Source organism: the organism of the source record quoted next, unplaced genomic scaffold (genome assembly GCF_019419815.1).
Source record: "Pyrus x bretschneideri cultivar Hongxiangsu unplaced genomic scaffold, Pyrus_bretschneideri_v1 Contig43, whole genome shotgun sequence".
NCBI classification, from domain to species: Eukaryota; Viridiplantae; Streptophyta; class Magnoliopsida; order Rosales; family Rosaceae; genus Pyrus; species Pyrus x bretschneideri.
The window spans coordinates 703,509-775,597 of record NW_025999757.1 but is presented as its reverse complement, the minus strand read 5'-3'; the positions used below and the strand labels follow the sequence as shown (position 1 = coordinate 775,597).

At 36.3% G+C, this 72,089-nt stretch overlaps 3 protein-coding genes across 4 annotated transcripts; 2 read left to right on the top strand and 1 right to left on the bottom strand.

The window, feature by feature from the left end:
- The first annotated feature begins 22,653 nt into the window (after nucleotides 1-22,653).
- Nucleotides 22,654-26,266, top strand: LOC103931791 (protein cornichon homolog 4). The gene is made up of 5 exons (XM_048566786.1): nucleotides 22,654-22,983; nucleotides 23,921-24,102; nucleotides 25,292-25,414; nucleotides 25,518-25,586; nucleotides 25,938-26,266. Exons 1-4 carry the CDS (start codon nucleotides 22,912-22,914, stop codon nucleotides 25,549-25,551), a joined length of 411 nt encoding a protein of 136 aa, XP_048422743.1. The 5' UTR covers nucleotides 22,654-22,911; the 3' UTR covers nucleotides 25,552-25,586; nucleotides 25,938-26,266.
- Nucleotides 26,267-46,664: 20,398 nt separating this feature from the next.
- On the top strand, nucleotides 46,665-54,681 carry LOC103931789 (protein MICRORCHIDIA 6). Of its 2 annotated transcripts, none has more exons than XM_009341318.3 (20): nucleotides 46,665-47,066; nucleotides 47,181-47,557; nucleotides 47,648-47,722; nucleotides 47,802-47,836; nucleotides 48,135-48,213; nucleotides 48,322-48,411; nucleotides 48,490-48,565; nucleotides 49,302-49,380; nucleotides 49,708-49,836; nucleotides 50,685-50,783; nucleotides 50,880-50,975; nucleotides 51,062-51,208; nucleotides 51,356-51,448; nucleotides 52,325-52,376; nucleotides 52,469-52,580; nucleotides 53,099-53,322; nucleotides 53,394-53,488; nucleotides 53,811-53,890; nucleotides 54,023-54,065; nucleotides 54,311-54,681. In XM_009341318.3, exons 2-20 carry the CDS (start codon nucleotides 47,182-47,184, stop codon nucleotides 54,413-54,415), a joined length of 2,085 nt encoding a protein of 694 aa, XP_009339593.2. In that variant the 5' UTR covers nucleotides 46,665-47,066; nucleotide 47,181; the 3' UTR covers nucleotides 54,416-54,681. The 2 variants fall into 2 exon arrangements, with proteins under 2 accessions (XP_009339593.2, XP_009339592.2); XM_009341317.3 differs by having other exon boundaries at nucleotides 46,666-47,066; nucleotides 47,174-47,557.
- A 7,742-nt stretch (nucleotides 54,682-62,423) lies between these two features.
- On the bottom strand, nucleotides 62,424-67,311 carry LOC103931795 (AT-hook motif nuclear-localized protein 2-like). Its single transcript, XM_009341324.2, has 5 exons — nucleotides 66,942-67,311; nucleotides 64,697-64,770; nucleotides 64,113-64,244; nucleotides 63,001-63,156; nucleotides 62,424-62,825 (listed from the first exon to the last, which is right to left on the bottom strand). Exons 1-5 carry the CDS (start codon nucleotides 67,309-67,311, stop codon nucleotides 62,424-62,426), a joined length of 1,134 nt encoding a protein of 377 aa, XP_009339599.2.
- Nucleotides 67,312-72,089: the final 4,778 nt, after the last annotated feature.

The window sequence follows — 72,089 nt, the reverse complement described above, 5'->3', positions numbered from 1 at the left end:
GTTTTAGGGCACATTTCCAACAATCTCCCACTTGCACTAGAGCCAATCAGCTTAGTCATCATTGATGATACCTCTTCTGTAATTCATTTCATAAATGGCTGAGTAGTAGGCCTAAACAATGGATATCTATATGTTATCCATAGAAGCAACCTTGAGAATAACGACGTCACCATTATACATGATTCTCAATCATGTGGTTCAGTCTCTCATTTGAGTTCGGACCTTGATGAGACCTTGATTCCCTGGCTTGAGCTATCGCCCCATTAGTGTCATACACTTTCTGGTTGGAACCGAATGAAGAGTTCATGAATGAACTTTCCCATCCAAACAACAATGTTGTAAGCTTCTATATGGCAATATATTTTGCATACATGATGGAACACATTAAAGTCATTTACTTTTAACGTTTCCACCCAAATATCTCTTTAGTCATAATAAAGAGATATCTCTTTATCACTTCATTCATAATGAAGAGATATTCTATGATGGATTAGATTCATAATCTAATACATTTACACTTCCATTACGTTACTCTAATTCTTCCTCATTCTTGAGGAATCCATCCTTAGTATTTCTTAAATACCTAAGGATTCACTTGACAATTGCCATGGTTCTGATCCTGGGCTTGCAATAATATCATCTTGTACCGTTCTAGGTACGACTTATATCAATGTTTTCATACAATATGAAATACATAAATCACCTTTCTGCGTATGCATAAAGGATTCTATTTACGCATTATTTCTTTGGGAGTCAAAGGGTACATTCCCTTTGAGAAGAACAACTTCCTAGTCTCACTAGAATTGTCATTCTAATTGAAGTTTATCATCATATGAGAAACTTCCTAGCATCTCTTGTCTATTTTAGGGATTGATATAATCCAATTATATCTTGAAATCTATCATTATAGATTTCCATCCCATGTATATAGACTATGTCTCCCATATACATTCTATCATTATAGAATGTTTAAAGTCATAACTTTAACGATGAAGAATTCCTTTCATTTTCAAAATTAATATATATCATGTATATATATATTCTAATTTAGGAATATGATCAACTCCCACTAATCTTTTGTAAACCTAGTAAACAAAAGATTCATTTACATCTTTGTGAGAAATCAAACAATTGATCTTTTCTCATAAGACGCTTATGGCTCCCACTAGCTTGCTAAGATCCATGATGGATGGATTTTTTTACAACTAACATGTCTTAGAAGTATATATCATATATATATGGGTAATTGATAATGTCCAACGAACTAAATCTTATTTATGTTCATTCTTCTCCTAATGGAGAAATTCATTATCTTATGATGCTACTTTCCTTGATATTTTTCAAGGAAATTAATCTAAAGTGTTACTTTTTCCTTGGATCAAATCTAAGGAGGTAAATACTTTAGACGTCTTACTCATCTACTTACATTTCTTGAATTCTTTGAAACCTTTTGCAAAGTATTCGGACTTATGTTTATTCAAAATAAACTATAGTCCAACCGAGAGTGATCTTCGGCGAATGTCATACAACATGAGTAGTATTATGTTGTGGATAAGTGCCACTAACATCTAAGTGAATTAACCTCAACAACTTTGTGATTCTTTCTTCTTTCCAAAAGAATAAAGATTCGAACATTTCGCCTCTATACAATTTTAACAAGAAGGTATTGGATCCGGATCTAACGATCCAAAGCATCCATCTATGACCAACTCGTAACTTATGTTTTAGAGGTATCACAACTCAGTTGGGATTAGTCACTACCTTGCAACCTTTTGGGTTTTAAGCATCATCGTATTCTAAACAGTTAAACTACCACATCATCTCTACTATAGAGACAACCAATTACAATAATCTAATTATTGATTAATAAAGAACAATGTTTTTGTCAAACAAAACATTTATCCATCTCTACTATAGTGACGGATTTAAGTTCCTTAAAATTGGAATGTAAAGACAATCTTTAGTATTTTCCAATTTCTTTGGTAGTTCATATGAGGAAGTAAGTACAATCCGCTTTCGCAGAGATCTATATTCGATTCACGTTTGGAATGTGAAGTACTTTCTCTTCTCTCATATATCTTCTACTTCTTATTAGCACACTTTTACAACAATTGTAAAACATAGTTACTAATACAGAATCATGCATTCAAGTAGAAGAACCAACTGTTATGAACTTTTCAAGAACGTTTTACAACACCTTCGAAAGGTGTGTTCTTGACACTTGCAAGACATTTCTTGCAAATACCCCTTCCAATGTCCATCCTTTCATAAAGAAAGTTTGTTCCTTTGGAGTTATTTTGCCTTCTTCATTTGACTTCCCTTTTGATTACAATAGTCATGGTCCCTAAACTCCCACTATCTCTCTTGAAACTTATTTCAAATGTGTTATACACATCAAACGATTTGGAGAGCGTGCGGTTATTGTTCACTATATAGTTTACAATAAACTTAGTGAACCATTAGGATAGGGACACAAAGGTGAAGTCCTTGCCTAGTTTCCGTCTCGTTAAGTGGTTTAACACTTCAACACTCAATGATTCAAAATCATCATAAGTCCATATAAATGGACTATTTTTGTCAACCAACCATTATGTTCTAAACATAATAACAAACTTTCAAGAGTTGTTCAAGGCAACTCTCATTTCTTCATACAACATTTTGTAAGTGAAGAATCATGGCACATAAAGTGTCCATGCCCTTGTGCTTACTTCTCAAGTTCCTTGTTCGTGTAACAAAGAGACAAGCACTAGAGTTTGCATTGTCCTCTTCATGGTAGACTTATCTAACATGTTCTTCCATTGATACATTATCAATAGGAAGATTGTGAGGATGAGACTACTTAGTTACATCTACAAGCCATTAAAGACAATCTATGGGATTGTAGAACTAAGTCCGGAAATTAAAGCGTTTGGTTTTTCTTTGTCAAGTTTTGGATAGCGTTTGCAAATATATTGGTAAACAAATACATAACGAATATAAATTGATTGATTTTAAGCCATTTGATTCGGGTCTTTAAATCAAATAGCACCACCCACTATTTTTGGCAAATTCCATATCCCTCATCGGAATTCGAGAGTTTTGGAGGAAACTCTTAGTAGGGTATGGGAGGCTCACCATTACCAAGCCCACCTCACGATTGTACGATGTTGGTTAGCAAAAATAATGATGAGAGAATAACGCTTTACTCATTTACAACTCTTGTAATTACCCATCTAGTTTGGCCTCTAGAGAATGAATGCCTCAGAATTATATCATGTTGGCACCATTGCACTTAGTTAAGTTATTCCCACCATGCTTAGTTTATGTAGAGGTTCAAGCATAACCTCAGAATTATATCATGTTGGCCATACTCGTTGTCTACACTCACCTCATCATATGCGTATAGACTCCTCCTGAATGTAAGCATGCACTTTGTACTCCCCCATTATAGGGTGAAGCCGGTGTACAAGTCACAAACGATTGGAGCCTACCACGGTGGAAGGCCACGAAGAGATATTCAAAGCATCTCTCGCTTATCAACTTAATATTGATTTGTTGAGGGTTTTAGGTCTCATCACATATAAACATACATTTTAATCTAATTAAAACATTTTGGTCCTATTACAACTATTGGTCCATTTGATTGATTTAGTTGTATATAATACTCCCACTAAGCTTTTAAAACGGTTTTTAAAGCAAGAGTATATGATACTACTAACATAAGGTTTGCATTCATTGATGGACTATATAGTTGCCTTAGGGCCTTAGGATGACTATGAACCTTTGATTCGATTCAACACGAGCCTAGTGTTGAATCTCGGTCTAGGGATGGTGATTGATTTTAGTTACGCGTTTAATCACATTAAGGCGTGTTGTCTTATTGGGCGTTGGACCCAACTACTCCAATTTCATGCATATCGAATAAAACAAGAAAGGAGTACTTCAAAGTAAATAAGAGCTTATGCTCTTTTACAACAATTGATCAAATCAAATTACTTTAAAGTAAAGAAGAGCTTATGCTCTTTTACAACAATTGATCATATCAAATTACAACCAAAATTTAATCTACACATTCCCATGGTTCAAACAAATTTGAAACGGCCTTTCACATAGCTCAATTATCGTAGGCTAAGGTTCATAATCACCCTTTCTTTAATTAATTAACGCTTTAACTAATTAAACTTGAATGCAACATTTTCATTTGGTTTTTGTATCCATAGAATTGATTTAAATGGAGCTAAATGAAATGAAAATCCAATTCTCATTTAAAGAAACAAAACAATTTTGTTCTCTACCTAATTTGGGCCAAAATGCTATGACCTCAACTTGTTTGGGCCATAGTGCAATTAACCTCAACTTTTGGGCTATTTTGCAAAAACTTAAACTTTTGGGGTCACTTTGTAAAAACACAAAAGTCCACTACTTCATGTAATTACAACTACAACCCAAAATTTTCCACAAAAAATAAAACTTCATTAAAGGAGCAAAACAATTTGTCCTTTTAGTGATTTTGGACCTTTACGTAAAAACGTAAACTTTTGGGTCAAAATGCAAATACACAAAAGTATCAAAACTTTATATAATTGCATGAAAGCCCCACAAGGACCCTAATTGAGTAGGGTGGCTGATTTTGAAGCAAAGTAATAAAAAAAAATTTCAAAGTTTTTGTAAGTGGGGTGTGTGTAATGGAATAAATCATTACACACCAAACCCACTAAAATTTCTTTAATTTTTCAAAATAAATATCTAATATATTTAAACATAAGAAATATTTCAAAACAAAAACTTTATGAAATAAATCAAAACTTTGAATCAAAACACCAAACCTTTTGTTCTTGGCAAGAACATATCAAGAACAATGAAGAACATTCATGAAAACCCATAAGAGCTCCATGAACATTCTTCACCCAAAAACATACCAAAACCACTCAAACTTAAGGGAAATAACATACAACCATACTAGGGTACATAGGGGTTCCAAAAGTCACTTTAAAACACTTTTAACAAGTCAAACAAGAACCCAAAATTCCACCCTTTGGATTTGGCCGAATTTCCCCAAAAACATGGCACCAAATTTTAGCTCCAAAATTCATGCTCATATGAACTACATCTACAACATTTGAGATGGCAAATTTTCTAACAAAATTTACATTCAAAGAAGCAAGAATAAAGCTTGTAACAATTACAACATTCAAATCATAAACTATGAACTACAAAACCCAAAAGGATTCACCAACTACTAGACTTAGGCTCTGATACCACTTGAAGGAAGATTTGTGAAAAACATGTTCATTTAAGCAACATCAATAGCATGCAATTAACAATTAAAGGCGGAATCATGCTTGTATGCACTTAAAAACAAAACATTTACCCATGAAATTCAAAGCCTAGTAGATAGGTGAACCAAGACTCAACTCAAAACAAAGTGAGTTGAGAAATCAATACCTTTGTAGATTCCTCTTTGCATAAGCAAAGGCTAATCACCCAAAGAGAGGGCCTTCATTCCTTGCATCTTAGATCCATGGATTTGGATGGATGAAAAGGTTTCTCCAAGTTCCCAAAATTGAGAACCTCTAAGTCTCCACACCAAGGTATATTGTAGAAGAAATGAGTGACCTAGAGGAAGTAAGATTGCTAGCTATTCCCCTCTAGATTGGCCAAAATTTTTGAGAGAAAGGAGAGCTTGTGTTCTCATCCTTTCCCCAAAAAATAACCCTTTGTAAATTTTAGGCTATAAAGTCCTTTATATAGTCCCTTCAAATAAGTGACCTAATGGACCAAAAGCCCTATTCTTTTACACATGGCTAGCCTATAGGTTTATTGGGCTTTCAAGCCCTTTGTTTTATTCAAGTTGTCATACAACTTGAGTTAATGGGCTTGACATTCAAATCCCATTGGGCCTTGCGGCCCAAAACTAACCCGAGGTCTTTAACGAACTTATTCGTTTGATTAATTAACATATTAATTAATCCTAGCCTTAGATAAATAATTAAACCATTTAATTATTCTTACTCATCTCCGTTGAATCTTCAATCTCTACCTTACACGGTGTACGATCCATTAGGTTCCTTTTAGCGAGGCAGTGGGCGATTCAAACTCTTTCAAATCGATTGTGAATTGAAACTTACTTTTAATTCTCCCGTTAGTGATAATACACTTTTAGGGCTTCCACAAACCATGAGTGACACCTAGCAGCATATCATGGTTATCCAAGCTAATCAGAAGAGGTGGAGAACCTATTCAGTTTAGGATTACAAATGCAATACGGTCTTTCTCTAATACAATACTCTTGACCACATTGTTTGGTTTGATAGTTTATTCATGTCTACTATCCAATGTGAATCTTGTACTTATATGATTACCTTGAATGTGATCTGGAACGCATTCCAACATCTCATTCATACTCTGGCCAGAGATTCTAAATCATATCATAGAGTATTCTCCCTCAAACAGTTTGAAGGTTAGAGATCCCTTGTTGCGCATTCACTTGCCTCCATGGCTAAGTGGCTTAACCCCGACGATGCCGTGGACACCCTGATAGAGTGACTTTGACATAATCAAAGATTAAGGACCTAACCACAAGACAACTGTGATGCCTCAGGTCAAAAGACTAATTTGCATTATCCCAACCATGAGTTCTCATGTGACATGAATATGAGAACTCTTCGTTGATCGTGTTCAGTGAACTCATTCTCTATTGAGCACCTACGTACTTGTCTTGATGTCACACACACCAATGACTCGAGACTAGTCACTCTCCCTGAGAGAAGACATAGCACGTACTGATCTTAACGGACTGTCAATGCCCAATTGACAATCCTATGATCAGGAACGTTTAGGATGTGTCAACGAAAGAATGGTCTCATGAATCTAACTTCTTTAGATCGCATTCTTCCAATCACATATTCCTTGGACTTATCGTTTAAGCATATAACATTTATATTAGACGGCTCAAACAATAATCTTTGCCCTTTAAACTACATTAGTTTGAAATGTCCGTAAAGTATCATCATATGATTGGTTTTAGGGCACATTTCCAACAATTAAGGCGTGTTGTCTTAGGGCGTTGGACCCAACTACTCCAATTTCATGCATATCGAATAAAACAAGAAAGGAGTACTTCAAAGTAAATAAGAGCTTATGCTCTTTTACAACAATTGATCAAATCAAATTACTTTAAAGTAAAGAAGAGCTTATGCTCTTTTACAACAATTGATCATATCAAATTACAACCAAAATTTAATCTACACATTCCCATGGTTCAAACAAATTTGAAACGGCATTTCACATAGCTCAATTATCGTAGGCTAAGGTTCATAATCACCTTTTCTTTAATTAATTAACGCTTTAACTAATTAAACTTGAATGCAACATTTTCATTTGGTTTTTGTATCCATAGAATTGATTTAAATGGAGCTAAATGAAATGAAAATCCAATTCTCATTTAAAGAGACAAAACAATTTTGTTCTCTACCTAATTTGGGCCAAAATGCTATGACCTCAACTTATTTGGGCCATAGTGCAATTAACCTCAACTTTTGGGCTATTTTGCAAAAACTTAAACTTTTGGGGTCACTTTGTAAAAACACAAAAGTCCACTACTTCATGTAATTACAACTAGAACCCAAAATTTTCCACAAAAAAAATAAAACTTCATTAAAGGAGCAAAACAATTTGTCCTTTTTGTGATTTTGGACCTTTACGTAAAAACGTAAACTTTTGGGTCAAAATGCAAATACACAAAAGTATCAAAACTTTATATAATTGCATAAAAGCCCCACAAGGACCCTAATTGAGTAGGGTGGCCGGTTTTGAAGCAAAGTATATAAAAAAAATTTCAAAGTTTTTGTAAGTGGGGTGTGTGTAATGGAATAAATCATTACACACCTACCCACTAAAATTTCTTTAATTTTTCAAAATAAATATCTAATATATTTAAACATAAGAAATATTTCAAAACAAAAACTTTATGAAATAAATCAAAACTTTGAATCAAAACACCAAACCTTTTGTTCTTGGCAAGAACATATCAAGAACAATGAAGAATATCCATGAAAACCCATAAGAGCTCCATGAACATTCTTCACCCAAAAACATCCCAAAACCACTCAAACTTAAGGGAAATAACATACAACCATACTAGGGTACATAGGGGTTCCAAAGTCACTTTAAAACACTTTTAACAAGTCAAACAAGAACCCAAAAATCCACCCTTTGGATTTGGCCGAATTTCCCCAAAAACATGGCACCAAATTTTAGCTCCAAAATTCATGCTCATATGAACTACATCTACAACATTTGAGATGGCAAATTTTCTAACAAAATTTACATTCAAAGAAGCAAGAATAAAGCTTGTAACAATTACAACATTCAAATCACAAACTATGAACTACAAAACCCAAAAGGATTCACCAACTACTAGACTTAGGCTCTTGATACCACTTGAAGGAATATTTGTGAAAAACATGTTCATTTAAGCAACATCAATAGCATGTAATTAACAATTAAAGGCGGAATCATGCTTGTATGCACTTAAAACAAAACATTTACCTATGAAATTCAAAGCCTAGTAGATAGGTGAATCAAGACTCAACTCAAAACAAAGTGAGTTGAGAAATCAATACCTTTGTAGATTCCTCTTTGCATAAGCAAAGGCTAATCACCCAAAGAGAGGGCCTTCATTCCTTGCATCTTAGATCCATGGATTTGGATGGATGAAAAGGTTTCTCCAAGTTCCCAAAATTGAGAACCTCTATTTATTCATCACCAAGGCATAATGAAGAAGAAATGAGTGACCTTGGAGGAGTTTGATTGCTAGATGATCCCTCCAAGGTTGGCCGAAATTTTAGAGAGAAAGGAGAGCTTGTGTTCTCATCCTTTCCCCAAAAATAACCCTTAATGAATTTTGGCTATTAAGTCACACTTATACCTTAATTCATTTGAGTGGCAAACTTGTAAATAAGTCAAAACCCACTCTTTCTCTAACATGGCCGGCCTTAGGGATTTATTGGGCTATTTGGGCCTTTGTGAATCATTATTCATTAAGTTGTCATACAACTTAAGTCAATGGACTTGACGTTCGAAGCCCATTGGGCCTTAAGGTCCAAAACTATCCCGAGGTCTTCAACGAACTTATTCGTTTGATTAATAATCATATTAATTAATCCTTGCCATAAATAATTAAACCATTTAATTATTCTTACTCATCTCCGTTGAATCTTCAAACTCTACCTTACACGGTGTACGATCCATTAGGTTCCTTTTAGCGAGGCAGTGGGCGATTCAAACTCTTTCAAATCGATTGTGAATTGAAACTTACTTTCAATTCTCCCGTTAATGATAATACACTTTTAGGGCTTCCACAAACCATGGTTGACGCCTAGCAGCATGTCATGGTTACCCAAGCTAATCAGAAGAGGTGGAGAACCTATTCAGTTTTAGGATTACAAATGCAATACGGTCTTTCTCTAATACAATACTCTTGACCACATTGTTTGGTTTGATAGTTTATTTATGTCTACTATCCAATGTGAATCTTGTACTTATATGATATCCTTGAATGTGATCTGGAACGCATTCCAACATCTCATTCATACTCTGGCCAGAGATTCTAAATCATATCATAGAGTATTCTCCCTCAAACAGTTTGAAGGTTAGAGATCCCTTGTTGCGCATTCACTTGCCTCCATGGCTAAGTGGCTTAACCCCGACGATGCCGTGGACACCCTGATAGAGTGACTTTGACATAATCAAAGATTAAGGACCTAACCACAAGACAACTGTGATGCCTCAGGTCAAAAGACTAATTTGCATTATCCCAACCATGAGTTCTCATGTGACATGAATATGAGAACTCTTCGTTGATCGTGTTCAGTGAACTCATTCTCTATTGAGCACCTACGTACTTGTCTTGATGTCACACACACCAATGACTCGAGACTAGTCACTCTCCCTGAGAGAAGACATAACACGTACTGAGCTTAACGGACTGTTAATGCCCAATTGACAATCCTATGATCAGGAACGTTTAGGATGTGTCAACGAAAGAATGGTCTCATGAATCTAACTTCTTTAGATCGCATTCTTCCAATCACATATTCCTTGGACTTATCGTTTAAGCATATAACATTTATATGAGACGGCTCAAACAATAATGTTTGCCCTTAATATTAAACTAGATTAGTTTAACATGTGAAATGTCCATAAAGTATCATCATATGATTGGTTTTAGGGCACATTTCCAACACTATTGGGGCAGCAGCTTGGGCTCTTATAGCGCCTAAGCTTGTTATTGCAAATTGGCGTGGGCCTGGGCTTATAGCTGCCTCGCTGCTCGCTGTTCACAGTGGGCTTGCTGCCATAGAGCTGGCCCATTCCCTATTGCCACAGTGGTCCCTGTGGCTACCATGGTGGTGGTGCTCTGTGGTGACACAGTTGATCCTTTTGCCATCACTTTGAGCCTTGTGGATCATCATGGTGGGGCTACGTCTCATCCTGTATCATTTGATCCAGATCTTTGAACGTAGGAAGTTCTATTCATCATGGTTTTGTGAATTTCCCTTCATTGCATTTTTTCCTCACCTCTATTCAAAGAATTAAAAAATTCTAGGAATAAGAAAGTATGAAAAAAAAAAAATTATGAACGAAAGAGAAACAAGAAACTTTGAATGTGAGAGCCTTTTTCGAGCGTATGAATCAAGCTCTCAATGAAAGCACCAATTTGTGGATGCAAATTTCTTCCTCCTTGTTCTTGGACAAAATTGCACCTACAAAAGAAATAACACCTTAGGTCAAGGCCAAGAGCCTCATGCGCCCACGATGAATGGGGGCAGCTTTGGCCAAAGAACTTTTAATGCCAAAGTTAGAATTTCGAGAGAAAAGTGTTTTGAGAATTTTGAGAATTTAGCAAAAGAATTGGAATTGAGTTTTGGAGAGAATGAGGGTGTTTATATAGGGATGTGGCCACCTTGGGAGGAGATGAACTGGCCACTTGGATGGTTTTGTGGGTGAAGTTCATGATTTGTGTTAATTAGCAAATTAATTGAATAATTAATCAATTAATTACCTAATTAATATAATAAAAAATGAATGATTTAGGGGTTACCTTGTGGAGAAGATATGATGAGGGATGGATAAAATAGGTTATAAATAAATACCTATTTTGGGCACTTTTAACTTGATTGAGGGATAATCTCCCACTGCTTGCGCGTATAAGCTTTGGTGTACTGATAGGGGCATATTTATGCACCTTATTTTAGCTTGTCTTGTGCATTTAAAGTGTTTTTCCTTAGTAAAGTAGTCTTTTAAGCTAGTTTTATGTATTTTCAGGATTTAAGGGCAAAGTATGCAAAAGGATGCATTTTGGAGCCTTTTGGAGCAAATTAGAGCTTGGAATGGATATCATATGCTTGGAGCCAAGAGGATGGACGAAATTATTGCAGCCACCAATCACCCTAGCTGTCACTCACATGCTTTCCCATTCTATAATTCACCCACATGCTCTCCCATCATCATTCCACACCTCCATTGCAGCCACCAACCAACCTAGCTGTCACCCACATGCTCTCCCATCATCATTCCCTCTTTAATCCATTCAGCCACATGCTTTCCCATTTGATTATTCAGCCACATCCATGCACTCTTCATGATGGCAGCCACATTCTCTCCCTAGCTGTCATATTCCCTCTTTAATCATTCATCCACCTATAAATAAACATCCATTGCAGCCATAAAACATTCATTCATTCACCATTCACGCCAGAAATTCATCCCCTCTTTATAACACATCCATACTTCACCGTTCTTCATATTTTCTGCCCAAAAATAAGCCTTGAAGTCCCCTACATCCATCCCTATCCTAAACACATCATTCTACACCATCCATAACCCCCAAAACCTATCCTTAGACCTTGTGCCGCAACAAAGAGGAGGAGAAGGGCCTAAACGTTCATACAATTCAAGTTTGAGTTGTTGGAATTTTTAGGTGTTTCTTTTCCTTGATTTCAATGTTTAATTTCAATTCTCTTTGTTTTGTGCGTATGAGGAACTAAACCCCCCTTTGGCTAGGGGGGATTCGAAATACATGTTTATGTTTGCAATATGATTTGATTACTTCCAATTGCGTTTCATAAGTTGTGAATTCAATTTACTTATCTATGTGAGTTACATTGATTTGTGTGTGTTGGTTGAGAGTGCACGCTTAATTATCATGCATAAATTGGATGCTAGGATATAAGGAAATTTCACCTAATCGTTATGGAATTATATTCACAAGTAGTAAAGGTTGATGATCTCAATCGCGTTAAGTAAATTCTTGGCATAAGTTTCATGCAATCATAGTAACAAGTGCTTCGCCAATGCTTATGGTTTTCATAGAACTTAATGATTCTTGCTTGTATCTCTATTATGCAATCATGTAGGGGACTTGTGGGGAATGTTTTGGGTTGTCATATGCAATCATCCAATTCAATAACGTTAGGAAAATCTGAGGGTTAATTAGTGCAACTCACGGTTAATCTGGGGCGTTGAGAATTCATGGTTTATTGAAAAGCAATTAGAAATCGTTTTTTGTGCAAGTATAACATGTGTGGAGATGAACCCCTTAGCTAGCTTCCCATCCATTAAATTCCATCAAATTCATCTTTAGAATCTGCCCTTTATTACAATCTGTGCATTTAGTTTAATTTCGTCAAAACCTCAATCCCCCTTTACTTTAGTGTCCAATTTAGTTAGAAAGTGTCTTAGTTTGTGTTTATAAGTGTTTTGATTCAATTTATTACACAAATTCGTCCAAATTCACCAAAGTGCTCAAAACTGCCCAGATTGTGTTTTTAAGGCAGTTTTGAGTGTTTTGGGGATGTTTTGAGTCCTTTGGTTTGTTTTGGTGTTTTAAAGTTTAGTTTTGCATTCTTTGAGTCCAGTATAGTGTTTTATATTGTGTTTTTACGTTTTTGAGTCAAATCCAAGTGATTAACAATCCCTCCTAATCCCCGGTCCAGAACGATCCCTACTTACATTCTTCACTACAATTGATAAAAAGAGGGTTTAATTTATGTGCGTATAATTCTCACATCATGTGCCTCGAGGTTAATTTTGTCTTTTTTACCCCTAGAATCCACGTGTCGCCTCCATATTTTTCTCGATTATTTTTTGTTCCACAGTTGTGAGTTTGTTGTGAGAGAAAAGAGGGATCCGATAGTCTTCCTTGGGAGGACACGTGGCAACCAAAGCAAGGGGGAGAGAGAATCGGGGAACCAAAAAGGAAAGTGGCCCCACAAGGCACACAATTTAAGACTTAAAAGCACATTTCAAAAATATCTTTCAACCCAAAGTGGAATTATGAAAGTACCCTTCCGTTTTCATAAATTTCAAGACGAGTCGTCACAATCTACCCCCGTTAAGAAAATTTCATCTCGAAATTTAAAATAATATGCTACACTAAAAACTCGAAGGTAGGAAAGAATATATGTATAAAGAAAAAAAATCAAGTCAGAGTAGTTGCACCAAAGAGAATATGCCACACCATCGCGAGCGGTCTGCCAGATCCTCTAAGCTCCTACTTTCTTCCCTCATCAATGTAGAAGTAAAAACATACTTTATAAAGATATAAGGTCAAAATGTATAATAACGTATGGTCAAAAATATGCAGGTAAAATACGATAACGTCAAAATAGATATATATTGTCATAAAGGTCAAAAAACTCATACTGAAAATCAAAATCGAAAGTGAAAATGGGTCTCACCAAAGCATTCGTAACGTCACGTACTCTGAGAACCGATGTGTCTTTGGGTCGAGCCTTAACAATAACTAAATGGTAACAACTATCGCAAATGGGTCTACCTGCCCACTTGCTTAACAAACCTAACGAATATGCCATCGATATTACAGTCAACTGCCCACGATATTGACAACACATTGTTGTCTCGATAAGCAAGCAGTAATTTCCTAAGGGTGCAAACATACCAATTTGTCCAACTCTAAGTCCATAACAACATAAGCACACAGTTTCTCAAATCATAAAATCAAACATTCGAAAACCAATTCGTAGAACTCCACTGTCCAGCCAGTGCTGCCAATAGAATATATCATACCAAGCATAAAGTAGTGCCATACACAAATTGAAAATAAAATTATCATTGTAACTACTCCAAAAGAGATCGGTGAATACTTCAATCATTCTGAAACCACAAATTGAAAGAAAGCAACACGTCATTCAAGATCTAGATAGTTCGTTCAAGACTGTCTAAGAATCTGCAAATAAAAATGTGATACAGAACAAACAACTTAGTACTCAAGACCTTCTTGAAAACTTCACAAAACTTAGGCGTGAAACGCACATCACGATAAGGTACAAAAGTGACGATACATTGAGAACCAGAACCATCTGATTCACAACGTCTACGCAAGCTGATTCATTGAAAATTTCTCTCAAATTTAGCGAACAACTATGCTAAGAAGGTTAAGTGAACACCCACGAATATAAGGGTCAAAACAAGTTCAACAAAGCTAGGAAACAAGATAACCGGAGTGAATGCGTAGCTTTGATAAAAGGATACATATAAGTACCTAACTTGATTCTGTGGTGGTAAGTCGAGATGGTTGAGTGGGGACTCAACTTAAGTGGTAGTCTTAAGTAATCTGATAGACGGGAACTCAAACTTTTTCCCTATTCCAACTTTCACAACAACTTGTTACAACGATAACTGATAGGAGCATATTTATGCGACTTAATTGGCTTGTTCTCATGCATTTACGTTGTGTTTCTTTAGTTATTTTAGTCCTTTATGCCATTTTCGTGTGTTTCTAGGTTCATATGGCTAAGGAAGCAAAAAGGTGCATTTTGGAGCATTTTGGAGCAAAATTGGGCTTGGAATGGATAACATATGCTTGGAGCAAAAGGAATGGACGAAATTGAAGACCTAAAGATCTTATGTTTGAGCAATATCAAGGACTCCTACCTATTCTAAGTCACAAAACAATGGCCTTAGCCCAATTGCACTACCTTGCCGTGGGCTTAACCCTATTTCCCTTCCCTTGCCATGCAAGGGGGAGCATTTTGGGTCCATTTTATGCACTTAAACCCTAGCCCTTTAACCTTTGCAGCCCTATTATGATTTATTTACTTTCATTCATATTTTATTTCACCCTAATTCACCCTAGCAGCCACCATAACATTATTACAACAACAATCACAAGCTAGCCGTGCACATCAACACATTCCAGCCATTCCACATGCATTCCCCTTGTAATTTCAGCCATCCCACTTCATCATTCCAGCCACCAAGGCATTATTCTTTCATCATTGCACCACAAATCAGCCACATGCACTTTGCCTTTCATCATTGCACCACAAATCAGCCACATGCACTCCCATTCTCTCCCAAAACCGTGCATTACTCCCTTCATTCCAGCCAATCCACACAGCACCCTTTAATCATTCACCCTAGCTGTCACTCCTATGCTCTCCCATTAATTAATTCAAGTCCATATCTGATTTCCCTAGGGTTCTAAATGCCTATATATACTCATATTAACCCCTAGATCAGATCACCACCTCTCATACACATTCATTCACGCCAGAAATTCATTCCCTCTCTCTAACACAGCCATACTTCACCATTCTTCATATTTTCTGCCCAAAAACACTCCTTGCCTTCCCCTACATCCATCCCTACCCTAAACACATCATTGTACATCATCCATAACCCCCAAAACTCACCAAAACCCCTTGTGCCGCAGCAACTAGAGGAGAAGAGGCTTAAACGTTCATACAATTCAAGATTGAGTTGTTGGAATTTTTAAGTGTACTTCGATTTTTGTTTTCAATGTTTACTTTGTTATTACTCTCTAAGTTTGTTGTAATCATGAGTGGCTAAACCCCTAATTAGTTAGGGGAAAGTTTGAAGCCATGAACATGTTTGAAATATGAATTGATTTCTTCCAATTGTGATTTGTTAAGTTGTGATTGCAATTCAATTATCTGTTTATTAAAAACTTGTTTTTGTATGTTGATTAGGGATGCATACTTAGTCTTCATGCATAAACTCGATGCTAGTTTATAAACGAGTTTCACCTAATCGTCACAAGTTTATAAACATGAGTAGTGAAGGTTGCTAGTCACAACCGCGTTAATTGAATTCTTGGCAAGAGTATCATGCATTCATAGTTACAATTGCCTCGTCAACACTTATAATTTTCATAGAGCATAATGATCTCTCATTGTATCTCTTCTATGCATTCATGTTGAGAACCATTGGAGAATGATTTGAATTGTCGCATGCATCATCCAATTCAATAACATAAGAAAAATTTGAGAGTTAATTAGTGCATCACGGTTAACTTGGGGTGTTGAGCATCATAGTTAATGAAAAGCAATTGGAGAATCGATTCATATACAAATGTGTCTTGTGTGGAGAATGGACCTCTAACTAATCCATCCATTATCTTGTTTTCAAGGAATTCGTTTTACAATTCTGCCTAGTTTATTAACTTGTTTTGTTATTTCAATTTTCGTCAAATCAAAACCCCCCTTTACGTTCTTGTTCTTTAGTGCTTAGAATCTGTTTAGTTTATGTTTTAAAATGTTTTGAATCAAGCCATAATCTTAAATTCGTCCAAAATTGGGTTTAAGGTCAGAAACTGCCTAGTTAGTGTTTTTAGGCAGTTTTGAGTCTTTTGAACTTGTTTTGAGTCCTTTGAGTCTTTGTATTGTCCAAATTAGTTAGAAAGTGTCTTAGTTTGTGTTTATAAGTGTTTTGATTCAATTTGTTGCACAAATTTGTCCAAATTCACCAAGGTGCTCAAAACTGCCCAGAAAGTGTTTTTAAGGCAGTTTTGAGTGTTTTGGGTGATGTTTGAGTCTTTTGGTTTGTTTTAGTGTTTTAAGCGTTTAGTCTCGCATTCTTTGAGTCTAGTTTAGTGTTTTAAACTTTATTTTACGTTTTTTAGTCAGTTTCCAAGTGATTTGCAATCCCTCCTAATCCTCGATTAAGAACGATCCCTACTTACATACTTACTACAATTGATAAAAAGAGGGTTTAATTTGTGTGCGTATAATTCACGCATCAATAACCTAGGGATATTCAATCACCAGTGGTAATGATTTGCTCGATAGGATGTTAATAGTGATTGAATGACTAATGGTTCAAGCTAGAACTTTCGAATTTGAGTGGTTCTCCTGAATAGTCTATCTGCTATAGAAAAAATACGAAGTGAAATGATACAAAGTGTCATAGGGTACACATGAACCCAAAGTTGACTAAAATGCCTTCTAGTACCTGGAGGTCAAGTAGGGATTTCGGTCGAAATCGATATTAATCGAGACTTCAGTCAAAAAAAGTCTAGAATGAAGAATTTTGCCAAGTGGTCAAAAGAATAGTCCTCGTGGACTGGTAGATAAAACGTTGAGTGAGTTGATCAACAAATACTGAAACGTCATCATAGTGTCCATATGTACAAGATGGTTTGTACTAGAAATCTATGGTGACATTCACCTATGTCCATTCGTATCCTTAGTAGGTCCCCGACAACCCAAGAAGGACAATCATGGGAAATTTCTGACTAAGAGCATTAGTTACGATAGTTGCTTGACCATGAAGGTACTCAAAGGTGCAATCAACTCACTTATGAGTTCCATCTACTTATTCTATCTCCAACCTAACTATTTATGTGTGAAAACACAATATAACTTCTTTGGTAAAAAATGATGCAACATTTCTCACTATAGAGAAAAATTCGTCATATTTTACAGCAAGGAAGAATGTTATCAACTCTAGGTTAAGGATATGATGGTTCACATCTTGCAGTTCCAATCGTCAAGAAGTACACGCATTACTAGATCCTGCTGCATCAATGTGCAGCCAAACATTTAATAAAATACCATGTGAGGATTTTCAATTTCCAACGGTCGTCTTTTTGGAAATTGATGAGAATAACATCTGCTCCCAAATAAACTCCCAAGAAAAATGTCTACTTCAAACAAAAACAATTTGGTGTATAGCTGACTATCAATGTTTAATGAACCTGACCTCACGGTTAGAGTAAGCAAGAAGGTTATCGATAGAACAATCGTCGAGAATTGTGCTAAGGATCTGCACGAATTATTGAGATTTCTAATTTCAGGTCACTTCATTGTAAAACCAACTCTACCGGCAATTCCTAAGGAACACATGTTGTAGAGTATCAGTCCAATGTTGAGAGTCGTCCAACAATCCATACTTATGAGGCACAATCCTGACATGAAATTTCTTATTCTTCAATAGGACATGAATATTCATGCAGAATGAGGGTTGCACAACTGTGCTGAATGACAACAAATCCGGAAGTCGTGACATCTAAATGATGTCATGACCGACACACCACCACATTAACAGAAGATCCTAAGTATGCTCTGAATGAACCACGCTTTGATACCAAATTGACACGCACGACCCTGATATTTCCCAAACACCAAAGTAAACAGGTGTTGGCCGACACCCAAAGGTGACGAAGCAATATTAGGATGCATGAGAACTAAGAACAATTAACCGACATAAATAAAATTTGTAAATTTAATTATAAAGAATATGCATTTATGGAACGTGTTTAGAGCATACAACCAAAATGAGACACTAAGAAGGAATAATATAAAATTGAATGAACAAAAGGATGGGTCATACACTGAGAAGACTCAAAGATGCCGATGTGGGAATGCATTGATGCTGGGATTGTACACCTCGATCCTAAGTACTGAGGGGGCGCAAAACAAAACATGAGTGGACTAAGTTGATATATAAGTACTACGGAAACAGTTAATCTTTAACGTACTAACTCCCAGGTTTAGAAAACTCGTATAGTATAATAAGTAATAGGTTTTTCCGAAAACCCTAGCATGCTATAAAACATTTCATAAAACATATATTATATAATGTGCTTAGTAGTGGTATATATATAAGGCATATATATATATAATATTTCATTCACTCGAAGGCATATAGAACACTTCTTCATTCATCCGAAGGTTCTACATCATGCGCCTGTAGGCAGATCATTCGCCCATAGGCAGTATCATTCATCCGTAGGCACTACACCTCCCGGCCAAAGCCAATATAAGTATCTTTCAACTCGTAGGCCCCTACATCACCTGATCGAAGCCAATAAATAGATATCATTCAACCCGTATGCCTCTACATCACCCGATCGAAGCCAATATAAGTATCAATCGCCCGTATGTAAAACATACGGGCGTAGGCAAAACATATGCCCGTAGGCAGGACAGTTCGAATAACCATTAAGTAAGTACATAAATATATATCTATCTTAATTGGAGTTCAATAGCTAAAACGTCATATCGTAAAACCTATTTGTAGTATATAGTCATGAATCATATATACTATGAAGAACGTGAAAATCGATAAAGTATGGTATTTCAAAATATCCTCAGTAAAGCATGATATCTAATAAAGTGTAAATCTAATTTACTCATAAACGTTTCATAAAACGTAACCATTAAATCATGTTTTTCATGTATGCATTTCTAATAGTAAAATATGCATTTTAGAGGGGGTCTACTCACATTACACTGATGGCGAAGAGCCGTGCAAACAAGAGAGGACGGAAATGCCACGAATATTTACACCTAAGCATATAAAGGATCCAATTAATAAAACTATACTAAAATGATTGAATTTGGGAAAAATGGATGTCGAAAACAAATTCAGGACTTCAAATTACTCTAAGAGGGGTCTCGGGCAAATTTTGTAAAAGTCAACATAGAATATTCTAGGAATCTTCTTTGATATTCTAAAGAATATTCCATCTGGGTAGGCTGGTTCCTGGATTTGGGCAGAAAGGTTTATGGGCTGGGTTTCACGTCTGGGTTGGGCTTGGGTTAGAGCCTGGCAGCCCAACCCAAGAGTTTGGGGTTTTGGTTCAAAGGGTTTTTGGGTTTAAAGGGTTTGGGTTGAGTTCCATGGCCCAAAGAATTGGGCCGGCTAAGTGTGGTGTGTTGTGTTCGACCCGTTTTTAGGCCCGGTTGGCCACTTTCGATAGATAAGAAGGCCGGAGCTCTCCCAACTCCGTTCAACCTCAAAACCAAATTGAAGCCCAAGGAATAATGATTCAAATCATACCACTTGTTTCCTTAATCATGGCCAGAGTTGGCCGGAAAACGGCCTGCAAGTCACAGCATTCTCACTGGAATCTAGAGAAGTATCCCAAAGGTGTTTTCAAGTCAAACCTTCACTAAAAACGAGTATAAAACCTTAGATATCATAGCAACATCTATTTGAGACAAAGAGAAAAGGGTTTTGAGGCTTACTAACTTGGAAATGGTGGAGATTTGTCAGATTTTCCCCTTGTTTTTGCATTAGCTTTCATGGTGTTACGTCTCGGTTTGCACTTGCAGAGGAAGAAAAAGAATGAGAGAAGTGATGAGGTCCAAGGGAGATCAGGAGAGAAAAAGGAAGGTTGGTGTGTGGGTGAGCTCGGGGAGGAAAGAAGGTTAGAGAGAGTGAGAGAATTGTGAGTTTGCTGTGAAAGAAGCAAGGGATCTGAGAGTCTTTCTTGGGAGGACACGTGGCAACCAAAGCAAGTGGAGGGAGAATCGAGGGACCAAAAAGGAAAGTGGCCCTACAAGGCACACAATTTAAGACTTAAAAGCACATTTCAAAAATATCTTTCAACCTAAAGTGGAATTATAAAAATACCCTTCCATTTTCGTAAATTCCGGGACAAATCATCACATAGTGCCTTTATTTATAGTAGTAAAAGGAGAGAAGAAATCTTTCATCCCCAAGGAATACAAGTCCATATAGGAAAGAATAACTATAGTAAAATCTAATCTAGGATTTACACAATCACACTTAAACTAGGAAAGTTCACAATAGTTTTAGTCATTTTAAAAGCAATCATTGAAAATATTTTCAGTCATTTTGAATGTAGCTTCCAAATGAGCCCCAAATTTCTGACTCGATACTAAATACTTGTAAGTATTATAGTCAGTCCCCTAAATTAACGTTACTACCTTGAAGTTACAAATTGTTTCACGATTTGCACTTCCACCCATCAAATATTAAGTTAACCGTTATTTTGTTTAGACGTCACTCGATGGGCACAATTTTTAATTACATGATATGTAGATTGATTTCAAATAGGAAATATCATTTGAAATGAGACTTCTACAACGATACGACATTAAAATTATGTACACTAAAGTCTATAAATATGTGTTAGTAACTCTTTCTAAGCATCCAAGGTTTGTTGGCCAATTTAGATTTACTCTTTCTAAGCATCCAAGGTTTGTTGGCCAATTTAGATCCACGTTGGCGCTGGTGAATCACATGACAGAACCATGCGAATGCTGAAATGCTTTTATGAGTCTTTCCGGCTCCCAGAATGGTGGACTACCATGTCGAAGCCACCAACTGATTCCTTAAAAAAAAAAAAATTGTTTATATTATGCTGTGAGAATAAACAGCTGTAAAATAAAGTTGGTGAGTGCTTGGTAAACCCTTTTCTTGTAAAAGTGCTTTTAACAACAAAAAAAAAAAAAAAAAAAAAACGTTGAGTGTGACATCCCACGTCGCCCAAGGAGTGATCCTTATATGTATATTCTCATCCCTACCTAGCACGAGGCCTTTTGGGAGCTCACTGGCTTCGGGTTCCGTAGGAACTCCGAAGTTAAGCGAGAAGGGGGCTAGAGCAATCTCATGATGGGTGACCTACTGGGAAGTTGCTCGTGAGTTCCCAAAAACAAAACCGTGAAGGAATGGTAAGCCCAAAGAGGACAATATCGTGCTACGGTAATGGAGCGGGCCCGGGAAGTGATCCGCCCCGGGCCCGGATGTGACAATTTGATATTATAGCCTAACCGTGGTCGTGGTGTGCCGACAAGGACATCGGGCCCCTAAGGGGGTGGATTGTGACATTCCACATCGCCCAGAGGAGTGATCCTTATATGTATATTCTCATCGTTACCTTGCACGAGGTATTTTGAGAGCTCACTGGCTTCGGGTTCCGTAGGAACTCCGAAGTTAAGCGAGAAAGGGGCTAGAGCAATACCATGATGGGTGATCCACTGGAAAGTTGTTCGTGAGTTCCCAAAAACAAAACCGTGAAGGAATGGTAAGCCCAAAGAGGACAATATCGTGCTACGGTAGTGGAGCGGGTCCGGGAAGTGATCCGTCTTGCGCCGAGATGTGACATTGAGTGTTTGGTAAACTTTTATATAAATTACTATAATATGTTAAATGACTAAAAATAATATGGTATTTAATATGATATAATAATTATCAAATAGAATAATATAGGAGCAATGATTGTAATTTTATAAAATATATGGGATGATACTTGTCATTTGAAAATTTCATTAAATATGTATTAATTACTATTCTTTGAAAAAAAAATTTTAAATCTGCTTTTGTTTTTATATGTTTTCTATTGTCATTGATAACAATTTAAAATTTGTTTATTTTTTATTTTACCAAACATATTTGATGTTCTAAATTTTTTTAATAATTTTTTTTAGAGCACAATAATCTCTTATTTATTGTTTATTTACGTCCTTCCCTTAATCCCATTTTATTTATTTCGAATCGGCCACGAACCATTCAACCTTTTACTAATTTGATTTAGATTAAAAATAAGTTTTTATGGGAGATAATTCCCATGGCATTTATTATTTTATAATTTTTATTTTAAGAAGCCAAAGTGTGGTACAACTAGAAATACTTACCTGCCGTAAAACAAGAACTGGATTTCTGCTTCAAGAAACAAAGCAGCAGAAAGATTTATTCCTTAAATTTTGTGTTTTTCTGTGATAAAATAAGATACAAACGGAGAGAAAAGGTCAAAGGGCAGATACAGTAAGACACAGACGAATACACAAAAAGTGGAGAGAGAGAGAGAGAGAGAGAGAGAGAGAGAGAGAGAGAGAGAGAGCGTGGTGACTGGGTATGGAGATGCTGTGGACATGGCTGCTGAGTTTCTTCTTCATTCTAGCTTTGTTATGCATTCTGGGTTATCAGGTAATTCTTCCTCGATTTTATCCCACTTTTTTTTTAATTAATTAAATTATTTTATTTTATTTATTCAAAACATGCTCATTTGATTCACAGACTAGGATCATCTGGGTATTTAGATTTCACCTTTATAATGTAATTAGTTTTTCTTAATTTATTTATTTATTTTTAATTTGAAATCAAGTATCTATTCGCATATGTTGTTTTGGATTTTCATGAAACTAGAAAGGGGATTTATCTTTCTATTGTTCTTTTGAAAATTTCCACAATTTTTTTTACCCTTCAATGTAAGTTGGCTTAGAAAGCATGTTGCAGAACTTGCAGGAAGGAATTTTACAAAACTTGTAAATAAAAAGAAATACTAGCTCAATGTGTCAAGGCTGTATTTTTTCATCTTCTATCAAACGATAGATTTTGTTAGATTAGATTTAGATTAGCCACCGACGGAGTTCTAACCCACGCCATTACGTAAGGGCTCAACTCTTTTCCACCAGTATGGTAAAGGGCCACTAAGGTTGGTTCTTTTACAAAATTTGTAGAAAATATCAGTATGTAGGAATTTTACGTGTGCGTGTGTGCGCATTGAGAATTTAAAGACATGCATATCGATTTCAAGTTACATTCTAGTGCCGAACAACCTGAGTTTGTAAAACGAAAAAAACAAAAAAAAAAAAAAATGATCAGGCATAAGCTTAATTATGGTGAAAATACTCCTAGATATTGTGCTGAAATTCTAGTTAAATGAAGGGGAACTTTTGTTTACACTCAATACAGTTTCTTGTCGGAAAGTGTCGATAACTCCTGTTACTACCTACCAGAGTTGTTCTACAAGTCATATTTAGCTATGACACATAAAAAGTCTTGCACTGTGTGGTGAATCTGGTTACTTAGTCGCAGTTCTTGAGATTTTTAGATATATGACCCCTGTGAATGTTGAATGCAGCTTGTGTGCTTGGTGGACCTCGAGTATGACTACATCAACCCATATGATTCATCATCTCGGATAAACAATGTCATTTTGCCAGAATTTGTTATTCAAGGAGTTTTGTGCTTCATTCTTCTTATAGCGCGACATTGGTTCATGCTTTTCATGGCTCTGCCACACCTATATTATAATGTCAATTTGTAAGTTTCTTTCTCGCCCATTACTCAACTGTTGTTGTGTCTAGAATTGTATAACTGACGACCTCTGTGTAATCATCGGGTAGAGCTTAAGTTACATATAAATTTAGTGTCAACTACATGGTTATGGGTTTTTCTTTTTTGGTATGCCTTTCCATATATCGCGTTAATCTTGAAAGAAAAAAATTGCTCATGGTGGATTATGAATTCATCATTTTGACCAATACTTAACTGAAAAGTGGGAAACTTGAATATGATTAGACTATAACTTTGTTCCAAGTGAAGCTTGCTACATGGTATGTAAGGCAGCTAGGTAATCAACTGAACATTGTAAGAGAATAGTTGTTACAATAAATGATGGTAGCATTCTGGTGTGTCACTGTAACCCCGTTTACATGTTTTTGGTGAAGAACGGAATACAGCCCAAACACAACCCCATTTACATGTTAATAACAAGTTGGGATAAGGATTTTATACTTGATTACAATTTGGTTTTATTGATATTGACATACGGTCAAGTTATGAACTGGCAATATTTTTGGTGAAATCTGGATTTTTAGAATTTCTAGTTCTAATAAGACTGACTACTCAATAATTTTTGGTGAAATCTGGATCCTTACCATGAACTGTCAATTGGCTGAGAGGCGGTTTGAGAAATTTGTAATATGCTTTAACAAATTAAGTGACATTTCTCCACCCCAGATAATGAAATTGTACCTTCTCATAACCTCCCTCCACCTGTTACCCATCCTTTCACTGTGCTCCCTCCCTCCCTCTCTCTATGTCTGCGTGTTGAACAGTGCCTTCTGCCATTCATAACCTACCTATATGGATGCTAATACTCAAACTAAATGCACAATGGTCTCTGGATGGCATCATGTCATAATATAATTTGGATTGCAAATTATATTGAGTGCATTAGGAAATTATACTAATATCGGTGTATTTACTGTATTTTTTGATGTTTTTAATGAAGCATGCAAAACTAGACGTGGAACATTCATAATTTCCAAGTTGTAGAGAACACAATTTATTTTTGTTCTTTAAAGCTGGGCAATGATTGATCATGAAAAGAATCATATTATTTCAATTTCATATGATTAGGAGAGTAATAATTTTATTCAGAAAACTTCTTTAGATACCGCATTAGAGTTTATCATCATATCTGATATGATCTGTGACTCTTTGTCAGGTATGTGACGAGACGACACTTGGTAGATGTGACTGAGATCTATAACCAACTGAGCTGGGAGAAAAAGCAACGCTTTTTTAAGATTGGCTATCTTTTGGTCCTATTCATTCTTTCTTTATTCTGGTATTGTTTTTCACTCCCTTAGTAAATTGTTTGTGGCTCTTTTGAAGTACTCTGGTGGTGCTTGGGTGAAATTAAATTTTCCGTTCCTGTAAATATGGTTTAGGTTGCTTTGGAGCATTGGAGATGAATACGAATAACCAGGCATCATTGCTCCCACCAAGCTTTGTCCATTGTAAGTTATATTACTCTTTGATTTCTGTTGTGTTTTGCGGTTAAGAACCCCATAGAAGTGGCTATTGTGCTTTTATTGTTGGGCAAAAGCAGGTTTATTACTTAACTCAGATTCTTTAGGGAATAAGAAGTGGCTATTGCATCATCGGCTTGCTGGTGTAATTTGTGTCCTTCGCCAAAATGTATCTAAATTTCACAATTTGGCATTATTTTGTATTTTGGTCGATCTTCGTAATCTCTTATCAGAACTGTAATCATTTGCATGTCATGTTTTGAGCTTTTGGTTTATGTGGTTGTGATACCAGGTATGGCGTTTTTCATGAATGAAACTGATTACTGTGGTTAATTTCAGGTTTTTATGATGGAGCCAGAGAGACGGACACTTGTGGCTGTAAAATCAGGATTTGTGCGTAATTCAGCCTGGTTTTGGCACCTGATTTGTTAAAGTTTTTGTGTATATGCTTTCACTCATCCCTTGTACCCATAAATTTTATCTCAATTACAATGTGAAGCAGCATAAGTTACAATGTGGCACAGAAAATTTTTGCATCCTCCTTTACCCTTGACAAATTGATTTGGGAGCCATCCCCTTTTGGGAAATTTTCCTTTCTCTTCTAGTTATGATCTAATTTGAATGAGACAGTGATTGTGCTTGGGAAAAAGTTATTTGCCGGCATTTCATTCCGCCTCGACTATCTATTTTGTTTTGGCGTCATTCCGCCTCGACTATACACAGTGATGTGGTATTTCTTCGGCTTATGTTTGTTGTGTTTGTCATGTTTTTCAGGAATCTGTTGCTAATCTTTTTTATGGCTGTCAGTTTCTAAGCATCTTTAGTGGTTAGCATGTTGATTGGTACATCTTTGCCTTTTTCATATTCTTTAGTTGTTTTTTCTGGATATTTTTGTGCGGAAGCCCTTTTTCTGTCAGTAGGCCAATCTATGGGTCATTGCGGGTCTTTTAACTAGTTCGGCTATTCAGAAAGTTCAAAACAAGTTTATTTTTCCGGCTCGTTCAATCTCTTACCATCGTCTTTGCATGTTTATCATTTTTGAGCTCGTGCATGGCAGGATGTTTATTCATGGATTCTCTCATGGTTTAAATATTATTCAGCCTATTCTTCGCAAGGTACCTCCTATTCTTCCCGTGTTATGGTCTTCTCCTTGGTATCCTTGGATTAAACTTAATATGAATGGTTTGTCTAAAGGAAATTCTGGTCCTGCTACTGTTTGGACCCAATTTTACACTATCGGCCCGAGTAATCGAGGCCGTTTGAATGTGTAGAATTTTATACCAACAGATGATTTTGAATATTAAGAGGCAGTGATTTTGTACGAACTCGACCCGTATACATTGGGTCATTTGATGAAAGAGACCATATTTTATATTACCATTTTGTTAGGAATTTATTAAAATGGTAATTATCTTATAGTTGCAGCTTGAGAGTCAAATAAATAAGAGAAGTTGCATTGTACAAGGACTCTGTGGTTACGCATCGTGCAGCTTGGTTGGTTTACGTTCCTGATCAACACGAAAGATGTTACTTATCAAAATCTAAGGATAAAGACAACATGCAAAAATATGAGATGTGATCAGGATGAACATTTTGATAATGCATGGTTTGCATTTGGTTGGAAGTAAAATGATATGGATAAAAGGCATTTTGGTTAAATGTCTACATTCTTATTAATATAAAATGAGTGCTTATCTTGTTTAATCACAGGGCTGCATGTGGAGTGAATGTGAATCTGGTTGCATTTTTTACTAAGTTCAGAAGGCCGGTATTGTAGGATTCAACTGAAACTTGAACGGTGGAAGAGTTTTAGTAGGATGGTGGAACTTCAATCAGCCTTAGAGCTTCTCAACCAACACGCACTTGTCCCTATAAATAAGAGGCACCGTGCAACAATCAAAGAACCTTCAATTCAACACACAACTGCCCTGCTCAAAACCTCTCAAACATCTTGAGATTTTTAATTTTCTTTTTCCTGCCGACACATCTTCAGTTTGGATCTGTGAAGGCAACGAGCGAACACCTTCAGTTTGGATAAACAGCACTGTTGCCGTAGAATCAGCCGATCGCGAAGCACCTTCAGTTTGGATAAACAGCACTGCGTCGAGGCCGATTGGTTTCCTATCCAAGTTTCGGTCGAGAAGGGTTTCCGAATCCTTATTGGTAGAGGTCATCTTATTAGCTTTCTTGGCGAAGTAAGGTGTTACGAGTTACGACATTCGGTGCATTAAACGCCGAGTGGTTTTATGATTGGATACTCCTAAGTGAGTTTCAGAGTTCGGCATTCTGAGGTCTGAACCACATTTACCATCAAGACACACATTACTTTTGAATACTTATGTCCATATAGTCTGGTGTCGATTCGATGTGCTTATACTCTCACGAATATAATCACTGTGACTAAATATAACGTCGACGATTCGTGAACTTCGCAGAACTAGCAGCCTTGTCTTCAGGCTCGAGAATCCAAAGGCCGAGATTTGTTCCTTCCTCAGCCGCAGTCGCAAGATAAAGAAGTCAGCAACGTACTCAACGCAACATCAACAAATTTTACTTCTCGGCCAAGCTCGGCCGACGAGTTGGCACACCCCGTATTCAACCGAATGACGTAGTTAGCTTATTAATTACTCGGCCTGCACGCCACATAGGCTTTGTAATTTTTAGGATCAACATAGTTGGCACGCCCAGTGGGACACAATGCTAAAACTACGAAGTTCATATGATATATCAAGATTCCAATCCGGCTCCACGTAGCCAATTGTACGAGCTCCGAGAGGAATTGAAAAAACACAATGAGGAATGAAAAAGATCTTTGGAAGTGGAAAAAATTCTTCGTGGCCATACAGAGATGCAAAAGTCATTCGCTTACATGTTGAGAATAAAAGCTCATGTTACCCTGCAAGAGCAATGGGTAAATGAAGACAGGGCTCGATTTAATACCTGGCTAGATGGAAAATATTTTCCTTACGTTTTTTACTACAAATTGATTCCATTTGAGGAATGGTTGGTTGAAAAGACCAAGGGGTAATTTTCCGCTCCGGCCATAATCAGACATTGGCCTAAAAAAATTGTTACTTTGGCCGAAGAACAAAGGCCGCCTATTTTTTTGGTCGAGACCGAAAATATGGTCGGCCAAGAAGAAAAACCTAGGCCAACTATATTTTCGGTCAAGGCTAAAAGTGTGGCAGGCCTAGAAGAAAATGTTCAGGTTTCTGAGCTAAAAATTGACTCAGAAAATGATTCGTCAGAGGAGTGTTCCAATGACGAACAAGACCAATACACGACTTCAGACCATAAAACCACATCAATTGATATGGTAATTGGAGACATGGTTTTAGACGCCGAACCAATGCCAATCGATATGATTATTGGTGATAAAGTCGATATGGAGAAATCCCATTCGGCTAAGTTGTTCGAATTGAAAGCCGAAATTGGCGAAGTTATTATGCTTGGGGGGCATAATAATTGTCCAACACTTTCGGCGGCCGATGGTAAAAAATCTTTCGTCAAGACAGAAATATTTGGAGAAAATTCTTTTCTTGGCTTGGAGCGAGATCAATTTGAGAATTTTGATATAAAAAGATCTCAGCTCAGAATAAAAGATCGTTGGCCTCCTCCTCCACTTTATGGTTCGGCCATTTTTATTTTCGTTTGCTAATATATATATATATATATATAATGAATAAATTATTTTCTTAACCATTCGGTTTTTCAGCCAATACTTGAGAAAATAAAGGGGGCAACAAAATGGTGTGCTGGGCTGAAGGATTGGAATTTTAGTGCCGAATGCATTTTTATTCGGCGGTGGTTTCTCAATAGTCATCGGCCACATGGCTTGGCTGATTTTCACATTTCTGAATCATGTGATTATTGATTATTGGTGATCTTTGGTAGACTCCTCTTGGTCGAAACCCACAACTCAAATGACTGTTAAGAAGAATATTTGTAGCATGCTCTACACCTATCCATCTAATTCGGTCGACCTTCCTTCCCTTCGATCAGCCATGGGAGTTTGGTTTTTCCATTCGGCCAAGTCATTCGGCCATTAAGACTTCCATTCAGCCATTAAAACTTTTGACCATTTGAAGTTATATATATACACTCTCGGGCATGGAACTTGATTTTCCATTCGGCCAGGTCATTCGGCCATTAAGACTTTTTGACCATTTAAAGTTATATATATATATAAGATAGAGATGCATGGCCGACAAATCATTTTAAAGCCTTGGTTTTGACATTGGGTTTAATATATCACGTTCAAGATTGATGAATTGGCCGAGCTGCCAAGAATGGTTTTTCTCGGCCCAATGTTTTGCGACCTCGCCCTTTTTCTTTAACTCGGCCTAATTTTTCTCGATGGCAGGAATGCATGCAAATTCAACATTATATTTATATATGCATGACTCAATTGGGAGGACCTAGGACTATCAAAGATGCATGTTGGCAGAACACACTCAATTGAGTTTCGACATGGAGTTTAATATATGTGTGTATATATATATATATATAAGTTAGCTTACATCAGGACATAGCCGTATATAAATATACACCAATCGGTCATGGGGTTATATATATATATAGCTTGCTTCAGGATGCCATTACCGAGAAGAGATCAGAGCATTCATGATTGGTGGTAGGCCCAACTACCAAGAATCAGGTCTTTCTTGGCCCTTAAAGTAGATAGCCGATGATAATGGTAGCCGAATGACGGTAAGAAATTCTGGGGTTTTAAAAGTGCCTCTTTACTGTGTGTATAACGCTGATGTATCCCAAGTTTGCTGAGAAAAGAGTTGTGAATTCGACATCAGTTCGATGATAGTGGGGTGTATGTCGTGATCAATGACATATTTCTCGGCCATGTATTTCTTGACTCAGAAACTTGAGAAAGCAACAGTTGAATGAGTCGATTTGAAAGTTCAGCTCGGCAGCTTATATTTGTGTGTGGCTTCTGCCAAAGAGACAAGTTGAGAAGCAATTCGTGAAATCAAGACCCTACGGATAGATTTTGCAGAAACTTGGAGGTTCTCGACATTGGATGTTATGAGGAGGTGATCCACCATGTGACTTTGCATTCGGTGGGGTGGTCTATTCTCTACCATATATATATTTGAATCAATTTGATGGATTCGGTCCTCGACCATAATTGTCCTTGACCACATTTTTCTTCGACCATAGCTTTGGTGATAGACTTCTTCGGTGGAGCTTCGGTGGTCATTTATATTTTTTGATGCCGCTTGTGATTAGTTGAAGAAACTTAATTTCCTTAACCATTCGGCTTACGAGCCGAAGCTCAAGGAAATTGGGGGGCAATGTTTGGACCCAATTTTACACAATCGGCCTGAGTAATCGAGGCCGTTTGAATGTGTAGAATTTTATACCGTCAGATGATTCTGAATATTAAGAGGCCGTGATTTTGTACGAACTCGGCCCGTATACTTTGAGTCATTTGATGAAAGAGACCATATTTGACATTACCATTTTGTTAGGAATTTATTAAAATGGTAATTATCTTATAGTTGCAGCTTCACAGTCAAATAAATAAGAGAAGTTGCATTGTACAAGGACTCTGTGTGGTTACGCATCGTGCAGCTTGGTTGGTTTGCATTCCTAATCAACACGGAAGATGTTACTTATCAAAATCTAAGGATAAAGACAACATGCAGAAATATGAGATGTGATCAGGATGAACTTTTTGATAATGCATGGTTTGCATTTGGTTGGAAGTAAAATGATATGGATGAAAGGCATTTTGGTTAAATGTCTACATTCTTATTAATATAAAATGAGTGCTTATCTTGTTTAAGCACGGGGCTGCATGTGGAGTGAATGTGAATCTGGTTACATTTTTGACTAAGTTCAGAAAGCCAGTATTGTAGGATTCGACCGAAACTTGAACGGTGCAAGAGTTGTAGTAGGATGGTGGAACTTCAATCAACCTTAGAGCTTATCAACCAACACGCACTCGTCCCTATAAATAGAAGGCACCAATCAAAGAACCTTCAATTCAACACACAACTGCCTTGAGCAAAACCTCTCAAACATCTTGAGATTTTTTATTTTCTTTTTCCTGCCGACACATCTTCAGTTTGGATAAACAGCATTGTGAAGGCAACCAGCGAACACCTTCAGTTTAAATAAACAGCATTGTTGCCGTAGAATCAGCCGATCGCGAAGAACCTTCAATTTAGATAAGCAGCACTACGTCGAGGTCGATTTGTTACCTATCTAAGTCTCGGTCGAGAAGGGTTTCCGAATCCTTATTGGTAGAGGTCATCTTATTAGCCTTCTCGGCGAAGTAAGGTGTTACGAGTTACGACATTCGGGGCATTAAACGCTGAGTGGTTTTATGATTAGATACTCCCAAGTGAGTTTCAGAGTTCGGCATTCTGAGGGCCGAACCACATTTACCATCAAGACACACATTACCTTTGAATACTTATGTCCATATAGTCTGGTGTCGATTCGACGTGCTTATACTCTCACAAATATAATTACCATAACCAAATTTGACGCCGACGATTTATGAACTTCAAAGAACTAGTAGCCTTGTCTTCAAGCTCGAGAATCCAAAGGCCGAGATTTGTTCCTTCCTTAGCCACAGTCGCAAGATAAAGAAGTCAACAACGCACTCAACGCAACATCAACAAATTTTATTTGTTGGCCGAGCTCGGCCGACGAGTTGGCACGCCCAACATTCAACCGAAGGATGTAGTTAGCTTATTAGTTACTCGACCTGCACGCCACGTAGGCTTTGTAATTTTTAGGGTCAACAACTGCTTATGGGGGAGTTCTTAGGGATTGTCGTAGTCGTTTTCTTGGTGATTTCTGTTAGCATAGTAGCCATGGCAATTATTTTTTGCAGATTTTATGCAATTATTATTAGTGTAGAATTTGCTTATCAGAGAAAGAGTTGTGTTTGGTTGGAAAGTGACTCTTCTAATGTTATTTTTGTTCTCCATTTGAATGATTTTGATCCTCCTTAACTTCTTCACATGTAATGGTTTCCTTGTTTGGGCAACATTCGCGAGATGACCTTTTTCGATTCTCACATTTTTCGAGAGGGGATTGTTGTCGTAGATAGCTTTGCTAAAATGGCTTATACACCTCGTAATTGGGTATGTAATTAGGCTATTGCGTAGCCCACATGAAGAACCTGTACCCGAGATTCCCAGCGTTGCCCTCACCCTCTTCGTTAACGCCGACCTCTAAATGATGTTATATTGGTGTAGAGCAAGCTCTGATTTCACCAATTATAGGGACAAATCCAATGTCGACAGCTCGAAGATGGTGAGGAAGAGGGACTGTGAGACGAGGGACTTGAAGCCAAAGTCGAAGAAGATTTCGACGACATCAAGAACCTTGGGAAGGCTGGGCGGAGCATCTTCTCCTCATTTTTTTTAATTTTTTCTTGAATTATTTTAAGGGAACTTTAACATAAAGTTTATGGTACTATTCAACGAAAAGCCATATTTTTACACTAAAAAGTCAATTTTGGTACCATTTACTTTATCCTTTATTTTGTCCTTATCGTTAAAACTCAAAGTTTTCAGGTCATTTTTATTGGTTTTCCTTTATTTTAATCTCATGCCATAAATTTGGATTCTAAATTAACAAAAGATGGGATCCACACTAACCATATCATCATTAAATGGCCAATTTAATGAATTGACTAACTGCTGTTTTATGACTCATCCCTAATTTTTCTGTAATTTTGTCATCACTAATGTATAATTACCAAAGTGCCCTTAGGTGCGTATTGACTTTTGTTGACCTTATTTGTTGTGACACGCATGATGTATTAACTAGTATATTTGAATAGTACTCGTTGTTACGAACGTAACGAGAATCAGACTTATACGAAGTTTTTACGGGGACTTTAATTGCAAGGGCATTATTAGAAAATTCATCAATTTTCGAATAGTCTATTGGCTATTGGGATAGTCGGTCCCACAAGGAACATTCTTATTCTCCCTTTTCTCTCTTTTCCTTGGTTCCTCTCTATAATTTTATCTTTCTTTTTCCTCCCACTTCTTGACAAATAGAGAGAAAATCGATGAACAATTCTACCATTTCACGGCCAACCTTAATCATCGACCACCACCACCTTCTCCACTCCACCAAGATTACCCGGCAGTGATATGATTACTTTGAGATTACTCAGTAATGACATGAGTATACATTTATACTCTCAACTTGTTATTACTCTGAGATTACTTAGTAATAACATAATTATATATTTATACTCTTAGCTTGTCATTAGTTCAAGATGACTTAGTAATGACATGATTACACAATTATATTCTCAGCTTGTTATTTCCTTGAGTTTACTCGGTAATGACATGATTATATTATCCAGCTTCCACTAGTTACAGCTAGTGGATGATATTGTATGCTATGCCATTGATACGGATCAGCTCAGTATATATGTATCTATCAGCTCTTAGTGTATACAAGTGTATATTAATTTTCAGTTTTTATGAGATGCTTAGGTTTTCAGAAATTACATGTAGTATTACATATGTTTTCAAAATAAGGGGTTAGTCTGTTTAGAAAAAAAATAGTCTTGGAAAACTTTTTTTTTTTCATCCACTCGCATTTTTATGTTTTGCGCCCCCTCATGAATCAGTAGTAGTTGATATGAGCATCTTTGATTCCAACTCTAACCTATCCTTATTATTAAGTACGTTACCTACTCAGCTTTATCAGTAAAACTGGTACTAGATAACTATGCTTTGAACTTATAATCATGCATATAACAGAGGGTTAGAGGCCCATCAAGTGTGACCTTTTGGGTACGTAATGAAATAAATGTGGTTACCTTCAAGTATTTTAGTTTGAGCTTATTCCTTTTTTAGGAGAAGTTCTACCGAATTTCGGTAGACTTTTATTAGTTGATGCATACTACAGCTCGGTTTGAGTAGTTAGTGTACAATAAAATGAAATAATAAGTAAACTGTTATAAATAGGCAAAAGTTAGAGTGATAACCTTTATTAGTGACAGGAGGGAAGCAAGTATAAAACATCACACTAAAACTATAACACAAAGGGATGATAAATAAAAGAAAGAGAGATAGATACTGATGTTATTGATTTTTTCTTCTTCGTAGTGTTTTTTGAAAGTATACGAAGTGCTCTATTTATAGAGAAACTCCAAACAAACATATTAACTATATGTAAAAATTTACAGCACACACCTTTTGACAATACGATCCCCCTTTATTTCCCAAGTCAATATCACTTTGTCTAGGCATTGAAAAATCTACCAATGTTTTCAATACAATTGTGGGCATTCATTAACCCACCAGTATTTTCAACACTCCCCTTTGGATACCCACATATCAACACCAGTTGCCTCGTTAAAACCTTGCTTGGAAAAACCTAGTGGGAAAAAACCATAGGGAAGGAAAAAGAGTACAATTTTACTTGGATTGTTGATATAGTGTTAAATATGATTATGTTGCCTCGTTAAAACCTTGATAGGAAAAACCCAGTGGGAAAAATCCTAATCAAAGGAAAAAGAGTACAACATGCATTTATTATGGTTGTTCCCCTTGATATGTATCTTCTCCTAATTCCGCATTTTCCAAATTTAGCTGATTGGTAAGTCGACGTAATCTGATACTTTGCACTAACTTCTTAAACGTGCATTTTGGTAGAGACTTGGTGAATAGGTTTGTTAGATTTTCATTGGAACAGATTTGTTTGACTTCAATAACTTTAGCCTTCTGAAACTCATGTGCATTGAAAAACTTTGGAGGTATGTGTTTAGTCTTATCGCCCTTAATGAATCCTTCCTTCATTTGGGCAACACAGGCTGTATTATCTTTATGGATGACAGTTGGATTGTTTGTTTTTGAAGTTAGACCATATGAATTCCAGATATGATGATCATTGATCTTAACCAAAAACCATAACTTGCTTTATGTAGAGCAAGTATTTCTAAGTGATTTGAAGATATATCAACTAATGTTTGCTTTGTTGAGCGCCATGAGATTGCGATATCTTCATTCTTGAACACATATCCAGTTTGTGAGCGGGCTTTATGCGGATTGAAAAGAAAACTAGCATTTGCATATCCAACAAGGACCTGGTCATTTGTGGATTTCTTTGAGTAGAAGAGACCCATGTCTGTTGTCCCACGAAGGTATCGCAATACATCTTTGATTCCCTTCCAATGATGAATTGTTGGAGTAGAGCTATACCTTGCTAACAAGTTGACTGAAAAAGCTATATCTGGTCTAGTACATTGTGCTAAATATAATAAAGCACCTATTACACTCAAATATGGTACTTCTGGACCAAGGACCACTTCATCATCTTTTTTTGGACAGAATGGATCTTTCTTAATATCCAGAGAACGAACGACCATTGGCGTGCTGAATGGATAAGTCTTGTCCATACCAAATCTTTTCAAGATTTTTTTTAATGTAAGTTGATTGGTGGACCAAAATTTCATTAGCACAATGCTCAATCTGTAAGCCAAGATAATATTTTGTTTTTCCAAGGTCTTTCATTTCAAATTCTCTTTTTAGATATTTAGCAGTTTTATTGAGCTCTTTAGGAGTTCCAACTAGGTTCTTATCATCGACATATACTGCCACTATAGCAAATCCAGAGTTGGATTTCTTAATGAACACACAAGGGCAAATGACATTGTTGATATACCCTTTTTTGATCAAATATTCACTGAGACGATTATACCACATTCGTCCAGATTGTTTCAGTCCATACAATGATCACCTTCATTTGATTGAGAGCATATCTCATGGTTTGTTAGTTGTTTTAGGCAAATTAAGTCCTTATGGGACTTTCATATATATGTCAGTATCTAATTCTCCATATAGATATGCAATGATGACATCCATAAATGGTATGTCAAGTTTTTTCTAAAACCACTAAACTTATTAAGTAACAGAACGTAATTGCATCCATTACAGGAGAGTATGTCTCCTCATAATCAATTACAGGTCTTTGCGAAAAACCTTGTGCAACGAGTCGTGTTTTATATCTTGCAATCTCGTTTTCCTTATTTCGCTTTATTATGAATACCCATTTGTAACCCTCAGAGTTTATACTAGGTAGGGTTTGAACTATCAGTCCAAAAACATTTTGCCTTTCAAATGAATTTTATTCTGCTTGGATTGCATCTTTTCATTTAGGTCAATCTTGTCTCTATTTGCATTCATAGACAGAGCAGGGCTCAATATCATCACTTAATATGATTTTGGTGGCTGCTGCGGATGTGAACATGTCGTCGATGATTATTTCATTCCAATCCCACAATTCATTAGTACAATCATAATTTATGGAGATTTCTTTGCTTTCATGTACCTCTGTTTCTTCAGGTACATATGTCTCACCAAGAACATTTTCTTTTTCTGAAAGTACAGAATCATGAATTGTGGATTTGTCATTCATTTTTTCTTCTTGAATGATTTCATTTGGATTCAGTTGTGCCTTTGTCTTTCTCTTTCGAGGGGCTGAATCTTTTGAACTTAAAGGTCTACCATGCTTTAAGCATGCACCAGATGAATTATTCACTGCCATTTTATTTTGTCCAATAGGGACATCAATTATTGCAAGTGCATTTGCAGCTAGTATATATGATTTTGTCACTTTCTTAGCATCATTAAATGCATTTGACATTTGATTGGCAATACTTTGAAGATGAACGATCATTTTTACTTCATTTTCAAATTGAGTGCTACGTGGATCAAAATGAGATAAGGTGGGAACAACCTATGTTAGCTCTTGTTGTTCTTCTGGAACGATCTTTTCTCCTCTTAACGATAGAAAGACTGTCTCATCAAAGTGACAATCAGCAAAATAAGCTGTAAATATATCAACTGTCAAGGGTTCCAAATATCTAATGATAGACGGTGAAACAAAACCCACATAAATTCTCAGTCTGCAATGAGGTCCAATCTTAGTGCGTTGTGGTGTTACAATAGGTACATAAGCAGCACAGCCAAAAACTCGTAAATGTAAAATGTTTGGTTGAAGCCCAAACACGAGTTGTACTGAGGAGTATTGGTGGTTGGCTATATGTCTCAATCGAACCAATGATGCAGCATGTAAGATGGCATGTCTCAGTGTAGAAACTGGCAATTTTATTTCATGAGCAGAGTGTGAGCTATTAACTGAAACCGCTTGATCAATGCTTCTGCTAAACCATTTTGAGTATGGACATGAGGAATAGGGTGTTCAACATCAATGCCCAATGTCATGTAATTATCATTAAAAGTTTGAGACGTAAATTCACCAGCGTTATCAAGTCGGATTGACTTAATGGGGTAATCTGGGAACTGTGCTCGCAACTTAATTATCTGAGTAAAAAGTCTTGCAAAAGCTACATTCCGAGTAGACAAGAAACAAACATGTGACTATCGAGTAGATGCATCAACCAAAATTATAAAATATTGAAATGGTCCACATGATGGTTGAATAGGCCCACAAATATTCCTTTGAATTCTTTGCAGAAATGATGGGGATTCAACATCAACCTTTAGTTGTGATGGTCTAATTACCAACTTCCCTTGAGAACAAGCCTTGCAAAGGTTATCATTTGAGATAGCAATGTGTCTGCTTAATAATGGATGTCCATTAAAGTTGGCAATGATTCTACGCATCATGGTAGATCCTGGGTGACCTAGACAGTCATGCCAAAACATGTAAATTTTTGAATCAATGAACTTTTGGTTCATGGTAGTATGTGATTCAACTATCTTTATGTATGTATAATGTAATCCACTCGTCAAACCACGCAACTTCTCCAATATACGCTTCTGGGTATCATTGGAGGTAATGCATAGATACTCTACATTTTCTACACTTTTCGTTTCAATATGGTATTCATTTAAATGTATGTCTGTGAAACTCAACAAATTTCGAGTAGCGTATAACGCTTTCTGTATGGATAATATTGTTTTATTTGGTAACGTAATCTGGGCTTTCCCTGAGCCTTCAATTACATTTGATTAGACTAATATTGTTGTTACCCTTACTTTTGTAAACTTCAATCTTGAGAAATACTTTCGATGTCGAAGTATTGTATGCGTGGTTGCGCTGTCTGCAAGACAAATATCTTCGCCATTGCTCTTGTTTTGAAAATGACCATGGTGCTTATCCATGCTTTCTAACTAAGGGGATCACAATTAAAAGCAATTTATAACAGGAAATTTAAATACTACTTTTATTGAATTTGAAATGCTAGTTTTAAACTACAAGTTCAGTATATCAAACATAAGCGATTCAGTCGGATCGGTACACTTCATTCTCCCTTTCCACAATAAAGTCTGAGACATTTAGGTAGGTTGTGTTCAACTGCCTTGATAAGTCACACACTGGATCAAGTATATCCATTAGTTTAACCTGGTCGAGAAAATTGGTCTCAATACCCTTCTCCTTGATAGATGTTTGATATAAATCCATCAGATGTTTTAGGGTACGACAAGTACGCGCCTAGTGCCCATTGCCACCACACTTATGGCAAGTTCTTTCAGAGTTTTTGGGAGCATTGTTCATATAAGCTTTGCCTTTGTGGTGATTTACATTTTTGAAATTCGAGCCTTAATTATGCTTTGGAACCTAGTTGTGAAACTGGACACCATGATTCTTACCTTTCCTGTTCCACCATCCTCGCTTGTGGCCACGTCCTCATTTATGATTATTGCCACCAGAGGATGTGGCATTCACTTCGAGGAAAGCAGCATTTACTTCTAGGAATGGTGCAGATCCAGTAGGTCGGGATTGATGATTTTTCATCAGGAGCTCATTGTTTTGTTCAGCTACCAGGAGCACAAATATTAGTTGGTTGTATTTAGTGAAACCTCACATTCTAAACTGCTGCTGTAGGAGCATGTTTGAGGTATGAAAGGTGCTGAAGGTTTTTTTTCCAGCATATCTTCTTCAGTGATGGTTTCCTCATAGAGTTTCATTTAAGAGTTAATTTTGAACATCACAGAATTGTACTCAGCCACTGACTTGAAATCTTGGATCCTTAGGTGAGTCCATTGATAACGAGCTCTTGGAAGAATCACCGTTTTCTAGTGATTGTATCTGTTTCTCAATGCCTTCCAGAGAGCTAACGGATCTTCAACCGTTAGGTATTTGCTCTTTAGTCCTTTATCAAGGTGGCGATGGATAAAAATCATGGCCTTCGCCCGATCTTAAGAAGATGCACTGTTCTCCTCCTTGATAGTTTCTCCAAGATTCTCTGCCTTCAAATGGATCTTGGTATCAACTACCTAGGTAAGGTAGTTCTTCCCAGTAATGTCCAGGGCAACAAAATAAAGTTTTACCAAGTTTGCTATTTTCTTTTCTAAAAGAAAAACTGAGATGTATAAGAACTTGCAATAATATGCATTCTGGAGGTATGTAGTGTTAGAACTTCTTGTTCTTACAATTTTTTTTTCATTTTGATCTTCAGGCCAAAATGATAAGCACTTGAAACTTCTAGCTCGAAATTTACATGATAAATAAGGAGGGCGATTGTACCGCACCATTCTTATTATGATAACATTACATAGGATGAACGATTATTCCGCACCACTCAAGTAGCAACAAAATTTAAATACATAGAGTAGGGTGGACGATTATACCAGACCAACTAAAATTGCAATGAAATTAAATAGTAAGTAAATTAAATATGCAGGGTGGGGTAGGGCTGGAAAAAAATCCTAAAAATCCCAAACCAAAAAAATCCCAAACCAAAATTCCCGAAATTTTCGGTACTTCATCCCGAACCAAACCGAAATTTTCGATATGGGATTCGGTATTGCATCTCCATTTTTTCGGTATTCCCATACCGAATCGAAATAAATATTATATATATATATATATATTATTTTTTAATTATAAGATAATTATTTCAATCGTTGATTGTTTTAGATTTAATCTGTGCCGTTCATTTGTTTTTAGGTTAGATCCCCTTCCCCCATTTCAGTTTTCACTTCCGTTTCCATACTTCCATCAAGAGCGCAGCCACTGTGCCACTGCCAGTGCTGTGCCACCAGCCTTCCTTCACCAGAATCACCACCCAGCTTGCCTTCCTTCGAATTGTCTCTGACTCTCCAGCAGCTCAGCCTTCCTTCACAAATCAACACCCAGCCACCGCCACGCCAAAGCATCAAGGACAGAACTCTCCAGCCTTCCTTCACGATTCCTCCGACACTTGCGAGTTGTGATCTCTCTCTCTCGGGCAATTTTCCCTCACAGACAGAACTCTCAATCTAGCACTGAGTCCGAGTCTCACTCTCACCCAAATTAGGTAATTAATTTATGCCGTTGGCAATTTTTTTTGTGTGTGTTCATAACTTATACATTTCTTCCATCTTCATCTGTAACTCTGTTTGTTAGTAGTCATTTCTTCCATCTTCATCTTCATCTGTAACTCCATCTTTATCTGTAATTCTTTTTTGAAAATCGTTTCTTTTATTGATGATGCGTTGCGGCACCCATGTATTTGGCTTTGGCGGGTTGTAGAGGGATTAAAGCGCGGGTTGTGGTTGTGTATTTGGCGCTTTAGTTGTGTATGTATTTGGTTTTGGCAGGTTGTATTTGGTTTCTTTTATTGATGATGCGCTGCGGCACCCATGTGGGTTGTATTTGGTTCCTTTTATTTGGTTTTAGAGGTGGGCATCGCAGCAAACCAATGCAATGAATTTCATTTAAAAACCTAATATTGAACTAGCAAACTAACGCAAACAGTACAAAACCTGCATAGCAGCAGAGCATGCTTACATAGGATTGAGATTTGGGAATGTTGGATATATGCAGCATGCCAATTCAACTACTTTTGCTTATAAAACTTTTGCTTATAAAACTAGTGTGATTAATCTTTGTCTCAACTAATGTTTGTTTGTTCAATTTGTTTGTTTCTATATTCCAGTTGTCTCAACTAATGTGATTAATCTTTGGATATTAGTTTCCTGCATACCTAGCCATTAGTGTGATTAATCTTTGGACATCAGTTTCCTGCATACCTAGCCACTAGTGTGATTAATATGTGGATATTAGTTTCCTGCATACCTAGGCAAATCAAGGAAACAAAGGAGCAAAGACCATTATGCATGCATGAACATATCAGTATACATATATTATATATATACACGGACAAGGTGGGTACAGGGCATGCAATTAGTTGAGCTCAAATTTTTTTTCTTTTGTTTTCGAGTACACAATATGGTTGTTCAGTTCTTTCAGACATGGGCGCTGCCAAAATTTTCATTTAATTACAACTATGTGGAGGAGGAATCAAAGTTGAAATGTGGGGTGAGATGACATTAGATTTTTTGATATGATATGCTCGTTCTGTCAAATTATTGGCATTAATCAGTATATATTATCATAATTATTGGATATGATTTGTTTGTTCAACTGGCATGGTTTTTGGCATTTTTCCAGTCATTCATCTCTTAGTAAAACTGTATACGTGTTTCGTTTTCTGCCTTAATTCTGGGATCTGCTTATACATATGCTAGGTTACAGAACCATATAGCTTTCCATCATGCATGCTTTCCACGATGCCTTCACCTGTTAACCTTTCACATCTTAACATTTTTCCTGGTAGTGTTTGCAGGTTTAGCACTGTTGTAGCAACTTAGGAGTTAATCATTCCACCTGTTCAAACTTCAAATTAGTCACACGTTGCGTCAGGTAATATTTTTGTTTTGGCTTTGAGAATCTTAGAGACATGGTCTTGCCTTAATGTTTGTTAGCAAAGTATAAAACTATGTCAAATTGGCAGATTAGGCAGATGCCATGAAAGTATTGAATAGGCAGATTTCTTTTGATTTCTGTTATATATTTTGAGTTATTTTTCTCACAACCATATATTTTCTATGTTGAATGCTCAGATTTTTGAACCATTTATTTTATTTATTGATTGGAATTTGGATATATGCTGAACTGTGGTTGTGATATATTAATGTGCATTGTTATTTTATTTGTTAGGATGGACGGGTCTAGTAGCCAATCTAGTACACCTATGGTCTCGGTATTAGGAAAACGAAAACAAACCCAACCTAGTGGTACCCTTCAACTAGGTACTCCCTCACCTCAAGATTATTTGCATAATGATTATTATGAAGATTGTTGGGATGATGATCCCGATATGGAGGAGGATATTGCATTAGAATAATAGAAGAAGATGAGGAAGAGGGGGAAGCGGGGGAAGAGGAAGTAGAAGAAGAAGAAGAAGTAGTGAGACAATGAGAGGGTCCTCCTCGGAAAAAGGGCAATAGGAGAAAGGGTCCAAGTCCGGCGTGGAATGATGCTAAGAGGGTAACGATCACCGATAATAATGGGGAGAAATCTTTCATGACTGAATGCAAGCATTGCAAACTCTTAGTACCGGCACACGCTATAATTCATGGGACGACGGGAATTCTTAAGCATTTGAGGAAATGCCCGGGTTCTAGTCTCTTTGAGAATGTGGATCCGAAGCAACCTACATTGACACAAGCGAGGATGGGAGGTCCGTTTGTCACTCACACTTTCAATCAAAAAAGACTTGATAGGAGATGTGTGAGGTGGATTATAATAGCAGAGATGCCTTTTAGGGTGGTTGATCAAGAAGACTTTCGAGATTTTATTCGTGATTTGAATCCAAAATACAAACTTCCTAATAGGCATAAGGTGGCGGCGGCGGTTTTGGAGTTGTATGTTGAAGAGAAGGCTAAAATAAAAAGTGTGATTGAGGGGTTGAGAGTGAGTATTACAACCGACACTTGGACCTCAATTCAAATGATAAACTACATGGTCATCACGGCCCATTTTTTGGACACTAATTGGGGGTTGCATAAGAGGATCCTAAACTTTGTCCAGGTTACTTCTCATAAGGGTGATGATATTGGAAGATGTCTAGAGGTTTGCTTGAATGATTGGGGCATTGACAAGGTGTTTAGTATTACCGTTGACAATGCTTGTGCAAATGACACCGCCATTGCATACATGAAAAGAAGACTCAAGTCAAATGGTACTCTTTTACTTGACGGGGCTCACTTGCACATGAGGTGCGCTTGTCACATCCTCAATTTGATAGTTAAGGATGGAATGACGGAGCTTAGTTGTGAAATTGATGCCATAAGAAATTGTGTGAAGTTTATACACTCATCCCCGGCAAGGTTGGAGTCTTTTAGGGAATATTGTGTCTTGTTGAGATTTGATAGGATGTCAAGTATCCCTTTTGATGTTGTCACAAGGTGGAATGCTACATATGAGATGCTTAATAGTGCTTTCAAGTTTAAAGAAGTGTTTTCTAAGATGGCCTTTGAGTGTAACTCTTTTATTGCTTACTTTAAAGAGGAGGTCTCGAAAGAGGTTGATGGGGTGACAACAAAGACCAAGCGGGTGGGTCCTCCGGAGGTGGATGATTGGGAAAGGTCGATGAGTTTTGCTCATTTTCTTAAAAAGTTTTATGATGCCACCTTGACATTGAGTGCAACCCTTACTCCAACGTCACACTTAATACTTAGCACAGTGATTGCCTTGCAAGTGGAGATACAAGAACAAATTTTAAACGCCGCTAATGCCACTTTGCAAAGTGTGGCTACCTCAATGAAGCTCAAGGTTGACAAATATTGGGGTCACATTGAAAAGGTGAATCCTATTCTCTTTGTAGCCCAAGTACTCGACCCTAGGTACAAATTTGATATGTTGGAGACAAATCTAGAAGAGCTTGGCTATGGATGGGACAAAATAAGGGAGGAGAAAGTAAGGGTTAAAGGCTATGTAACCGAGTTGTATAATGCATACAAGGAGGGAGTGGTCCTTAGTAGTAGTAGTACTAGTAGTACTAGTAGTAGTGCTACCTCAAATGTGGAGCAACGATCAAGTGTTGTATTAGATGATGTGGGGGGTGTGATTGTAGATATTGATGTTGCTTCAAGGATGACAAAGAAGATCCAACGAAAGAGAGCGGAGGCACAACAAAATGAGATAGCCAATGAAGTGGATATGTACTTCAATGATCCACATCAAAGCCTAACATATGAGGGTTTCAATCTTTTGGATTGGTGGAAAGGAAATTGTGTTCAATATCCAACTCTTAGTAAAGTTGCTAAGGATGTTTTGGCCCTTCCTAGTAGCACCGTTGCTAGTGAGAATGCTTTTAGTCTTGGTGGGAGAGTTGTTGATCTTTTTAGAACTTCCTTAACACCTAAAACGGTTAAGGCTTTAGTGTGTACTAGTGATTGGCTTAGAGGAAAAGAATTTTGTTTCTACAAGGAGCCTACACTTGACGAATTCCATTTCTACAAGGAGCTTGAACGCTTAGAAAGAAGTAAGTAAACAATTTAATTTCCTCTTTTATTTTCTTAGTATTTATTATCTATTAGACTATAATTCAATGTAAATGATTTGTGGTTTATTGTTTTAGGCAAGCTAATTTGGGAGGTGAGGAGAATACAACACAAGAAAATGAAATGCCACCTCTACCTCCTCGACCACTCCAAGTTGAAGTTCAACAACGTCAAAATCAATCACTACCTCCACGACCACCCATTGCAAGGGGAAGGGCTCAACCATCAACATCAAGGGGAAGAGTACAAGTACCAACAAGAAGGGAGCAACCACAAGCATCAACAAGATCAAGGGGACGAAGGGGCCGAAGAGGCCAACAATATTTATAGACTTTAAGCTTTGCTTTTTAGCTTTTGGTTTGTAACTTAATTATTGAAACTTTGGCTCATAATTAATTTTTTTGATTTTGGGTTTGTTACTTTATTTATTTTAAAACCTTGGCTTGTAACTATTATTTTTCCTTTTGAGTTTGTTACTTTATTTATTTTAAAACCTTGGCTTGTAACTATTATTTTTGCTTTTGGGTTTGGTACCTAATTTATTTTTATTGCATGCATGATGCATGTGTAGTGGGCAGATTGAAACTTTGTTATTATTGAAACTTTGTGCACAAATGGAAATGGGTAGTGGGTAGATTGAAACTTAATTTATGAAATTATATCAAATTTGTGCAGTGGGCAATGGACAAATTAGTAGAAATAACAAATTGGCAATTTGGGCCTAAAAGCATAATATGTCAAATTTTAGCCCAAAAACATAACATGTCAAATTTTAGTCCAAAAGCCCAAAAGCATTTCGGGATTCCCGATTTGTCCCGAAATCCCAAAATTATTTCGGGATTCCCGAAAATTTGGTTTGGGATTGGTATTGAATTTGGGATTCCCAAAAATTTCGGTTTGGGAATCGGGACAAGGGTTTCGGTATGAGATCCCATACCGAACCACCCCTAGGGTGGGGTGAGCGATTATATCACTCCATCTAAAATTTGCAGTAAAATTAGATCTGCAATCCAGGATAGGCAATGATACGCACCATCTTAAATTGCAATAAGATTAAATTTGTAGTTCAAGATGGGTGATTGTACCACACCATTTTGGATTGCAGTAAAATTAACATAAATAAATACTTGGTTAGTAATCAAGAGCTACACCAAACAAAAAAAATTAAAGATATAAGTAACTGTTAGGTTGAGAACTAGAAGCAGACATAGTGCAAACAGTTCTTCACGAGGGTATATCCAGCAGTTGAGGTAGAGGAAGAAGAAGAATAGTAAAATCCTTAGAGGAAACAGTTTTTTTTTCTTTTGGCAAAGAGAAATGAGAAATGGTTAGTGAGTCGTGCTGATAACGTGTTATAAATAGGTGAAAGTTAAAGAGATAACCTTTACTAGTGACATGAGTGAAGCAGGTATAAAATATTATATTGTAACTATAACACAAGGGGATGACAAATAGAAGAAGGAGAGATGGATACTGATGTTATTGATCTTTTCTTTTTCGTAATGTTTCTGGAAAACATACGAAATGCTCTTTTTATAGAGTAACTCCAAACAAACGTATTAACTATATGTTGAAATTTACAACAAGCATCTTTTGACAATACAATCCTCTTTCATTTCCCAAGTCAATATCACTTTTTGTGGACATTAAAAAATCTACTAATGTTATCAATATCACTATCGGCATTCATTCACCTAGCAGTATTTTCAACATAATGGTATGCGATTGAAATATTTTAGATGTGTGAGGTTGCAATTAAACGCAAAGCTGAGGAGCAAAACGTAATTTAACCTTAACAAAACCCTAGCTGCAGTTTGATCCCTCTACATCCTCCTCCTTCCATCTCTCTGCAAATCTTCATCTGGCAACTGGGTTTGACAAAAAATCTAATCTAACCAACGCATCTCATTCCTCCTCTTCAATTACCTCCTTTGACGTCACAGATCACTCCTTCTCCTCTTTGATTTGAACAGTGTCATCGACGTCAATAACAGCGAATTTGATGATCTATTCATCGCCTTATCGTCGGAGCTAACCGATTTGGAACCGATTTGGAACCGATTTGAACCGAAAAGTCGGCGAGCGACTCAGTCGGTATCGGATTCGGTTGTAGAATTGGGCATTACCGAAGCCCTCGATTCTGCAGTCGGTTCGTTGATTGTCAATGGTTTGTCCTTGATCTTTGATATCTTGCTTTCTTGTTGATGTTATGGTGCATTGTTTGATACTTCTTCAAAGTTCTTACAGTGTGGATGCGTGTTTAATTTTTGTTAGTGTTTAGGATGCCTGTGATAGATGTTGTGGATTTATCTAGTGACGATGAAGTTGGGGAGAGAGAGGAGGTGGATGTGAAACCTGTTAAGTTGGAGCCAGGTCTCATTGGAATACAATTGCAGCGGAAAGACAAGCCTAAAGCTCGAATAGCGAAGCATAAAATATCGAAAAACCCGCATGGGATTCGGGAATCTGAAGAAAATAGGAGCTCAAATGCTTTAAGTCCCTGTCATAGTAGCTCTAGTATATTAGACCAGAGGCAGTCTCCGGTGGATGATACCGGCGTCTCTTCTACATCAACTTTCAGTCCGGCACCGCTTTGCCGGCAGTTTTGGAAAGCTGGGAGCTATAATGACGCTGTTGGTTCTAAAGTCGCATTTCAAAGTACCCTACTATCTACTGTTATATTTTTGTTGTTTTTGAACTTGATTACGTCCGGAATTTCACTAATAATGTTTACATAACAATCCTTAGATGGCAAAAACTATCTACATGTCCATCCTATGTTCCTTCATTCAAATGCCACTTCGCATAAATGGGCGTTTGGCGGTATGTTCAATCGCATTTCATCTCATCTTTCTGTATGTGATTAGTGAATTCAATCTTACTACTTTCTCCCTGTTTTCAGCCATTGCAGAACTACTTGACAATGTAGTTGATGAGGTAAGTTATGAATCTTTATATTTTACTGTTTCTACCTCCCAGCAGTAGTCGAGAATAATAGCTTCTTTGAGGAGTTCCGTGACAATTATGTTAGGTGGAGTTCAATATTTCAGTAGGATCTTTCATAGTTTTCTGAAGTTTCTGAGCAGGCGATGGGTTCCTGTTCGTGATATTTGCTCAACTTTTGTTTTGTTTATTTTTTTTATGGATTTTCCCTTGATGTTATTGTGTTTTTGCCTAGTTTGACCTATCTTATCATGCTTTTCATTCCACTCTCTTTCGTTGTTATTTTGGATAGATACAAAATGGGGCCACTTTTGTCATTGTAGATAAAATCTTGAATCCAAGGGATGGAAGTCCGGCATTGTTAATTCAAGGTATTGTCTATATGCACAGGAGTTTTTATTTTTATCTTTGTCAAAATCTTCAATATTCAAGTGTATTTAGCTGACTTTTGGTTCCAAAATTTGATACTTTATATCTAGATGATGGTAGTGGGATGGACCCTGAAGCCATGCGGCGTTGTATGAGTTTTGGGTTTTCAGATAAGAAGTCAAAATCAGCCATTGGACAATGTATAAGTTTTACCATTCACTCTAAATTCTGTTTTACTATCTCCTTTGGCATTTATTGGTTGACTTGTAGCTTTCCAGATGGAAATGGTTTCAAGACTAGTACTATGAGACTTGGCGCGGATGTTATTGTTTTCAGTCGCCACCAGGATACAAGGTTTTATCCCAATAGTTATATTATTTGTGTTTTCATAAGTGGCCCAGAAACATATATTTGGTGATCTGAAAGTGTTTGGACATGTGTACTTTCCATTGCATATTAAAGAGAAAAGGAATATTTCTGGAATTTCTGCACTAGTACTGATTCTTCTCTTTTTATATTTCCTGCCCCGGGGGGGGGGGGGGGGGGGCAGGGCAGGGCGATAGAGGACAATGTTAGGAGGATCAGTAAAATGACTGTTGAAACATTCAAAGATCATTGTTTTTTTGTGATAGATGAACTTTTTTAGTCCATGAGTTCATTTGAGTGTAAAGAAATTGGGAAATGTCTTGGTTCATACAATTTTTTGATTTGCATGGATGTCTTTATGTTTGTGTCCTGGTTATTCTGCTGTGCTGTATGTTAATTTAATCTTTGTTTTTACGCTTTGCTGCTGGACTTGTTTGAGTAGTTTTTGTTAAAATGAACCACCATCGCCACCATATGTATTAATTGCATTTCTAAATGTAACTGATGAGCTCTGAATGTGGTATAGGAAATCCTTATGACAATCCTTTTCCTGGTTATTCTGCTGTGCTGTTTGTTAATTTAATCTTTGTTTTTTTTGCTTTGCTGCTGGACTTGTTTGAGTAGTTTTTGTTAAAGTGAACCACCAACGTATATGTTAATCCAGCTTTAAAGTTTATACTTTTGTGTTAAGTTGATATGGTTGTTTCCCTATTTCGTTGGACAGGACATTGACTCAAAGCATTGGTCTCCTCTCTTACACATTCTTGGCGCGAACAGGCCATGACAGAATAGTAGTACCGATGGTGAGTTTTGTTGCTTGGGATCTGATTGTGTCTGAGTGCTTATCCTCCTGTTATATAATCCGTGTGATAGAAATAAAACAGAATGCAAACTGTTGTTTATTGTCATATAGGTCTTCGGTTTATGTATGATGTCTGTTGCAATGCCCTTTTAATGTACTTGCAACATGAACTGAATATTTGACGATGGAGCTTATGCACTAGATCTCAATTGTTTTGTTGTTTTTGGTTACGCGGGCTGTTGAAACACTGCTTGTCATTTATGCCAATCCCTCAATTAATTTACTCCTAGATATAGTATCCTTGAGTAACAGCTCATGTCCTTTGCAGGTGGATTATGAATTCAACACATTAACTAATAAATTAGAAGTTATGCATGGGAGGGAACATTTTATGTCTAATCTTTCCATGCTGCTACAATGGTCCCCATATTCAACTGAGGCTGATCTTCTAAAGCAGGTGATTCATAAAATACGTTTTTTTATTTTTTATTTTTTATTTATTTTATTTTTTATTTTTCTGTATGTGATGTATTATGTGTATAAGATTCATGAGATCCTGCAAGTGTGGGCAACCAGCCACTCAGATCTGTACTCACAAGATTGCACTTAAGGAGTTTTTTTTTTCCTTATCTTTCTGTATATTTGTAATATGATTAGATATTACTATTGATCGATTGGTGTATAGTTTGGAGGTCATCTGATTTTGAAAGTTAATCTAAGCCTTAACAACGAAGCCATTCCTTTCTTTCTATATTTATTGTGGATTTGTCAAAACAAAACAAAGAAAATAGGGGCTAGGGATAGAACAGAAGGGTAAAAAAACCTTAAAGCAAGAAGAACTCACCTGCTTAGCGCCAGACCATGAAAAAGAAAGAACTTGATGCATGAACAAGGGATTAATAGATTTGATTGTTATTTAACCTGTTTTTCAAAAAATATGTAATGTATTATGTGTTATTGCAATTGCATTTCCTTATTCATATCCTAGTCTTTGGAGACTTTCTGCATTGTGTCATATTGTATAGTCCCCCTTCAAGACCAGATATTGTATATCCCACGTACTTGTATTGTGCAACTTAGGTCTGAATATGGTATGCATACGCATTAATTTAAGGTTACTCTTATTTGAAATCTACTGGAAATATGGGCAATTTCACCTACTCTAAGTGAACAGGTGGTATCACTACTAAATTCCATTGGTGTTTCATGCTATTTGGATGGCTTTCATAGTTCTTTATGTCAAGCTTTGCTGATACGTGTGTTCATCTGAGTTTGATCTATTTTCATTTGCTCTTGAGATGGCAGTTTAATGACATTGGAGCTCGTGGTACAAAAGTTATTGTCTATAATTTGTGGTTCAGTGATGATGGGAATCTGGAGCTAGACTTTGATACAGATCCTGAGGTTGACAATTCTTTCATATCATGTGCTTTTCTAGTTTCTTCTGAAATGTAATTTGTCCTCATCTGTTGAGATGGCTTTCTGTGACTTGTGTTGCAGGACATTCGCATTAGTGGGGATACCAAAAAAGTTGACACTAAATTTAAGACAGTAAATGAAGAGCACATTGCAAACCGTTTCCGTTTTTCTCTCCGTGTAATACTTTTGTAGCATATGCGTAATTGATTATATATACAAAAATGTGTTTTAGCAGAATTTGATAGTTTCCTTATGCTTCACAGGTATACTTGTCCATCTTGTACTTGCGGATACCACAAACCTTTCACATAGTACTTCGCGGACGAGTTGTTGAGCATCATAACATTGCAAATGATCTAAAGTTTCCAGAATTTATCTTGTATAAACCTCAAAGTGGAGGTTCTGTGGAGGTTATACTGAATTTTTAAACATTTCTAATTGTGGTTTTACTGCTAAATGAATATTTTCCATCAGGAAAAATCGAGTTGTTATTTACCTTTTGAATTATTCCCATCTGTTTGCTGTTTCCTTAACTTTGTAGTGGATTCTTCATGCAGGGTCAAGTTATTACGACTATTGGATTTCTTAAAGAAGCTCCACATGTCAGTTTCCATGGTTTCAATGTGTATCACAAAAATCGTCTAATACTGGTTTGTTTTCCTTGCTGATTTGACATTCTGCTGATGCTGCTTGCTATCAATTAATTTTGAGGAGAATATTTATTTTGTTCTACACGCTATAGTTTATTTTTGGACCAGTACAAGAATGTTCATACCGGCACACATGCAGAGAAATGCATGCATACACTGTAGGATTATGTGTATCACAAAACCATCTAATACAGCTAACTTCAGAAATTGTACTTTCTGCTGGCGGTGTTGGCTATCAATGTAATTTTGAGGAACTATTTTCAATTTATGTTCCCACTATCTTTACTCCTGCACTCACATACACATATGCCTCCCTCACTCTCTCCTTGAATGTTTCTAGTTGGTCATTTATATTGTCACTACATGTAACTTACTGCCTGTGGGAGAACACAAATTTTCTGTCGCAAAGATTGTAAGATCAAGACAGTCTTAAGAATGTATGTCTTGCCCTGGGGAACTGGTTTATGTTTTAGTATACAACAACAACAACAACAAAGCCTTATCCCACTAAGTGGGGTTGGCTATATGAATCCTAGAACATTACTGCACTCGGTTTGCACCTCTTCAGTTAGCTCCAAGTACTCCAAGTCTTTTCTTAGAGTCTCTTTCCAAGTCTTCCTAGGTCTTCCTCTACTCCTTTTGCCTTGTACCTCTGTCTCATAGTTGCATCTTCTAACCGGAGCATGTATAGGTCTTTGGTTTATGTTTTGGTATAATGTTGCTTAATGGAAAGGGGTGTGCTTCTGAAAAAAAAAATGTGAAAACTTTTTGAAATGCATACATAGTCTATTCCACATATGTAAAAGCCTAAAAGCCTCTATTCAATGAATTTGTTTTTCAACTGTCTTTATAATTTCCCATTCTCTTCTTTTGCAGCCCTATTGGCAGGTTGTGAGCTATTCAGACAGTAGGGGTCGGGGGGTGGTTGGTAACAACCTGCTAAATCACTCTTTTTATTGGGCTCTTTTTCTTTTTGTGCGTCTGTCATTACAGGCTAATATTTCATTGGCTACTCTTTAGGTGTTCTGGAAGCAAATTTTGTTGAGCCAAGTCACAACAAGCAAGATTTTGAGAAAACTAATCTTTTTCAGAAACTTGAAGTTCGCTTAAAGGAGATGACGTGGGAATACTGGTAGTCTATTTTCCAATAGTAATCGTCTTTATTTTTTATCTTTGGTTTGGGTCTTAGAAATTCGATGATAGCAAAAAGCTTCATTTTACTCATGTCTCTTCCCTTTTGTGTAAAATGTGTAACTTTGCACAACCGAATAAATTTGATTGTTTTCCTTTACTTTTATGTATCATTGTGATGAGCTTGATACAAAACTTGCAATTGATTTATTTCAGTCATGAAGCTGTTTGTCTGTTTGTAATATTAATATAGAATGATCAGCTGGCTTGTATTAGAACTCACATGGGGACCCATATATGTAGCCCTCATCCATGTCAATTTTACATGAAACTGGTACTGGTATGGCCACTGGATGCTTCAACTACATGTAAAATCCAACAACGCACTGACATGGGACATTAACCTGCATCATTCATACATGAGCCTATACTGCATTACTGTTTCTTTGCAAAGTGTCTTTTGAAAAAAAAAAAATGGTGGCTGCTATTTTCCTGATGCATTGTATTGAACTTTGGCAGGGATTATCATTGTGGGTTAATTGGGTATCAGGTAAAGAAGAAACTTGTGTCACAGGTTTCATCTGGTCCTAAGATTACCCAACAGGTTTCATCTAATCGTGCGCCACCTAGTGGTGTACAACATGTCAGATTGGGTCAAAGTTTCCCTGCTGTTGGTAGTAAAAAGACGGCACTTGGAAGATCTGAACAGTCGATACCCAACTCCCAAACCAGATCTGAACAAGGTAGCTGCTTGAGTTGAGATCAGTTTTTCTTGATTAATCTTACTGACTGGTGATGGTGCCTTTTGTTGTAGTGGGAGGGATGAAGAGGAAGGAACATGGTGATATTCTACCGGTCAAAAATGTTAAAGTGGCCAAGGTGGTTAACGAGAAGAGTCGGAATGTACAGGTCAGTGGCAACTTGTTTAAATTGTCACTTTTCCATCCTTGTGGAAAAAAGTGTGTCAGTGTATGTTGGATATGCCAGCTTATTTATTTTGATTTTCTATTGGCTATAGGAGAACTAGAAATAAATGTAAAACTCATTGTTATTTGTGTTAAGTTGGTTTTGTGTGTTTTACTAAGAGTTATGTATGTTAGCCAGTGTAATCATGTTGACATCGTGTGTGCCCTGTTTTTTAGATTATGGACTCAAGATATTCAAATGAAAATATTAAGTCTCTGATTTTATTTTTTATTTTTATTTTTTTTATGAATTTTATTTTCTGTAGCTGGTGAGTCCTACTGGAGACCAGCGGAAAGATCAAGAAGCTGTAAATTTGATGCAAGAGAACAAAAAGCTTCGAGCTGAGTAAGTACATGATTACGTCTTTCATTATGCCGATTCCATTACTTGAACAATCATTTTTTTTTGTTTGCAAATTAAGAGAGTTTACTTCCTGAATATTTTAAAGGTTCTTAGCTGTTTGTTTCACCTTGTCAGCTGCTTGGAATATGAGAAGAGGAATGAAGAACTTAATCTCAAGGTACGAAAATCACACTGAATAATTACTTTAATCGAGTATTTAGTTTTTGTACTTGCGTCCTTAATTTTCTTTTTGTTGTTCTCAACTGTGAAAAAATGCAAAGCTTGAGAAGTAGGATTCTTGATGCACTTCTCAATCCAACTATTTTCGATGGTCTTAAGAGTTTACCTTGCTTAGTTGTGAAACTGAAAGGTTGTACATTACGCCCGCCATCATCTAAACCTTAACTATTGTTAATTGTGCAGGCGACGCAGCTCAGAAGTGCAATAAAAGAGCTTGATGAAGAATACTCTCGGATGATGGCTGAATTAGAAGCTTTGGAGGCTGTCAAGGAAGAAAAGGGAATATAAATGTAAATAGTGTGTTGTATCAGCAATTCTTTCATTTGTTAAACCTTGTTGTACCATGTATGCATAGGTCGGTGTAGCCTTCAGTTTTCAACCCTTAGGATGATTCGTTGCAGGTGAAACCTAGGGTCCGTAATTTTTTCGTTTTGTTTTCTAATTGTACCACCGCTCCCTTTGCGCTTTCCAATGGAAGTTTGTATCGAGTTTTACTGATGAATTAGAGCCTGCTAATTTCACATCTAGAAAGCAAGTAGCTTTTCTGTGAACAATATTTTCTGACTTGCTGCACTTCCAGATGTTTTTGCCGTTTCGACTTGTTTTTCGAGTTTAGTGGATCATATGTATTGACTTATGGACGGTTTAGCAGCGCGCAGGCCCCTTCTATCACTGTTAATGTGGTTGTTTAGTAAGGCTCCATGCATGCATATTTATAGCGTAAAGGTCCGGGGAGACCATGCTCAAAATTTGTATAAACGCTCACAAAACAGGTGTGAATTTACCGTTGAATTTTCGAATCCATTTCGTACTCATTTTTCTATGGCTGATGCCGATCATCTGTGCAGATTTCCTTAATTATGCAAGTAGAGTGAAATATAATCATCCTAAACGGAGAAATTACTGAATCCTTTGTTCCAGCCCTGGAATTAGAGAAGGAGACCCTATGTGTGTATATATTTTTTATGTATGGAGAAACGTCTCACTGGGACACCTCGCCTCTGTCCGTCGGCTTGGCAGGCGCCTCCGTCGCTACAGTTGTGGATGCATTTCAAATCGCTTGTGACATCCACTGTTGATGTATCCCCATCGGCGAGATATACAGTATAGATATACCCCAATCGTCGGAACTCATCTTGTGTCACATAAACTTTATCATCATTGTCGTTCTTGATGATCTTAAGCGTGATGATAATGATGAAACCCCTGGACTCTAATTTCTGAGCGCCCATGGGAAAGCCCGATCCATTGGAATCCAGTACTCGCACCAAACGATGCCGTTACATAGTCAGCTATGATTCTCTTCCCCCTAAAGATTTGGTAAATACATGATAATGATTAGAAGTGAACTAGTTTCTACTCCTATGTTTCAAGAATTAAAATGATTATAATTTCCATTTTACTGTGATTATAGTGTTTAAGCATGGGAAAAACAAAGAAAGTTGGAATTCAAAAATAAAAAACTAAGACAAACAACACCAAGAATTAATGTAGTCCGGCTATATGTGCCTACGTTCATTGGGCAACAACAACCTTTCACTATATCAATAATAATTGCAACGGATAATCTTGACAAGCGTCTAGGATCAAGACTTAACGAAAAACCTGAAAGAACAAGAACAAGAAATACACTCTTTATCTATTTTCTTTTCTCATGCAAACCCTTTGCCCTTACAATATTTTCTCACTCTAACTCCTTGAGTAGTATATAACTTAATTGTTTTGCTCCACTTCAAAACTAGTGCACTAGCCCCTTTATACGTATAGACATAATAAAGGTCTTCTTCAATAAGGAATACTAATCCTAATTGGAATCTAGTTATGAATTTTTCTCCAATTGAGAAATCAACTCCAATTAAGAAAACAACTTCAATTGGGTCAACAACTTCAATTGGGGAAACAACGTTAGGTAGTTTTTTTAAAAATGTTTACAAAGGTTGTCACCTAGTATTATGGTCTAAGAGTATTCCTCTTCACTTATAAGTGAGAGGTTTTCAGTTCGATTCTTGTCAAAAGCGAATTTGAACTGCATTATTGCTAGTCTATTATAAGACTAAGCCCACTTCTCATATTTTTAGTATAGATGATACCGTTGATTAAAAAAATGTTTACAAAGGTTCAGACTTTGAAATCACTCATAAAAAATTGGTGGTTATTCGTACTTAATCCCATTTAATACAATAAGAATTCAATAAGTTTGTTTGGAGGAAAGAGAAAAAGAAGACGTGTGATTGGGTGGAGCAAGGAATTCCGCAGTTGACTTGAGCCAATTACTGTTTATTTTCGCATTAGACTAACGAGAAATGCTAAGGAGACTTAACTTATCCGCGTCCACATCTGCATGCCTTTGGCTCTGGGATTGCAGAAGACCCTGTGCCTAATCTGAACAGGTCAGTCCCTGTTGCCGGACACGGCAACCACACGGAAGAATTTACGCGCGTTGATAACAAGACTTTGTCCCAGAGTTACAAAATGCAGCAAAAACTATTTTGTTTATCTTTCTCACGGGTATTCAAAATCCACAGCATAATACTTTTTCAATCCCTAGTGAAGGGGAGATTCTTAGGTGTCCCGGATAATATATCATTGTCACGTGATGAGAGTTTCTTTGATTAGTTACTTTCTTATAGTTAATTACATTCTAATAAACCTTAATTGAGATCATAATTATCCCTGTAGTTGCCAACTAATTGAATCTGGAATTCTGGTGGTTATGAAGTTTCATCAATATTGTATTGTGTTTGTAGGAGGACTTTGTTGGGTAAGCAAGCCTCTTTTAGTACGTCACTTCCAACAAACTTGTACTTGTTAATTATCTTTTGCACAGTTCGATAGGTGTGGGGTTTTATAACAAAAGGTCTTGGTGTTAGGTAGAGCGGGGGTTAGAATACTTAAACTCTTCTTTTCTCATACATATAATTGAAGTAAGACATTTCAACACGCTCCCTCACGTGGAACCCAATTAGTTGGTCACATGTGGAAGATCCACACGTCGGCAATCACGTGGAGCCAAAGGGATTCAACCTACACGCGGGGCCAAAGGGACCCACCCATCACATAGCAGTACGGTCCTACTCCATGGCTTTGATACTATATGGAATGATCAAAGAGACGGGCCAAGGGACCACTTCTAACAACATCGATATTGTCCCTAACTTGTTAATTACCACTTCTAACAACATCGATATTGTCCCTAACTTGTTAATTACCACTTGCACAATTCGACAAGTGTGAAGTTTTATCACAAAAGGCCTCAGTGTTAGGTGGAGTGAGATTAAGGTATTTAAACTCTTATTTTCTCAGAGATACAACCGATGTGGAACATTTCAACATATCTTTGCTAAGTTTCTACATTTAAGGGCAACAAATGGTGTTTTGACCAAGACAGGCATGTAATTTCAGCCTAATATATTGGACTTTATCAGCCTCAAAGTAACGTGAATACAGAGATACTTGTATTTATTGACATCTCATTGATTATGTGGTTTGGTTTGTACAAAACAGCGGAAACACAGAATATAAGTTTTATCGCAATCAGGATTTGGTCTCAATGGCTCCACTCGTTATTTGTTCAGTTAACGTTTGTCACGTGGTAAATTAGTGACAAGAAAATATCAATAAAAAATAAATTCCTTTTGAATTGTACAAAATTACTACCCTTTTAAAATTTAGAACCAATACCATCAAATGCTGGGAATTGTATACTAGATGGACAACTAGACAGGTTTCCCACAACAATTAGATTTAATGGATTTGAACAACTAGGTGAATACATTGGAATTGGATTTTAAATAACCATATATGCAAAGAATCAGTAAAGTAGGTCTTTGTTTACTTTACGATAATCATATAGAATTTGAGAGAAAATGGCATTTCCTGCATGCTACATATCTTCCTACATGAACTCTAATAAGGTGCCATAGCATATCCTTAATAATACTGATTACTTCAAGACTTCAAAGGTTTGTTTCCTTGATTAAAGTTTTAATAAGATAATTAAAAATAAAAGTAAATGCCTTTTCCTAGGACTTTGGGGTAGATATTCTCAGTGGGAAATATTTAAACTGTATTCGTTTTCTTTGTTCCCTAATTAACTGGTGCTGAGATCATAAAGATCCGCTCACACCTAGATGGTCTGACGACTTAATTAATTATTTCATAATTATATTCCAAAATGAAAACTTGAATTCCAAGAAATAGTCCAACAATTGTTATTCTTCAACATTATTATAATATTACACAGCAACTATGTTTACATCATTCATATAATCATATCATATATTACATCACCAACTGAATCCCAACAGTGTCCTTCAAAAAAACAGAACTATCAAGAGACTTATTGAACCCCAATTACTTCAACATCTAAAGCAAAAAAAAAAAAAAAAAAAAAAAAAAGAAAAGAAAAATTGAAGGGGTTAGAAAAACAAAAGATGAGAAAACCTAACAACAAAAACGATTTTAGGTTTTTTCTTTTTTCTTTTCTTTTACCTGGTGAGAAAATAAGTTGAAGTTTTTCACATTGAACTAGCATTGAAGAAATATTAGAGCTAGCTAGAGCTGGATGATTGTGACTCTATCGAAGCCATAAACATATGATCATAAAGCAACTCCTCTCTCCATTTCCTTGTGACTTTGGCTATGAAATCCTCAGTTCTCCTCTCCAAGTCACTATCTTTTTCTTCAGCAAAAAATTCTTCACTTTCACTATCGTCGTCACTACTATCATCATCTTCGTCTTCATCATAACCATCGGAACCATAATACTCACTGCCCTCCTCATAATCACTACTATAGTCACAATAATAGTCTTCAACCTTTGGTTCTTCTTCTTTTGAATCATTTTTCACTTCATACCATTCAAGCTCTTCTTTGGATGGCCTGAAACTCCCTAGCACAATTGTGATAAAGATGACATTAAACATGAAGAACACAGCTACACGATTCGATTTTGCCACCACGATAGATTCGTAGGTGGAAAGAAGAAAGTTGTGGTGTTGTGAAACCGAAACAGACATTGAGAAGGAAATCAAAAGGATAAGAGGGATTGCTAGACACAAAAGAAAGAAAACAAGTACTGCTGGTGCTGAAACTGCCTTCATATATGCCTTTCTATGACCAAGGTTAGTGATGTTCTTTGTTTGCCCTAAATTTTCATGTAGAAAAATATTTAGAGGGTTCTTTTTATAGCCCAGTTCAGAAGGCCACCATTAAATAATGCACGGCGAAGACGTTTCCTGGTGGGAAACTATGCCAAAAGTCCACTCCTGGACGTTATATATAAAATGCATTACTTATATTGATTACTGTATAAAAATTCTATGAATTTGTATGCATGTCCACATGGCATTCGCTAAACATAAAATTACGCGTTTGCCAATAGCGCTTAGCTTTTGTTATATTACAGAGAAATTTCCCAGCTTCCTTGCTTTTGGGGAATGATGGTGGTATATAATATTCAGATAAACCAAAGCTCTCTGTTGAGTGTTTGGTGGTCTATAAAGGAGGATGGATGATCAAGAGTAGGACTTTTGAGCAAAGATATCATTAATTAATTATTTCATAAATAATTATGGATGACTTAAGAGTTAATTAAGGTTTATATTAATTGCCAATTAACCTTCCGCCCATCAGGCCTGCAGACACATATAGCTCTATGAGAAATATAATTAGAATTTTCCTTTTCTTGGTCAAACAATTGATTTGAATCCACGACAAACCATATCAAAAAAAATACTCGGAGAATCTATAAGACAATGTTTTCTTGACTTTTTTTTTTTTTTTTTTTTTGGAACGGGATGTTCTCTTGTCTATTATATCGATTGTTTCATATTCACCGCATGTGTTAGGTATACAACATTTCCATATATATGTTTGAGTTTCTAGCAACTGCTGGTGTATGAAATATTAGTACTGATTATCTATATTTTTTATGATGATCAAGAGGTTACCATGATTTTGTACATGACTATATGCATAATATTTGATATTGTGTGTGATATTGCTGATATGTGTTATTGTTGTATTCATCTTAATATGATTCATTGCTTATATGAATTTGATTTGACAATATCTGATTTGATAATATGTACTTTATGTATTATAACTTATTTAGAGTCTGAACCAGCCATCTTGTGCTTCAGTGTTGAGCCCTCTAGTTACTTACACAAATAAGTTTCTAGCAACAAGGGTGAAACAAAGCTCAACCTAGTAAGCTGCTACTGCTAGTATACATATGTCATGTTTTTACACACTCCAATCCTTTACTTTTCACCTGCTAATTATGCATTGGGCATGGCCTTTATTTGATCTTAAACCTATTTCATGATGGTTTGATATATATATATATATATATATATATATATGTATGTATGTGTGTGCGTGTGTGTGTGTGTGTGTGTGTGTGTGTACATATGTATATTTATATTTGTGTATGATAGGGATTTTACCAACTGCAAAAGTAGGGATAAAAATCCTTAAAAATACTTGCAAGAGTACAAGGTTGTCGTAGTATAGCGGCTCAAGCAAGGTCGTTTTTCATAGGGATTGAATGAATAATTTATGTTTAAAACCAACTCTTAATTAATTATTGAAAACAAAGTTTTGAAAATGTTGATTCCAAAATTTAATATAATATAAACGAATTTTAAAATAAAACAATTAAAGAAATTAACTAGAGAACAATTTAAAGAAAGTCAATTTGTAAAACCTAGGATTCAGCCGTCACCCTAACAATCCTAGGTAGTTCTTCTAATTCCTTATGAATTACACATGCATATTTTGAAGGTTAGGTTTTCCTAAAGTATGCCCTACTTGGAACCTCCAACATAGAACGTGTATCTAACATGCAACTCGTCTGTGGCGTCCATATCGAATGTGAACATGCAAGACTCATTAAGTTTTGTGAAAACCTTTTGAAAAACCATACAACCCATAAGATGTGTCATCTATCCTAAGAAGTTACACATATTAACCATAAGAAGCTAGCGCCAATTTCAGGGACAGCCCTCCACCAAAATTGTATCAAATTACTTTTCTAAATATCCTAATGGTGACCAATCATTAAGACAAATAGATAGTTTAAAGCACAGTTATTAACAATTCAAAACCTGCATGCATAATATCAGAAGTAAATTGAAAAGAACCTACATATTCTTGCTAAGGCTCGTGGCTTCGCCCTAGCAAACGAAACTAGTTACTAACAACCATAAAACAAAATATTATTAAGAACATAGATAGAAAACACCTTGAAAATAAACTTGAATCATCGAGGCTCTCTAAAGCCAAAGTATTGCGTTCTCCACTCTCTAACCTAATGGCTAAAAAGCCTTATTTATACTACTACAAAATAAAATCCTACCTTGAAAGGGTCCTAGAAGAAAACTAAGAAACATAATTAAATGATAAAACATAAAATAAAAGGTTTCCTATTTGAACTAGAATTCGGAGTTCTCAGAAAATCATACTTTTGACTGATCAAATCAATTCCGATTTGGTCCTAAAAGTTCTCTTTTGAAAGCTGAAGACGTCCCCTACAAATCTTAGAAGGAATCTTCCTCAAAATATGCCATCTTGACCTCCAAAATACCCAAAACGTCTAAAAACATCTATGGGAAAGCTGTGCGTTGGATCTTTATTTCGTCGCCATGGTCAAACAGCTTGGTAGAAAAGTCTGGAATTTTGATACAATCATCTTGAAAGGCACACGAACATCTTCCAATTGGAATTGCTCCAAAATTCATCCATTTGATCACATTTTGCTTCAGAGGAAGTCGAATGTCCTACATTGAAAATATAATACAAAGTATCAAAATTCTACTAAAATAACCGATATATTAATACTAAGATTAGGGTAAAATATATGGTATAATATGGACTCATTAGTATACTTCCCCTTCATATTCCGTAGTGCATTGTAGAAGCGTATTGATCGTGTTATGACCAATTTTCTAAAGGGTAGGGAGAGGGTGCGGCAAGAGAGAAAATTTGTAGAATGCTTAGGAATTGTGTGATTTGATTCTCCCTATGCCAGTACTGTATTTATAGTAAACTATGAGGAAAAAGTATTCTAACAGGAAAAAATCACTAGAATAATGGATAATCTAAAACCCAATCTAATTAGGACTTACACAATCACATATGTTAAGTTATGTTCACAACGTTCTTAAGGCAGAAGAATCATGAAGCAGTATTTATTTTAATTGTTGTATACAAAATGAACCCATTCAGAAAAAAACAAAAATCACCAACATTAAGAATAAGATGATTGTTTGTTGTGAAACAGCTGGTTCAATCACTACTGAAAATCGGAAACATTGAGATCGTCTAGCGAGTCGAATGGATTATTCCACCACTGTCCCGAATCTTCTCCTTGGGAAGGTAAGGAATATCCGAAGTTTGGATTTGGAGGATAAAAAAGTTGGTTATCTTCAAAAGGTGCGACGCCAGCATTTGGTTCTGGCCTGGGCATCTCAACGTTTGGCCCTACATTTGGCTCTGGCATGGGCGTCCCAATATTTGGTTCAAGCCCGAGCGTCTCCACATTTGGTTCTGGCCTGGGCGTCTCAACATTTGGTTCTGGCTCGGGCGTCTTCACGTTTGGTTCTGCCCCGGGCTCCTCCACATTTGGTTCTTGGTCGGGCTTCTCAGCCTTTGGTGTTATTTTTTGCGGTCCTGCGGTGAAGCTCCCTATGAAGACCTGGTGGTATGTTCATAGAAGAAATGAAACGTATTCGTTTTAGGGTATCTGGATAGCCAAAGCACTTTACGAAAAGCACGTTACCATACGCAGACATTAGCGGTAGAAACACATGCAAACAAATAAAAATATATCACACGCGTCCCAGAAAAAACAAGAGAAAGAAAAGCCTCACCTGCACAGGAGTGGCAGCTATCAGAGCTCCTCCTACAGCTCCCAGTAAAACACGACCATCAAAATCTGCCAAATGAACAGTCATGGCACCACGCCTAGTTCCTTCCTTGTCATGTATCATAAACGTCCCAGACATTTGAATTATTTTAAATTGACCCTACAAGAAATTTCAATTTTCATTCTCAAACCAAGGTCACAGACTCATATATAAGATCAAGGGACAAATATTTTTACACTTCTTTGTAGCCTTTAGATTTTATAACATCCAAGAGTTCTTATTTATTCATTAAATGACATGAATACTTATGTGGATTTTAACTAATATTAATGATGAAAATAAAACTGAAACAACATAAAATCTGAAAAATTAAAAATAAATTTTAAAAAAGAAAAAACCCTAGCTACCTGTAATCGTGAACACAACATGCTTAAGAATTTAATGTAAGTTAATTTAGGGTTTCAAAACTGCATCTTTCTCTATGAAGATTCAATTTTATTTCCGATATCAAGACTCAGTTTCTGGGCTTAGAAGCATCATCGGGGCATCTTCACTGATTGAAAAAAAAAAAAATGGAATTCTTTAATAATGGGACAAGAGTTCTCTGATTCTATCTTTTAATCCCCTCTTTTTCTTCAGCCACTTTGTATTGCTTGCTTCCCATGACTTGCAATTTCAGACAACCCATGAAAATACAATATTGATACTGAGGATGATTCAAGGGAGGAGAGAGAAGGAAGAAGATGGTGAAAGGGTCGATTAGGTTGTACGGAGTGATCAAGATTGATAATCCACCATGGGTGATTGAGTTCTTGTCATCTTAGTTAACAATGGCCTAGGGGTTTAGAGGAAGATGGAGGCTGGGAAGTTTACGTTTTCCTAACCTGATAAGGTTCCTTAAAATGTTTTAATTGAATAATATCTTTTTATTTCCATGTCATTACCACATCATTTAGTAGTTTATTTTGAGTCATATTAGTTTTATTGAGGACCATTAGATGTAAAAAGATCCAAGAGCTAATATGGAGTGTAAAGATATTTGTCAAAATATTTGGCTCTTGATCCTATATATGTATGTGTATATTATATCTCGAAATGGAATGAGTATGGCAGACCTCGTGTCTTACGACACCGTCGTCATGAGCCGGATCAATCACTGCAACTTTTTTGAGCATTCCATTTGCAGACATAATGACAATGCCTCGACGTCTTTGTTGAGCAGCTTCTGCAATCTTCCATGCAACATCCTTAAACCAAAAAAACAAAAAGGAAACAAAGTGAAAAGCTCCATTACATATCAAGCAACAAAAAAAAAAAAAAAAATAAATAAATAAATAGAGTTGCATATTGACCAAACACACAGAAGAAGTTACATTGTAAAATATATCATAACAAAATTGTTTTCTATATATAATAGGAGTAGTATTTTTAACGTTTTTCATAAGAAGCTTCTTTTTATTTAGATTAGGATACTGAAGCACTGTTACGACTATCATCAATTTAAGTAAAGCCATTGGAAGTTTCTGATAATGCAATAAACTTTTCCTCACATTTGTTCCTAATCCTTATGATACTTTTCTACATTCTGTAAATTTTTATGTAACAACCAAGGTGAATTTCATATCAAGGGCAGACAGCTAACCAAAACTAAGTACAAGTCAGGAAGAAACTTCACTCAGTAAATGATGCTTTAATTTACCTCATCAGGACTGATAGTGATCATATGGGGCATAAAACTGTTGCATTGAGTAATGACTGAACTCCAGTTCCTCCCTGCAAAATAACAATATAGAAGGGCTAGTCTACGGTACTCTTAACAATATAGAAGGGTTAGTCTACCGTACTCTTTAAAAATCTAATTTCAATATTCAGCGCATAACGTTTGCAGTAAATATAATGAAAGCTACTTTTCATGATAGGTGGTGAGCACAAGAATCCTTTGAAATAAACACACATTCTATAATCACTCTCTTAATCCTGAATAGAAGCACTCAAGGTGATAGTTCAACAAGAGAAAATGGAAATATACGGCATCAAATTTTCCACAGAGATGAACCCCTTCGATTTTAAGGTTCTGCACAATAAACATGTATACTTGAATAAAAAGTGAACCTACTTCGTAAACTACAGTACTAAAGGTCAAATAAGAAATGAAGCCTATAAATAAATAAAGAGAGCCTAAACTGCACAATGTAAAAAACAATCGTCTCTACACAGATTTCATGACAAACCAAACAAAAATGGAAAATGGAAAGACTGATTTGAAATAAAAATAAAAAAAGAGAATGGACTGATCAACAATGAAACCTATAGTTCCAAGCAATCTATGAATATTAGCCAGATATGATATATGGATTCATTCGATTCCTCCCCCATCTGTACCAGCTTCCCATTGATACTCAACCATAATTTTAATCTGTCTTTGTCTAATTCTTTCCTTAAAACCAAATCTTTGTAGTCAAAAGAAACAGTTTGTACCTTCCGAGTATGTGACAGAAACCAAGAGGGAGGATGATGAATCCGAACGACATGTGAGAGAGAACCAAGAGTGAACATAAATTTCTTTCTTTTCTGACACAAACCCGAACACGACAAGGATACTTTAAATTATCAGGTTAGGGTTAACTATTATAGGAGTGAACTCAAGTTGCCAACCCTAGATAAAGGATGAAAGGAATAACCCTAGCTTAATGACGGGTGAAGGGGTTAAATCTAGCTGAATGACGGCCAAAAGGGTTGAGTAGGAGCATTGAGGAGGGGTTTAGATTTGACGTTTGAGGTAAGTGGATCAATATAACAACTAAAGTTTGATGAGGTTATGAGTTTAGATTGATGGGGATCATTGTGAGAGAAATGAGAGAAAAGAAGAAATGGAATGGCGATAAGACCGGGAAAGAAGATCTTCGTACTAATTTTTTCTTTTCTGGAAAAGAAATTCAAAAAGAAAGGACCAGATACAAAAAGGAAGCTAAATAAAGATTTCGCTTTATAGCGGGGACTGAATGATCAGTCGGCAGGCTGAGGTGAAGGCGGGCGGTATAGATAGAGAGAAGGGCGTATAATGAGTAAACGCTGATAGGACTTACGAGTATATGTTGTATAGTAATTATACAAAACATGATTAGCTGCTAAACCTCAGAGTTTTTGTAAAATATAAGACTCGTAGGCTCGATGAAAACCTGCTGTATTCTAATAGAAACTTCTCACAACTCTAATTATAATCTAAAAGCCTAATAAGAAAGTAAGGATGGGCGTCCACTTTCAAAGTTATGGTACCTAGTTAATATCTAATGTTTTATTCAATTCTATCACCTTAGAGTACTTGCGCACGAGAAATTCAACCGTATAACCTCTTCTCTATCTCGCTAATCATGTGACGTTACACCTAAGAATGGAAAGGAAATAACGACAAACTTTACTTAACTCTTAACTTTAACTTATTCTTAATTAGTATCAAGTAGAGAAATCCAAGAGTATTAACCCATAATCTTTTAAGTCTGAAAGCGTTACCACTAAAAAATAAACAGAAACAAACTATTAATACTGACCAAAACCGAACTGACACCATCAAAATTTTCCTATAGATCGAACTCGCAGCACATTTATTATACCTTATTTTGTTACATAACACATATCATTCTCAAACCCTAACTGCAAATGAGTGAACACTAAAATGGTTAGAAGATACCCACCAATTGGTTCGGATGTTGGTGTCTTATCCTGATTGTGCTCTGATGGGGCACGTGATGAAGTCGGCACTCTTGGCGAGTATGATCTTTTTGCCGCTGGCGCTGTCCCGTCGGGGCCATACTTCCTTGGCTTTCCCTTCTTTTTTGTGCCTGAAGTGCTAGCAGCATTAGATATCCACCCCTGGCCCTCCCCCTTTAACTGCAAATGCTATAAATGCAAATGAGTGAATACTAAAATGGTTAGAAGATACCCACCAATTGGTTCGGATGTTGGTGTCTTATCCTGATTGTGCTCTGATGGGGCAAGTGATGAAGTCGGCACTCTTGGCGAGTATGATCTCTTTGCCGCTGGCACTGTCCCGTCGGAGCCATACTTCCTTGGCCTTCCCCTCTTTTTTGTGCCTGAAGTGCTAGCAACATTCGATCCACCCCTGGGCGGCGGTGGGGCCATTCCAAGCGATGCAGCCTGTTTATTCGGGACCTGATACCCCGATGCAACTTCAGTCGACTTTCTTGCCGTTGCTGCTGCAGGTAACCCTGCTGCCTGGTTATTAGGTATCTCGGTCATGGGAAATGCGTGCGAACCTGATGGAATTTCACTCGTTCCTGGCCTTTGAGCTGCCATTTGTACAAAAACCTGCAATCACCCTAAACCTCCAAAATCTGTCAGCAACTGCAACAAAAGAGGCCATGAGAAGAAAGACAGAGAAAATAAAAATAAATAAAACAAAAGAAACCAGATAAAAGAGGCCAAGATGCTAATTAATTCAAATCTTTCATTCTTTCATTTAACCTTTACACATGAAAAACCATATAAAACCGAAACCCTAACTAACTCCAAAGTAACAAAGAACTGAATTAAAAAATAATTTCACATGAACTAGACAATAAATTCAGGCCCCCCAGTTTACTCAACTTGTAGAAGATAGAAATCATAAAGCAGGATCCAGTTGGGAGAAAAAGATTTATGTATTGAACTCAAAAAACTTATATCTTTCCCAACATCTAGACTTTGAAGTCTGAATCCACCAGGGACACAATCAAAAAGTTATCATTTGGAAGAGTTTGGCTTTGTCTTTTTTAAGCATTCAAATATCAACACATCTAATTAATTAGGGAATTGTTATTGGCACTCCAAATTTCTCATTCTACACTTCAAACTTTCTATATTTAGAAAGAAAAATACACTTGTGAGGAGTGTAGAATTAGATTTTTAGAGTGCCAATAACATTTTTCATTAATTAAAGCCAAACCAAAGTTCGAAAAAACCGTTTCAAATATATATCAATTCAATTAAATAAGATAAAAAGAGATAGAAATCGAGTGTAAATTATAAATCGTTTCAATCAAAATATAAATCGTTTCTATGAGAAAAAAGGAGAGGGAAATTGAGTGAAACTAAAAGAATTTTAGTTGATTTTCAATGTTTAAATTTTTGCGGTTACTTAGCCATTTTTCTAGAAGATCAAAGCATGCAACTCAAAAACCAAAATGATCAAAACGTGGCTTGTTTTTTTTTAAGTATCAAATATCAACACTTGGTCATTCAAAAGATAAAAAACCACAACACCAAAACTTTAAGCGAAAACAAAGACATAGCTAGAAATCCTAGAAACATATCACTTTAAAAATTACTCTCTTTAAACTCTCTATAATTTACACACTTCTCTAACTCGATGAACAAACAAAATGTTGAAAAACAATAAAATATTATAAGGAATTACCAGTTAGTTTCACAAGAAAATAAAAATTGAAAACAGCGGCGGGGATTTTGAGGAAAATGTGCGACTTGTTAGGGCAAGGAAAACGAGTGTGGGGGTAGATGTTATTTATAGCCCAAAATAGCCGAAGAGGGCAAAAAATCCAGAGCAAAAATGTCCTTTACTTTAGTTTTGGAAATATTTTTGCTATATTTTCTATGTCCGATAAAATAAGATTGAATTAAAGAAATTTTGACCTGGACAAATTAGAAATTGAAAAAATAAAACTGAATATCGGATAAACATTGGATAATATGGTAAATAAATAAATGGCCTATTATTCCTTGTTCATTTTTCTTTAATTTGTTTCCATTTAAAGCTGAAAAGGTGGCCTAAGAATATATCTAAGGGAGATGTTAAAAATTACATATACTGTTTTAACAAAAAAATAATTTTCTAGTTTCAAAAGAAAAGGCAAAATCCTACATGATTTATAGCCAAAATCCTAAATAATTTTTTTTGTTTTATTTTAATGTTGCGCCTCTTTTTTTTTTATTTTTCTTTACTTATTGATTATTTTATTATAAACTTTCGACCTACTTGATTTTATAAATAATAAAACATATTTAATTGACATCTCAATTGAAATAGATAATAAAATTTCGACCTCTTTTTATTGGTGGAATTTAGCCATTTGAAACCATTTCATTTTCTTTTTGTCGGACAAGAAAAATCATTTCAAAACGTTTCACCAAAAGCTACAAACGAGTGTAATAATATTTTTGTATCCTTCATTATGATTTGGTAAGAAAAGTGGCAAAAAAATTTACGACCTGTCGTACTATATCTGGCACGATATACACCCAATAAAATATGTCAACAAATAAAATTAAGTGAATTGAGTCCAACAGTTGAACGTACGATTTGAATGTTTATAGACATTAGCTAAAATGAAAATATTATAATTTTTATTAGATTAATCGAATTAAGATGTGTCGTCTGAATTGAACATATTATGTCAACATCAATCGAATCAGGTATCTTCGATAAAAATTAGTTAAAATTGAACTATTACTAATTTCTTAAAATTAAATGAATTACGACATGTCATGTTAGCTTCAATGAACATTTCAAAAATTTATTAAAATTAATTAAATTACGCTTGTCATACTAATCACGATGCAATAAACCTAGTCGAATGCGTTAGCAAAATATAAAATTCCAAAACATACTTCTTGGGTCCAATACAAAATGAACGTACATGTCGCTTTATTAGCTAAAAGAGGTATTTGTCAATTTGCCTCTCCCCTTGAACTTGTATAGAACTGCCAGTTTTCCCATTGAACTTTAATTTTAGTCAATTACGCCTTAAACTTTAATAATTAGCAATTTTCTCCTTGAAATTTAACTTTAGGTGATAACCCTCCTAAAATTTTATAAATAGCCAATTTCCCCCCCTACTTTAGATTTTAAAATTTTTCATCCAGTTTTCACCAATCCAATTTTCCATTCTTTTTGCCCTCATACGGTTGTCATGTGCTGTTTGTGTGATCAAAATGGGTGGAAAGTTGGATGAATAATTTTAAAATTTAGCGTCAGGGGGAAATTTGGCTATTTATAAAAGTTCAGGGGGGTAGTTGGCTAAAATCAAAGTTCAAGGGGGAAATTGGCTAATTATAAAGTCCGGGAGGAAAATTGATAGCTCTATACAAGTCCAGGGGGCAAATAGACAAATATGCCTAGCTAAATAAGGATGTTTACAATTTTTTAAGATTAAATGAATTGTGACGTGTGGTGGTGGATTTAAGATCAACCCAGTACATTGTCTTAGCAAAACATAAACTTTTGAAACCAAACGAATTGAGTCCAAGATGAATGCACAACTCGAAAGGAGAAGTTACGAATTTGATAAACTTTAAGGCACATAATGGTTTACCACCAGTCTCACTGATATTGTCTCTACTTAGCTGGCTATTTCTAGGTGTTAAATTTTATACATAAGGTCTCGATAATATCAGAGGTAGAATCTCCTATCATGAAATTAATTAAAAGGGAGGTGTTGCAAGTGTTTTATTTAGATTACAGAGTGTCATGTTGGATTTGAAGGAAAATTTGTGAAAAATTAAGTTCATTAAGCAACATAATACTTGCATTTAACAATTAAATGGCGGAAGCATGTTTCTATGTACTTTAAGACAAAACTTAAACCATGAAATTCAAAGCCTAGTAGTTGTGGTGAACCAAGACTCAACTCAAATCTTAAAGAAAGGAGTTGAGCTACTTTTATACCTTTGAAGCACCTCTTTGCTTAGCAAAGGATATTCACCCATGTGAGGGTCTTCTTTCCTTTATCTCCGTGCTCCTTGGCTCCATGGATGTGGATGGAGGAACTTTGCTTCTTGGTTCCATGACTTCTTGATGGATGGAGAAATGGGTTCTTCAAAAGTCCCCAAAGTTGGAGACCTCTAAGTTCCGACACCAAGGATGGTTGAGGAAGAAGATGAGTGACCATGGAAGAACAAAATGCTAGCAATGCTCTCCCATGGTGGCCTGCCTCTCTAGAGAGAAAGAGAGAGCTTGTGTTTTTTCATCTTTCCTCAAAGAAAAAAAACCCTTATGAAGAAAAGGCTATAAAGTTACTTTTATGCCTACCTTCATTGGAGTGGTAAACTTGTAATAAGTCCAAAACCACTCCCTTTCTAAGCATGGTTGGCCTCCCTATTGTTAGTAGGTTAATTGCCCATTTTGTTTTACTTGTCACACAACTTAAACCTTATGTGCCTTGTGGACCAAAACCCTTTTGAGTCGCGAAACCCAAAACTAACTTAAGGCCTAAAACGAACCTATAATTCTTAATTAATTAACTTTTAATTAATCCTTGCCATATACAATTAAACTAATTAATTATCCTTACTCATCTTCATTATTTCCTTCAATCATTACCTTACACGGTGTGTGATCCGTTAGGTTTCTTTCAGCGAGCTAGTGGGTGATTAGAACTCTTACTAATTGATTGTTAATTGAAACTTTCTTTCAATTCTCCTTTTAGTGATTATACACCTTTAGGGCTTCCACAAACCATGAGTGATATCTAGCAGTATGTCGTGGCTACCCAAGCTAATCAGAAGAGGTTGGAGAACCTATTTAGTTTGGGATTACAATGCAATACGGTCTTTCTTTAATACAATACTCTTGATCACATTGTTTGGTTTGATAGTTTATTCATGTCTACTATCCAGTGTGATTCTCTTATTTATATGATTACCTTGAATGTGATATGGAATAGCTTCCTAAATCTCATTCATACTCTGGCTAGAGATTCGTAATCATATCATAGAGTATCTCTCTCATCGGTTTGAAGGTTAGAGATCCTTTGTTGTGCATTCACCTACCTTTATAGTTAAGTGGCTTAACCCCAACTATGCCATGGACACCCTCTGATGGAGTGCCTGTGACACAGTCAAAGACCAAGGACCTAACCACAAGACAACTATGATGCCTCAGGTCAAATGACTACTTTGTATTATCCCAACCTTGAGCTCTCATGTGACATGAGTACGAGAACTCCTTATTGATCGCGTTCAGTGGACTCATTCTCTATTAAGCACCTACATGCTTGTCTTGGTGTCAGTCACACAAATGACTCGAGACAAGTCAATCTTCCAGAGAGAAGACATAACATGTACTGATCTTAACAGACCAT

Excerpts from the sequence above, each read along its gene's own strand:
- LOC103931791 (XM_048566786.1), top strand. The coding sequence starts at position 22,912 with ATGGAGATGCTGTGGACATGGCTGCTGAGTTTCTTCTTCATTCTAGCT. Across the intron at positions 22,984-23,920 it reads TATGCATTCTGGGTTATCAG|CTTGTGTGCTTGGTGGACCT; the intron begins GTAATTCTTCCT and ends TGTTGAATGCAG. Across the intron at positions 24,103-25,291 it reads CTATATTATAATGTCAATTT|GTATGTGACGAGACGACACT; the intron begins GTAAGTTTCTTT and ends ACTCTTTGTCAG.
- LOC103931789 (XM_009341318.3), top strand. The coding sequence starts at position 47,182 with ATGCCTGTGATAGATGTTGTGGATTTATCTAGTGACGATGAAGTTGGG. Across the intron at positions 47,723-47,801 it reads GCATAAATGGGCGTTTGGCG|CCATTGCAGAACTACTTGAC; the intron begins GTATGTTCAATC and ends CCCTGTTTTCAG. Across the intron at positions 53,891-54,022 it reads AACAAAAAGCTTCGAGCTGA|CTGCTTGGAATATGAGAAGA; the intron begins GTAAGTACATGA and ends TCACCTTGTCAG.
- LOC103931795 (XM_009341324.2), bottom strand. The coding sequence starts at position 67,311 with ATGGCAGCTCAAAGGCCAGGAACGAGTGAAATTCCATCAGGTTCGCAC. Across the intron at positions 64,771-66,941 it reads ACCAACATCCGAACCAATTG|GGAGGAACTGGAGTTCAGTC; the intron begins GTGGGTATCTTC and ends GTTATTTTGCAG. Across the intron at positions 62,826-63,000 it reads TAGCTGCCACTCCTGTGCAG|GTCTTCATAGGGAGCTTCAC; the intron begins GTGAGGCTTTTC and ends ACATACCACCAG.